The sequence below is a fragment of the Rhipicephalus microplus genome, chromosome 8 (genome assembly GCF_043290135.1).
Source record: "Rhipicephalus microplus isolate Deutch F79 chromosome 8, USDA_Rmic, whole genome shotgun sequence".
Classification (NCBI taxonomy): domain Eukaryota; kingdom Metazoa; phylum Arthropoda; class Arachnida; order Ixodida; family Ixodidae; genus Rhipicephalus; species Rhipicephalus microplus.
Genome location: NC_134707.1, coordinates 66075293 through 66147381, shown reverse-complemented (window position 1 = coordinate 66147381; position 72089 = coordinate 66075293). Strand labels below are relative to the sequence as shown.

At 42.8% G+C, this 72089-nt stretch overlaps 1 pseudogene; it reads left to right on the top strand.

Annotated features, from left to right (window-relative positions):
* The first annotated feature begins 45107 nt into the window (after window positions 1-45107).
* LOC142768274 (female-specific histamine-binding protein 1-like) lies at window positions 45108-69542 on the top strand (annotated as a pseudogene).
* Window positions 69543-72089: the final 2547 nt, after the last annotated feature.

The window sequence follows — 72089 nt, the reverse complement described above, 5'->3', positions numbered from 1 at the left end:
TTTCAAAAGTGAATAAATCAACTCAGGTAACTTATAAACAACAGTTTTTATACATATATAGAATGGTACCTCATGACACGTGTATCGCTCAGGGCTGCTTCATCACAAGGCATGCCATTTAGCAGGTTCTTTGCCCATTGTACACAGCTGCTTCCATGTCAGATGGGCCAGGAGGCTGTGGCAGAAAAAGAAGTATTTCTAATTTATGTGGCACTTTCTTTCTCACACCATAGCAAAACTACGCAAATACCTATGTGGTGTTTCTCAAGCGAGACTGTGGTAAACTATCAACTAGTAGGTCTTTTGCTCTAATATACGGGCAAGCTACGAAGACACATGCGAGGCGATAGTGATTAGTTGCCTTCTTATCTCGCAACAGCCTGAGTGGTGTTACCTAGTGATAGAATTTTAGCATTAACGAGTCCGCGACTCGTTCCCACGTGAAGCCACCCCGCAAGTAACGCACGTTTTTCCGGTGACAGATTGAGATTTAAAAAATTTTTAAATTCAATATTGTAATGCGCTGCCACCGTGTCACGCCTACGCAGTCAGTGGCATAAAAACTACAAATGTTAAAATGGACGAACTAGCCTAGCAAGCAACCATCCTTAACAAACTGAAGTGCTTTCTACTCGCCGGCCCGGGCTTGCAACGGGTGTTCATCCGATGAAAGCTTCAGTGGTCGCTTCATTCTCCGGAAGTCACATGAATTCTTTTCGCGAACGCATTCGAACGAGTCAAAAATAACAGAATGAGGATGAGTATGTCTGTCAGCAGAGACTCGAAATATTTTCAGCGAAACGAATCAGTCCGAGACACATCAGAACGTACTGAGAGCCATTACGTGCCGTCGCAACCGTTAGCCGCCGCATAGTTTGAAAAGAGGATAATGATGTCGATAGGCTGCTGCTGACCTCGAGTCAGCTGGAGCACAAAAGAGTATTACAAAAAATGGATTACGCAGCACATGCTTAAGAAAAACTACTTACTATAAGACCAAGATCTTTTTCATGCGTGACAAAACGCGAAATATAGTATTTGATCATTTTATAATTGAAACTTGGCCCACGCGAGGGCGCCCCTACAAGAAAGTGCAATAGCGCGAGTGACGAGAAGGGTTAGAAAATCCACTCTAGGTGTTTAAAGCTAAAATGCGCCATGGTTGAATATTTCGCCCTTTACAGTTGACCACTTGAACTTGAGAGTTTCCGAAGCCTGATCTGCCGTCGTCACTTTCTTCGCGCTGTCTGACAGGCATTTAACATACACAAATTACTTCATTTTAATCGGCAACACCTAGACCTTGAACAAGCCGATGAAAGCTTGGAAAACAGTACCAACGAAATGCAGCCGTGCTATGCGTGGCAGTTTTATTGGGAGAAAAAGTCTTAAAATGATGGAATGCTATTGACGATTACCCATCACTATACTACTGGATGCATCACACTATTTCGAAACCTGAATCTCTTATTTGATCATTAACACAGAAATGGTACCCACAAAATGAAAGCATTTCATCTGTCGGTGGTAATGAGCCACTAATGTCAGTGGTAATGATCCACCCGTGTTACATTTTTGCAATGCTTAGCCCGATAATTTTTTCCGGATTGGCCGGGAGTCTGATTTTTTTCTATGAATATTCGCATGCGTGGGGTTTTATGTGCGCGTACACAGAATGTAATTATCTAGTTTCAGGCTGATGGCGAAGATATCAGCTCAAACAACCCCCAAATCTGAGGGCGCTAATAATCTGTGCATTGGTTAACTATAATTAGCTCAGAAATCCATCGAAGTCTTTGCGAAATATCAAGCACATGTCATCGATATTTGATAATCAAGCGTAAAATTCATCATATGCAGTACGGTATTCTATTATTAACGTGTAGTGTACACGCGTACGTGCATTAACTAATTATTTGCAAAAAGAAGACGCATGCATATCGTCAATCTGTGTAAGTGGCCGGGGCTGGTAACTATCATTTTGAACCATCTGATGACAGCGTCCTCCTGAAAGATGAGCCAGGTTCACCAGATAGCTCCCTTGTTACTGATGACGAGCTTTCCAAAATTTTTGACAATGATGATATTGCTCTGGAAGACAGAGTAAGTGCACAGGACAACGATCCAGAGATGAACTGCCAGTTTTCTGACAGCTCACAGTGTGCTGAAGAAACTCCAGCTGATGGGCCAGACCCAAAAGACTGTGACGTCAACGATCAGGATGTTCATCTCTCGGAGTTTATATCGAAGAATTCATCTGCACATCTTTCTGACATTTCCACATCTAGGTTGCAAGCGATGCTGCTGGTACTTACTTTCCTTGTGGCAGCGGGACTACCATAGACCCAAGTAGACGACTGGTTGAAGTTGGTCAATGCAATAATTGGCGAAGAGGTTTTTCGGTCCACAAAGTATGGATTTTGAAAACTCCAGGATTTGCCGAAATCTAAAATGGTTCAGGTCCACACGTATTGCTCAACGTGAAATTTTCAAACTGAAACCCATGGCCTCAATGAACAGCTCTGTCGCATTTGCTTCCAGGTGTTTCCACTTTCTGTACTGCTGAAGCAAGTGGTTTTTTTATCCTGATAGACCTGAAGATACAGTTGCAGCAGCTTCTAAAAACAACGGGAAATATTGTTGGCAACAACTTGCAAAAGCTCACTTCAACCTCCTCGAATCAGATAAAAAATATTACCGATGGTCCGCTGTACAAGAAGATGCGCCATGTGCTCAAGATTAGGTGGAGCGACTTGACTCTAACTCTCAACACTGATGGCTCACCAGTCTTTATATCCAGCAAAGGCTCAGTATGGCTGATTCAGGTCTCACTGAATGAGTTGCCTGTGCCTCTTCATTGGAAGAACATTTTGATTGGAAGACTTTGTTTCAGCAAAGAACATCCACCTGCTTATCATTTCTGGAAGGCCTTTGTTGACAAGTTTCAAGGTCTGGAAAAGATAAGATGGTCATTGCCGCAGCAAGTTTCCATGCTGCCATGAAACTTGCTTGCTGGTGTGTTGACTCGCCAGCACGAGCTTCTTTGCTGAATTCAAAACTGTTCAACTGGTACTATAACTGTTCTAGGTGCCTGCAGAAAGGAGCTCTTGTGAAAGGTAAAACATTTTCCACTTTGCTTAGTGTTGGCACCTAGCAGTTTTAATAAAAACCTCTACTTAGCGACGACCTTGAAAACAAGAGGCAGAGAGTCTTCATGCGTTTAGCAAAAAAACACACAGCAGCTAGCATCGGGAGCTTCAACTATCCAATGTGCTTATGCATAAACTATATGTGATCAAATTATCTATGGCGTCCGCAGGCATCAGATGCTTAGAGATTGATATTTGTGGCTGATTGGAAGCACAGCACTGCGTGATATCAGGGGGGTATTCATAAATTGCGCATTCTCGGTTGACGAAAATCTATTGAACTGAAGTCATACTTAAATTGAACTGACTGTGATATAACTTGTTTCATACTTTTAATTTGCAAACTTGTTCATTTCTCTGTTAATAAAGCTTCTGCAAATTGAAAATATATTTTCGAGAAGTTCTGTTTAATAAGTTTGCCTTATCATAGCGAAAATGTCCGCTGTCTTAAAGTATTGATGTCGCAAACTGTCCAAGAACGTGTGGGATGCCTTGCGCCTTACGAGGTAATATTGTGAGGTCTCGCTTATAAGCAGGGTACTAAGTTATGCATCATCTTACCAAAACCTATTTTCATTTAGCCCACTGATGTTTCTTATAGACAAGTGTCTGTAAGTTCAATATCAATCATTAAAGGCTTTAATGTGATTCAACCAAGGGGAACTGAACTAAGCGGTACTATTTATCCTTCAGGAGCTGTCAAGTATCCATTCAAAGGAGCGGACGTGGTAGAGAGGGGCCATGAAGTGGTCTGTCAACAATGTCTCTCGCTGCAATAAGGAAATGCACAATTGATGGCATAAAAGGACCATCTCCACTTGCCAAGCTGACCTCAATGGATTCAGTCTGGAGTTTACCTCCAGATTACATACAATGCATTCTTCAAGGAGTCACCCAGCAGAGGATGGAGGATTGTCTGACTTCCACTGGCAAAGCCTCCTACATTGGGAACAGAATCGCGGAGCTCAATGGGCGCATCAAGAAGGTTTGCCCACCCAGTTCTTTCACCAGGCTGCCAAAGCAATTTTCAGAAAGGGCCTTCTGGAAGACAAATGAATTGAAATTCTGGCTTTTGTTTTGCAGTGTCCCATGTCTTGATTCCATTCTTCCACCGAGGTAGATCAGGCATTTATTTTTCATTTGTGAAGGTGTTTTCTTGCTGCTGAAGGAAACTGTTTAGGAGTCGAAGACTTTGTTGCTCATAGATGGTTGCAGGGGTTTGTTCAAGAGGTTTCCGTACTGTATGGTGTAGCGGCTCAGACTTTCAATGTCCATCAGCTTCTTCACTTGGCGAAATTTGTTAAGAATGACTGGACGACTGTGGGCTACTTTGACATTTCCAATTGGAGGAGGAATTGAAGAGGTTTTATAGTTAGCTTCTTCAGCAAAAGGTGTGCCCAGGCAGATAAATGAACGTAAAATTATGCACAGGGTTATAGAGTCGTTTAAGTGCCTTGTGACTTTGGCACCATATTTGAAAGGCAGCAGGCAATAATTTCGGAAAAGAGTACTGAGCAGAGCCAGCACCATGTGCTAGGTGCTCCTCTGCCTTTTTGTGCTTTGGAGGAAAGTGTCCAAGGATTAATAACGGAAGCGGTTGGGGAAGGTGTATTCATTGGGGAATATTTCAGGGCTCGTGTAGGAGGCATTCTTTTGCACAGTGCAAAATACATGCGTGCTAAGAAAACATGTTTTTGTTAGTTTGAAGACCACAGTGGGAATTTTTTTCAGGTACCAGGTGTTTTTGCCACAGGGGCAGCCACGTTATTATTATGCCAGGAAGTTATTCGTGAGCAGTATTTTTTGCCTTTCATGTACAGCATCGAGCATCCACCAGTACATGTAGGACAGTGTCTGTTGCGTGAAAGCAACATCGCTTCACCATGTGTTCTTGTCTATTGAGGAGGAACATTTGTTGTAGCCCAAATTGCAAATATTTTTGAAAGGGACTAAATGTTGGGTGCAATTTCTTGTAATATACAAGATGTCTTTGTCAGTTAAGATGGTGCTCCTTACAACAGTGTAAATGTTGAGGAGGTCATGTCCATATGTGTACAAATAGCTCCTTTTTTCTTTTTGGTGGACAAAGTGTGTGTGCTCTAAAACAGCCTAAGGTAGTGGAGCACTGAAGGTGTAGTTCAGATGTTGGCCACTAATCTCATATGTACTAGGTTGGTATATATTTTTAGTTTGGTTTCTAAATCTTTGCAGTCGGAAGTGATAATGCAGAAAACCTTGCATACTAACGTGCGGTCACGTGGATGAAATAATTGAACGATGAATTTCCTAGCAGTCAATGGTATTGTATCTCTCATGACACAATAGATCAGAAACTGCAGAATTTTCTTTTCTTTTTCTACAATGTTGAGTTTGTGCGCTGCACGCACGTCTTTTTTTACTGTGCACCTGTTATAACTTCCTTGTGTTGATGCCATGTTACCTACTTAATGACAAGGGTCTTGTGACAGAGATTTCTACAAATCTTGATGTTGCATGCCTAAGCACAATGTGCTATGGCACAATACATATTCTCTCCCTATGACACAATACGTAAGCTAACCACAAAGACAACGTACAGTTTCAATCGCTTTAATGATCTTCAACGAAGAAACAGTGAAACGTGATATTGACGTGAGTTGCTTGGTGCATCGTAGAAAACATGTCCAGCATTTTTCAGTTATGTCTGGCAGTGAAGCATTTTGCTTAGGCATAACTAATGGTGAGCTCTACAAGATGTGCTATGTTCTCAATATAAGGCAGAGTGCCTTGGCTTTACCTCTGAACACTGGTGACTCGCCAGTCTTGAAATCCAGCAAAGGCTCAGTATGACCGATTCAGGTTTCATTGAAAGGGTTTCCTGTGTCTCTTCATTAAAGCAGCATCCTGATTGGAGCAGTTTGGTTAAGCAAAGAATGTCCACCTGATAACTTTTTCTGAAAGGTCGGGGGGAGATAACATGGTCTTTCGGACAGCAAGTTGTTCACTCTGACATGAAAATTGTACGCTTCGTTGTCAACTTGCTTTCACAAGCTGCTCTGCTGAATACAAAACAGTTCAGCGGATACTAGGCCGTTCTTGGCGTTCTTTCTGAAAGGAACTATTCTCGATGGTAGAAAAGTTTTTGCAGGAGTGGCCATGGTCTAGAGGTGCCAAAATGTGGTGCTGTTAGCAACGGCTCTTTCCGCCAGGAGGAACTGCAGTTATTGGCCTAAAGATAACATCTGTGACCAAGCTTACATCGTTGGAATTCGTCTTGGATTTACTGCCAGACTCCATGCATTGCGTTTTTAAAGGCGTCACCCAGCTGATCATGAAACTTTGGCTGACTTCAACTGGCAGAGCCTTCTACATTGGGAACAGAATCGTGGAGCTCAAGCACATCAAGAAAGCTTGCCCACCAATTTCTTTCACCAGGTGGCCAAGGCCACTTTCCGAAATAGCCTTCTGCAAGGCAACTTAACGGAAATTCTTGCTATTGTATCACAGTGTCTCATGTCTTGATTGCATTCTGCCACCGAGGTACATCGGACATTTCATGTTGCTTTCTGAAAGTACCCACAGGCAGCTGAAGGAAACTCTCGACGAGACTGATAACTTTATTGTTCAGTGATTCTTGCAGGGGTTTGTTCAGGAAGTTTCATACCATATGCTGAAGTCACTCAGCCTTTAATTGCCCATCAGCTTCTTCTCTTGGTGAAATATGTTAGGATGTCTGAACTCGCTTTTAATGTCCACCAGCTTCTTCACTTGGTGAAATCGGTTAGGGTGACTGGACCACTCTTGTCCCGTTCGACATTTCCATTTCAAGGAGGCAATGGAGAGATGTCGAAGTTTGTGTTCACAGCAAAAGTTGTAGGTGTGCCTAGGCAGACCTTTTGTGCTGCGTATAGCTAGGCTTGGGGTGATGCAGTCGCTAAAATGCCTTGTGTCTCTGCCACCGTACTTAAAAAAGCAGCAGGATAATTTGAGGAAAAGGGACTGAGTAGAGATAAACTTCTATGTTAGGTTTGTTTAGGAAAACATTGTTCGAGCACTACTACCATAAGTGGTTGGCGCCGGTGTAACCATCGGAGAATATTTCGGGGCTCGTGTTGGAGGTATTCTAGGGCACAGTGCGAAATACACGCGCGCTACAAAAATATATTCTAGGTAATTTGAACCCTGGGAGAGATTGTTTTTCAGGTTCGGGATGACTTTGCCCCATAAACAACCATATTATTGCTATTCAAGAAAGCTATTCATATTCAGCATTTTTTTTTACTTTTCTTGTGCAGCATCTAGAATCTACAGGTACATGTCCTTTTTTTCGCTCCGATATTGCTTGTCTCACCAACATGTGTTATGGCACTGTACATATTCTTTCACCATAACACTATTTATAAACTAAGCATAAACAATGTATGGTTGTATTTACTTGCAATGATCTAACAATAAATTACCCGTAGGTTTTTCGATTCATGCTGGCAGGGCATTAGTTTTTCTTTGTTTGGTTGCTAGATAGACAATTGATGTCTGGTACTGGTAGCTCGTTTAACGTGTCTTTTGGTCTCTGCTACACTCAGCAGACAGAGGCTGTTGAGCTCCAGTACAAAAGTGCTTCTCGTCTCAAGAGCTCCTGAGTATTAGATTATATTAAACATTTTTACCATTCATTATCAAGCAGGTGTATAAGACTAGGCGTGTAATGTTGAAGTTTTCCAACCTGTAGCTCACATATAAATGTTCTCATTGTTGTTTCTTGATGACAACAGTTGATGTGTTCACTGTCATGAAAAAAAAATCCAGCCAGCTCCTCTTAGCAAAAACTGTCGAAACCGCTAAGCTAATGTTGGAGTTTCCTCAGGCTATAGTGTTTCATGCTTTAAGTTTTCTTTCATTAAGCGTATAGCTTTTGCGTCTCTGCATGAACATCGCAGTTGACTCTGCAACTTGTCTACTCCAGCCGATGCTCAGGTTGGGTGACTGCTTCATTGATGTTTACCATTCTGAAAGGCCAACTCGTGAACCGTGACACTGGAAAGCCATTTTAGAGTCCACTTACCTCATCATCACCTGATCGTGGTGCGTTTTTCAAAGGTTCACCTATGTTTTACCACTCGATTTTGTCTGTCCTGACATTTCTCAGCTAGTACAACGCATTCCTCTCTTTTATCTGCTCGGTGCTGACCCCGGAACTGAAAGCCACAGCTAATAACAGCTTTGCTGTTCGATTTTGTTTCATGTCGATGTGTTGAAAGAGGAAAATATAGGGCACTCCAACTTCTTTTCTTCAGTAGGCCAACCGCCGGTAAGCGATCTGATGACTGTGTCGTGCAAAATGAACCAAGTGTAAAAAGTAATAGTTGACGAGCTTCCCGAAATTTCAAACATTGAATATATTGGTCTGAAAGACGAGCCAAGTGCAACAATCCTGAAATAGAGAGGCAGTTTTCTGATAGCTCAGAATGTGCCGAATAAAATGCAAAAGATAGGCCAAACCCAGAAAACTGTCAACTAAAGAATTTAGATGTTCATCTCTTTGAGTTCATTGGGCAAATTCATCCGTACATCTTTCGGACATTTCCACAACTAGGTTGCAAGCCATGCTGCTGGTTGTGGCAGCTGGACTTCCATGGACCCAAGTAGATGGTTTATTGAAGTGGCTCAATGCAATATTAGGCCAAGAGGTTTTTGTGTCCACACAGTATTAGTTTCAAAAACTCTGGGGTTTGCAGGAATCTAAAGTGTTTCAAGTCCACACGTATTGCTCAACGTGCGATTTTCTAACGTAAACCCATGGCCTCAAATAACAGCTCTGCCACATATTTTCCTTGGTGTTTAAACTTTCTGCACTGTTGTAGAAAGGGAGTTTTTTATCCTGATGGGACTGAAGATACAGTTGCAGCAGCTTCTGAAAATCATAGGAAACATTGCTGTCAACGACTTCCAAAGCTCGCTTCAACCTAAATGCAAGGATATAACAGATGCTGATATAACACTATCAAGGACATAACAGATGGTGAGCTGTACAAACTGTGCCATGTTCTCAATACGAGGTGGAATGACTTGACTTTATCGCCAGTCTTTAAATCCAGCAATGGCTCAGTACGTTCGATTCAGGTCTCTTTAACAAGTCGCTTGTGTCTCTTCTTTGAAGCAACAATTTGATGGAGCAGTTTGTTTCAGCAATGCACGTGCCCCTGCTAGCATTTCTTTATTGGTTTTTCTTAAAAAAAACCCAGTCTAAGAAAGATAACGTTGTTTTAGCTGCAAAATAGCGTCGTATAGAGCCAGACTGGTGTGTGTGTGTTTTATCATGAATAAATGAGATTTGTACCGTATCTCTCATTGTACAAGGCTTTTTTCCCAAATTTAAACAATGCACCTGTTTTCTTTGTCTAGCTGGACCTGTTATTAATTGTATCCTTTCAATGCCTAGGCATTCAGCAGTATATGTCTGCTTTTTTATTATTCGTATGCCTCATGCATCCAGTAATTATTTATTGTTTGGTAGAGAATATATTTTCAGTCTTGAACCTATACTCAATATGATCAGTGCACAAAACACAGAAAAACACAAGATGGTCCACGACACAAGAACGTGCTAATAACTGAAAGGTATTAAAAGAAAAGCGTCATCTATTTGCAAAGATGAAGGCATAAAAAAAACCTTAGTATTATCACGAAGCACATAATCAAGCATGTTGCAGATAGGAAATCTCGGCATCTATGAGAGCAATCGAAAATGTCGTACAGTTTTTTGTGCACAGAATATGATAAGTATGTCTCAACTAGCTCTTTTTACTACTTGAATTCATTGATTTGTATAATTTTCAGCATATATTCGTCCTGCAAAATGCATGAACTGCAGTTGCAATCCCCTAACTACAAAGATTTAAAACACTTTTCTTATTGCCACTTGGAAAATTGTGTTGGTCTGTTTTTGTCTTGTGCCTGTCAGAGAATCTATTTTTCTGGTCTTGGTTGTCACAAGTCATGTCTGGTGTTTTCAGCTGGCTTGTTGTGTCCTTTTTGCTCTTCTGTAGCTCCATAACAGAGGCCATTCGAAATATCTCGTAATTTTTAACGAGTTATATTAGGTTGGTTTTGGCTCATTTCAGTATGAAATGTTTTGTGTCGAGCCGTTTTTTGTTGCAGTGTTATACGTTCTTTAAAACTTCAAATCCGCTTCTCTGTTTTTTGAAGATTTTGCATTCTTTTTATTGGACATTCATGTATGCCTTCATTATTTTTTTTTCATATACTACGAAAATTGTGTTATTCTGATGTGGTAAATAAATCCAAATGTGACTCTGCCTTCGCCTTTTTATCGTAATCGACTACTGTCTGCGTTCCCATGAAAGTATGTGCATGTACTAGATGTCTATATCTCCATGTAATTGTCTCTTCCTCTTTTTTGTCACAGATGATACAGTAAAAACAGATTTGCTCTGTCCCCAGTCCCCAGCAGCTGCGAAGCAACTGACCACGGCGGCGGTCAGATCTGCAACGCAGAAGAGGGTGCTAAGAATCTCTGGATCTGGACAGGCCGCCATTGGAACCTGAACTTGGCAACGTTTAACGCTAGAACCTTATCTATTGAGGGAAGTCTAGCTGTACTATTCGAGGAGCTAGAGGGTGTTAAATGAGATATAATAGGGCTCAGGGAGGTTAGGAGGACAAATGAGGCCTATACGGTGCTACAGAATGGGCACGTCCTTTGCTATCGGAACTTGGCTGACAAAAGAGAACTGGGAGTGAGGTTCCTAATTCACAGAAACATAGCTGGCAACATAGAGGAATACTATAGCAATAATGATAGGGTGGTAGGTATTGTAATTAAACTGAATAAGAGATACAAGATGAAGGTGGTAAAGGCTTACGCGCCTACATCCAGCCATGATGACGCTTCAGTTGGAAGCTTCTATAAAGACGTGGAATCGGGAACGAGCAAGATAAGAACACAGTACACAATACTGACGTGAGACTTTAATGCAAAGGTAGGGAAAAAGCAGGCTGCAGACCAGGCAGTAGGAGATTATGGTATCGGTACTAGAAACGCCAGAGAAGAGCTACTAGTAGAATTTGCAGAACCCAAAAATTTACAGATTTTGAATACCTTCTACCGAAAACGAGGAAACCGCAAGTGGACATGGAGAAGCCCTAATGGCAAAAATAAGAACGAAACAGACTTTATAATGAGTGCGCACCCAGGCATCGTGCAGGTTGTCGAAGTGATTGGCAAGGTACGATGCAGTGACCATAGAATGGTACGGTCTCGAATTCGCCTATACTTGAGAAAGGAACGGCAGAAACTGATACGCAAAAAGCCAATCAATGAGCTAGCACTGAGAGGGAAAGTACAGGAATTCAGAGTCTCGCTTCAGAACAGGTACTCGGCTCATTGTGAGGAAACCAACCTTAGCGTAGATACAATGAATGATAATTTGACGAGTATCATTACGGAGTGTGCAGTTCAAGTTGAAGGCAGGGCAGTTAGACAGGACACTGTCAAGCTTTCCAAGGAAACGTGGAATCTCAATAAAAGCGTCAAATCATGAAAGTCTCGAATAATACAAATAAAATAGAACTAGCAGAGCTTTCGAAGTTGAATAATAGGCATAAGGTATCCGAACCTAAAAAGGTATAACGTGGAGAGAATTGAACACGCCCTGAAAAACGGAGGAAGCGTCAAAGCAGTGGAGAGGAAACTTGGGATAGGCAAAAATGGGATGTATGCACTAAGGGACAAAGAAGGCAAAATAACTACCAATATGGATAGCATAGTTAAAATAGCAGAGGAGTTTTACAGAGATATGTACAGTAGCCGGGACAACCACGACTTTAATACTATAAGAACTAGCAGTAACCCAGATGACACCCCACCAGTAATGATAGAAGAAGTCAGAAAAGCTTTGGAGAGCATTCAAAGAGGCTAAGCGGCTGGTGAGGATCAGGTAACATCAGATCTGCTAAAGGATGGTGGAGAGATTGTGTTAGAAAAACTAGCCACCCTGTTTACGAGGTGTCTCCTGACGAGAAGAGTACCAGAGTCTTGAAAGAACGCTAACATCATCTTAATACATAAGAAAGGAGATGACAAGGACTTGAAGAACTACAGGCCGATTAGCTTGCTCTCTGTAGTATACCAACTATTTACAAAAGTAATTGCTAACAGAGTAAAGAAAACATTAGAATTCAACAAACCAAAGGAACAAGCACGATTTCGAACAGGCTACTCAACAATCGACCACATTCATACTATCAATCAGGTAACAAAGAAATGCTCAGAATATAACCAACCACTCTACGTAGCCTTCATACATTACGAGAAGACGTTTGATTCAGTAGAAATATCAGCCGTCATGCAGACACTGCGAATGCAGGGTGTCGATGAAGTATATATAAACATCATAGAAGAAATCTACAGGGAAGCAATTGCTACCATAGTGCTTTATAAAGAAAGTAACATAATACCCATCAAGAAGGGTGCAAGGCAGGAGGACACAATCTCCCCAATGCTATTTACCGCGTGCTGACAGGAGGTTTTCAGAAGCCTAGAATGGGAACAGTTAGGTATAAGATTTATTGGAGAGTACCTTAATAACCGGCACTTCGCAGATGACATTGCATTGCTGAGTAACTCAGGGGACGAATTGCAACTCATGATTACGGAGTTAGACAAAGAGAGCAGAAAGATGGGTCTTAGGGTTAATCTGCACAAAACGAAAGTAATCGACAAAACCTCGGAAAAGAGCAGCGCTTCGAGATAGGTAATAGTACACTTCAAGTTGTAAAAGACTATGTGTATTTAGGGCAGGTAATAACCACGGAGGCGAGCCACGAGATTGAAGTAAATAGAATAATAAGAATGGGGTGGAGCACAATTGGCAAGCACTCTCAAAATATGACAGGTAGATTGCCACTAACCCTCAAGCGAAAGTTATATAACAGCTGCATCTTGCCGGTACTTAGCTACGGAGCAGAAACCTGCAGACACACAAAGAGGGTTCCGCTTAAATTGAGGACGACGCAGCGAGCAATGGAAAGAAATATGATAGGTGTAACCTTAAGAGACAAAAAGAGAGCAGAGTGGATTAGTGAACAAACGGAGGTTAAGGATATTATAGCTGAAATCAAAAAGAAGAAATGGACATGGTCCGGGCATGTAGCGCGTACACAGGATAACCGCTGGTTGTTAAGGGTAACTAACTGGATTCCCAGAGATTTCAAGTGGGTTAGGGGGAGACAGAAGGTTTGATAGGCAGATGAGATTAATATGTTTGCAGGCATAAATTGGCAGCAGCAAGCACAAGACCGGGTTAACTAGCGGAACGTGGGAGAGGCCTTAGTCCTGCAGTGAACGTAGTCAGGCTGATGATGATTTTGATGATATTTATTTATATTTAGATTGTACAATGAATGCATATGCTACCAAAAACAACATGGGGATCTACAAACTACTCAAAACACATCTGCCTAAGACTTTCCAAATTTAATTTGTGCACCTTTTACGACAATGGGGATATCAGCATTCTTTAGGTCATCTGCATGACATGCAATAAGGGCATACATGATAGCACCCTAAAACAGCGTATTGTTCAGAGTGCAGTTAATATATATTACTACCACTTCCCTAAAGACATTTTTTGATTCACTAATACTATCGTAGTAAGAGATGAACCAGTATACGATGTATCTATCGCGTCACAAGACGATAGTAACACTAAATGTTCTTACAGCGCTGTAGGTTGCTTTATGCATTACGTGTTACATGTAAGCAATGTACACTTGCAGTAAATGACTCCAACAGCAATGTTAGTTGGATTCCATACGCAGTGTTTGAAAATATAGTACTGCAGTGCATTTCCTGATAAGTTCTTTTACGGGGTTGTCTTGCATATGCTGGTCGACAGACGTTTAGGATACGTTTTCTATGTTTCCTGGCTCTAGTGTGTGGAGTGTATCCTAACAGTAAATGCCGAAGAAGCTAAAGAGCATTGAAACCATGGTTGGAAGTGCTACGTTATAAGTAAACTTACTAGTCAGTTCACTCAGACTCAGCAACGAGTGTGAGTGCGTTGGGCTCAGTAATTTTCGGTGAGTGAGTCTGGCCGAGGAAAATATGAGAGTTGAAGCCAGAATGCATTTCGTCGAAAAAAATATCTTCGTCCAAGTAAGCCTCAAGCACTACCAGAAGACATCCCACCAGAATGCACCACACCAGTGTCCTTTTCCCACCAGAACACATCCTACCACGACAAACAACACTGGGTTGTTATTCCCACAAGGATACACCAGACTGGGTAAATTTCACATCAGTACACAACCCAGCAGAACACATTCACACAAAACCACACCACTATGGGATGGCTTTTTTACCAGAACACATCCCACCAGAACACAAACGCACCAGAACACACCATAATGAGTTGGCTTTCCCACCTGAACCCAGCACACCAGGCAAAAGTATTCACAAGAGCACACAAGCGGTTTTCTTATCTATTCACCAGAAAGCACCAGAACACACCAAACCAACTCTGGTGAGTTTTTCAACTGGGACTGGTGCCGGCTTGCCAGTGGTGACCGTTGGCGCTGGTCTGCAGGCAGCAGCAAACAGGTGCTGATCGGCCGGTAACTGCCTGCTGGTGCTATGCCTGCTGGCATTGCACTGGGCGTACCGACCTGTGCAATCCACCTTCTCGTCCACCCTCCAACTCGTGGCATGAGAAATGAACAACGCTATGATGAACTATTCTATTGCGCTACTTGAGGTGCTCTCATGAGGTGGTTGACAACAATAGCAAAAATTATACAAAAAACGTTATCTAATGCGCAAAATAAAGAAAAACTACAATATGTCACTGCGCGAGCAAGACACTGGGATTTACGTCCATTTCTTTGCATGTACTCAAGTTTTTGGCACACATACATTCCGATGGGCTTGAATTGTTGGCAGCTTCTTCGGCAGGTGTCTCGCTCCTATACACATAAAATAAGGCTACACAAAACTAAGCGAATTAATATTGCTTCTAGTTTTTTCTATCAAATTCCTATTGCAAAAATCACCGCCTTTAGTTACCAGTGTCTAGTGCAATATCAGATTATAGGCCCAGTATCGCGCTGGAAACTCGCACAAGGGAGCGGAATATCACTATGAGGTGCTGAGTAGCTGAGTACACAGCACAGAACACGTTTTCAGCGTTCAAACTGGGCGCGTAGTCACCATAAAATGTTTGATATAAAAGAAGTGATTTGGAGTGCAGTGATGCAATCAATGAAAAAAACAACAACAATAAGACAACCACCTAGAGGATCGCAACTTGCTACCTTCAAATTCATAACCTCGCTAACTCCTGAGTACTACACCACACCAGAACCCCTTCAGCTGCTAGTCAATTCACCATTTTATCCAATGGACTTGCTGCTTAACTTCATGTTTACAAGTCGAATAGTTAACAAAGACACAATATTCCTTTCAAATAGCACCTGCGGTTTTATTTGATACTATGGAGCAACTGCAGGGCACCGACAGGCGCATATTGGCAAAAACATAAAGTTTATTAAGGAATTCACACCTTGACTCCAAAAATTTTCAGGAGCAACCACATAATGCCAGCTGTTAGTGCATATTTCTGGTTTGATAGCCGTTTCTCACTCTTGCGATTGGCCAAAATATACAGAATGCTTATGATGACTTGTCTGATGTATATGTGCGTACAAGATTGAGTATTACGTGGTGACCTCCCGCTAAAAGGATAAGACACAATACAGCGGACGTGCCAGTGTGCCTATTTCCAGTTAAATTGACACGTACAACAACCCTGCAGGGGCGTATGTGCAAGCAAGCGTTTGGTGTGGAGCGACACCATCAACGCAAGCTAACGGGCGGTTTGGACCTCTCCCACGACTAGCCGTGCGTGGCTTTTCCGTGTCCAGGGAAAACGGGATTGTGGGGCTTGAGCCGACACCGGGTGATTGGACTTGAAGGCCTCCCGGCAAAGGCAACACAACCTTCTAGCTCCGGCTTCGCGTAGACGGCACCCCTGGGTTGATCCACCCAGGGGAAACCAAACGTCAACTTTTCCTATATCTCTCTTCCTACATCTTCGAATTTTCTTTTTTTCAATATTTTCTGTCATCTCCTCATTTCGATGTACTTGCATTTTCAAAACGACAAGCGTTTACGTTGTGTCTGTGCCTTCTCTTGGTCACATATTATGGGTTATAGCGTCTTTGTACAGCTGGCGCTGGCATGCCTTTTTAATTTTGCTGCACGTTCCCATGTTGGGCTCTGTGGTGGGCGGCTGGCATGGCTGCCGAGTTTACATTTATTTATGGCATCTTTTCTATTCCCCTAACTGTCTGATCACCCTTCTTGTAAGATGGGGTGCCCAAAAAGTGCTGAATGTCCTCCTAAATCCAAACAAATATTCCCGCACTTCCATGCGAATCACTGAGAAACACAAAAGAACGCAAGAACAATCTCTCTAATTGTCGTATCAAAATTCCTCAGCAATTGCCTTGGCACAGGTTATCAGGCTACATGAATGGCTAGTGGCGACCTAGTTCTCGAAGTTCAAAGCAAGGATCAGTACAGAAATCTCTCAAAACGCACCTCTTTCAAAACCGGACCTGTATTTGTCACACCGCTTCGTTCCCTGAACATTCCCCGAGGCGTACCGTCTGATCAAGGCCTAATCAACCTGATCGAGATGGCTCTCAGAGCTGCCCCGGCCGTCAAACTTTTGCAAACAGTTGTTCGCGCGAACACGCTACAGACAACACTGAAGAAGGAACTCTCACTGCGCTGACAGCAACGTTGGGCACCCCGCTTACTCTCGCACATGTGCTAGATGGAAACACGAACAAGAAATACGCTCAAAGTAAATGAAAACATCTCTTTAAGAAGGTGTCTGCCTTTCCGGGATCCTTCGTTTGCAGAGGTGGCACGAAAGCGCACAGTGCCACCTAAATCTGCGGCACCCGCACGTACCACACAGAGTGGACCGGCGACAGCGCCAATCACCCCTCCACGAAAGTAGCACAGGTTCTTCCACCAGGCTTGCATGCTTCCGTATATTAAGTCCTAGGGCCTTCTGTCTCGACGGATATAGGCATAGAACTTCCATGCCCGCACGCTGAATGGCGAGTGGGCATCGAGCACCTCGTCAGAGGTGACGGGCACAAAGGCAAGTCTTCCGGTATCTTCGGCGCCGAAAGACAAGCGCGGCTCTTTGGATCATGCCAGAAAGTCATAAACCACCACCACGAAGCCTGACAATGTCTCCTGACTGAACAAAATACTACTTTAGTACATACAGCACTTATTTACACTCATAGTGGATACACAAATATTAAAATAGAACGCCAGAGAACTGCTTAGAAACCTCGATGATATCTAGAAACTCTTACAAAAGCATTCCCCGAAAGTGTCTTTTGTACAAGAGACACACCTGAATTCCAGGAACACCTACTTTCAACGTCAGTGTGTAATATTCAGAAAGGACCGCAATGACGCTGAAGAGTCGTCTCGTGGTGTGTTCATTAGAGATGATCAGGGCGTAGCATTTACAAAACTACCACTACAAACATCTCTTGAGGCTGTGGCTGTTGGAGCAGTTTTTTTAATGAACTTGTCACCATCTGCTCTCTTTTCGTATCTCCACGGTACCGTCTCAAGAAACACGAACTCCAGTCACTGATAGATGAACCACCAGAAGCCTATGTGACCCTTGGGGACTTGAGTGTACATTATGGTCTATGGGACGACTCTTGCTGCGATGTACGAGGTCGCCTTATAGAAAAGTTCCTCTTTTTTCGGGTGAGTGTCTGTTGAATTGGAAAGAACCAGCATACTTTAGCCTCGCAAAAAAAACTTTCTCATGCATCAATCTTAGCAATGTGTCCTCACCGCTTGTACCACTGCTTCAATTGAAAGTGATCAGCTATCATTTTGGAGGTGACCACTTTTTGATAATTCAAAGTACACCAATGGACAAGGGTCTTCCACATGTACCCAGATGTCAGACAGACATAGCGGACCGGGAAACGTTCAGAAAAGCCATTCGCTTAAGTTGTTCGCACTTGTGTACATTAGGTATAAATGCAGTTCTAACTTTCTGACAGCACTCTTTATTGATGCTGCAATAAAGTGCATCTTACAAACTGAATAGTCCACCACGCGACGCGTCTCTTGTTAGAAGCGTGAGTGTAGAAATGAACGTATTAAGCGAAATAAAGTATGGAGGCTGCTTGGAGACTCTCCGATGGCAAAAAATTGTACAAAATTTAAAAACATAAAGTATCATGGCAGCAGAACGCGCCGACAGGCAAGAAGAAAAAGTTTGCGTAAATTTTTATCAAGCATCCTTTCATATACACAGGAGGCAAAATCCCGGAACATGGTTAGCAGAATAGCAGGAGGAAAACTACATTCAATTCTTTTCGTAAACACACATAGTGACAGCTTGGAAGATCAAGCAAACTACTTCGGCACACACTTCGAACAAGTATCCAGCTTGTCACACTATAGTGAATCCTTCCAAAGATACAAAAAAGATTTGAAAAGCATATACTAGAACACAAATATGCAAAACACGAACCATACAACGAAGCTTTCAGCTTAGCTGAGTTCAGAATATCACTAAACTCCTGCACTCAGGTGGCCCAATGTTCTGATCGCGTGTGTACGAAATGTTGAAAAACCTACCAAACGAAACGCAAAACACCCTACTTTGCTTGTACAACGCTACCTTGTTTTCTAGCGTAATCACTACTTCCTGGAAATAGGCTATAATTATTCTCCTTTTTAAAGGGGGCAACAATCATTCCTAACTTTTGTGTTATAGGCATATTGAATTTACAAGCTGCTTGTGCAAACGTTTCAAAAAAATGATACTGCCAACTTGTACACTTCCTGGAAATAAACAATTTGCTCGACCCTTTTCATTGCGGGTTTAGATAGGGTAGTTCCACCACCACCCACCTTGTTCATATCAAAGCGCCGATCAAAGACGCTTTCGTCCACAAACGTAAATTTCTATCTGTGTTCCTCGATATTGAAAAGGCTTACGATACAACAAGGCACTTTGGAATAAAAACAGACCTATCCCACATTGGCGTGCGTGGCATAATGTTTACCATAATCGAAAGTTACCTGTCAAGGCAGACATTTCGTGTCCGAATGGGCAGTGTTTTTCCCCCACATATGCCTAGGAAACAGGAGTGTCGCAATGTCGTGTACTTAGTTCCACACTTTTTATTTTGAAAATGAAATATTTGCACTTGTCCACCCCTCCCGATATGTTTTGCTGTACATAAGTCGATGACGTCCAGCTTGGATTTTGGTCTTGTATCTGGCCATCAGTGAGTGATAGGTTCAGCTTAGTTTGAAGAAAGTCTCCATTTGGGCAGAGGAAAATGGGTTACAACTGAATGCAGAGAAGCAATTGTCTTTTGTTCTCCTGGAAGAGAGGCATTCATTACGAAACCGATATTCAATTGCATGGGCAACGTCTTTTTGTTACTACTGAACACAAATGCTTAGGCCTAATCCTGGACGCCAAGCTAGCCTTCATACCACACAAGTATACAAAAACAAGTGCATAAAAGCCATGAATGTTCTAAATGCGTTGTCACGCACTATGTGCAGAAGTGACAAGAAGTGTCTGATACATTTGCATATAAACCTCATAAATACACACCTAAACTACGGAGCAATAGCATATCAGTCTGCGACACCTACTACCCTTAAAATCCTTGACCCTGTATATCATCCTTCTTGCATTCTTCTTGCCCCGCCATGGTGGTCTAGTGGCTAAGGTACTCGGCTGCTTACCCACAGGTCGCGGGTTCAAATCCCGGCTGTGGTGGCTGCATTTTCGATGGAGGCGGAATTGTTGTAGGCCCATGTGCTCAGACTTGGGTGCACGTTAAAAATCCCAGGTGGTCGAAATTCCCGGAGCCCTCCACTACAGCGTCTCTCATAATCTTATGGTGGTTTCGGGACGTTAAACCCTACAAATCAACCAATCTTGCATCTTTCTTTGTGAAAAGTTTGTAAATTTCATGAGGGGGCACTATGGTGAAGACTCATTATCTTTAGATTTCTTCCCCGATGCTTATATATGTTTAATGACGCCCTGATTTCTCGGTGTTTTTACGACTCCTGATATCTCCGAGGTGAAAAATGTCTTCTCCAAATTTAAGAATTAAATGTTAAGTGGTTAGGTTTTTTGAGCATTTCTCCAGTAAAGTATATACAATGTGCTATTGCTGCTTCACGTGACCTGAAGTCTAGGGTGGGAAGCAGTGTATTCTGAGCTGCAGTTTTACCACGGCTTTTCAAGCTCTCGCCTCCGGGCTTTTTAGCTCTCTAAAGCATACATTGACAACCAAAGTCGTGCTCTGCCTTCGGAGTAGCAGGTGATTGCTGGCGTTGCCGCTTCAAATTACAGGGGTGAAATCTCTTTCAAGATCATTTTAGTTCATTACAAAAAGAGTGTGTGGTCTGTAAAGCACCTATTGGTCATCGTCATCGCCTTGGTCTACTGTTGGCACCTTTCGTCAGCTGCGCCGACTAACGAACAATCACAGTGGACCTGCATAGACCCTAAGGGGCTCCCAACAAAAATTGGCGAGCGTTAGAAATAAATATATCAAAATAGCCAATGCAGAAACCATACTTGTATCTACGTCATGCTCGCCTACCCCCAATGAAGCTCTCCGAAATGTAAAGTGTTGCACCTGCTTCTTGTGTCGTGAGCAATATTGGAAAAGCTCTTCGTGAAGTCAACTCTACGTGGTGGCTCTTTGTTGTCGCTGTCATATCAAGAAAATAAAAATTATGTTCAAGCCTAACTTGTCACATCCACTCGTTACGCGTATTCTGCTAGATATTTGTTCAAATTCGTAAGAAGGTTTACAGCATGTGAATTGCACAAAGCTGATTGGGTGAATTCGTCCTTTAGTAGAAGCGTGCCGATATTTAACATCTGTGTGGCACTTTATATCACCAGGAAGCACAGCCAATGTGTTCCTGTTTGTCTAACTTCCTATCGCTTTGGAGTCAATAATGGTTTATTATTGCGTATATGAAAAGAAATACTGGTAGACACCTCGGCTAAATAAGCCTAGAATATTTTGTGTTGGACCTATATGCGCAGATGTTGTAAATCAGCATAGCACATGAAAAACTTCTCTAGCAGAATATGCGCGACGATAACGTTTCAAAGTTGTACTGAAATATAATTTAAGAGACTATTTCAAGTGACATTCTTTTTTAACCTGAATTACCGACTGAAAGTGTATATCTTGCACATGCCGTGTGCATGAACGATGCTTGTAGGCACTCCTAGCCAAGGTAATAAGCAATTGCGCAGGTCAGTTGAAACGTATATCGCCTTTAATTTTCGGTATATCATTATTTTTAAGTCAACTATTCCAGCGGATGGGCAGACATATTCAGAGAGTGTGTCACTGATCCATATTTATGCCCTATATTCTCTCCAAGGAGAAATACTTCAAGTTTCTGTGGAATTACTACACCCCTTTTGTTCTTCGATAGGTTTCCGAATGAAATGAGATCGCTCTTAAAGGAGTACACCATCTGTCCCTACATAGATGACTACAGATACCACTTTAGCTCTTGGTGTTCTTTTCGTTATTTATGGGTTGATGACTGTGACACGATGTGAAGTTGAGCAGCCAGCTGCGGCGCAGAGTACAAAGAAACCATTTCGTTTTATGGGCACTCAACTAAGTGCTGAGTCACCCCTAACAAAGAACTCTCACCGGAGCTGTTCTTGAATTACCTTGTTTTCTAGCAAAAGTCGCGATAAATTTTTTCCAATAATCGTTAGTTAATAATACACATGTTCAATCCGGCCTGCTCCATGCTAAAAACTCTAAGCTACCTCTAGCTGGCTATTCCTACAAACAAAGAAAACACGCATATGAGATTATTCGAAGAGAAAATATCAATTCATTATCGTTTAAATTCAATAAGAAAAACTGCCCATTCTTATATACAGGTAAGTAATAAATTCACCAAACTTAGGATCAGGGAGGTACAAGTTTTTCTTTCAGCAAAAAAAACGGGCTACTCAAGTAAACAGTATTGTAAGAAAGCCATGTCTTCCAACATTCCAGTATAATAAGCGTACATTATGCCGATATTTTTTCGTCGCTGACATTGTAGAATATGACCTTAATGGATAACTAGTTTCTGGCGCAGCTAAGTGAAAGGCACACCCCGCAGGGGCGTCTGCGTAAGGAAGCGTTTGGTGTGTAGCGAACACACAGACACGAGTAAATGGGGGGTTTCGACTCCCTCCCACGCCTAGCCGTGCGTGGCTTTGCCGTGTCCGGAGAAAAGGGGTTCCTTTTTGGCTGGGTGATTGGACCGGGTGATTTTTCGCTGGGTGAATGCCGAGTGATTGAACCTTTAAGGCCCCCCAGAAAAGGCAACACACCTCTTTGGCCCCGGCTTCACGTAGAGGGCCCCCTGGGCTGACCCACTTAGAAGAAATCGGTAGTCATCTTTTCCTATAGATCTCTCCCTCTCAATATTTCAGTCTTACCTCCTCTTTAAATCTATTCTGTCTTCTTCATTATTCAATTTACTTCTACAATTCTTGGCGGCAAAGTTTAGCCTTGTGTGTGTGTCCTCTCTTAGGTACATTTTATACGGCTATAGTAGCTATGTGCAGCTAACGTTGGTATGCCTTACTATAAACACAAGAGCGGTCGCGTCCCCATGTTGGCTCGTTGGGGGGTGGGAGGCATTGGCTGCAGAAAAAACTCCTGCTGTATGGCTTCTACCTCCTTTCCCATACTAAACAATCGTCCTCACTCAAAGAGGGGGCGCATCGAATTGACTGAAAGTAATTTTGGTTCATGAAGCCGCAAGAAATTCTTTCACGATTCCATGTGATTCACTGTGGAACAGTCAACAATAATGCTACATAAATCTCACCCTTTGTAGTAGTTAAAGTCTTACTGAAAAAGGAGGCTGGGGTTAACAGTCGACAAGAATGGCGAGTAGAGATCTTCTCTTTGAAGTCAACAGCAAATCACAATATGAAAAACTTTCTAAACTTTCTTCTATCGGACATGCACCTGTTTCAGCCACCCCACACTGCTTTCTTAACAGCTCGCGAGGAGTGGTATCTGACTAAGGCTTGCTCGACTTGTCAGAGAGTGAACTTTTCGAGAGCTGGAGTGAACAACATGTCGTGAATGTACAATAAATCAAAATCAGACGCGATATTAGAAAAATTCCCACAGAAAACATAGTTCTCACGTTTGTTACCAGCACGTTTCCAGAATATCTAGAAACGGGTTATTTGAAGTCGAATGTCCGACTGTGTATTCCCAACCCCCGGCACTGCTTCAAGTGCCAGCGTTTTGGTCACGGCTCTCAGAGATGCTGTGGCCGCAAAACCTGTGCTAAGCACTGTTCACAAGATCCCTCTGCAGACAGCTGCAAGGAAACTTCCCGTGTGCAAACTGCGAGGGTGCACACCAAGCCTACTCTCGCACATGTTCAGCATGGAAATAAGAAAAAGAAATATTTACACAGAAAGTAACGAAAAGGTTTATTTAAGGAGGCAGGAGCGTTTCACTTTTGTGCAGGGTCCTCCTTTTGCTGACGTGGAAGTCACGGGGCAGATCCACAACGGTTCGCGGCACCCAGTCAAACCACACACAATGGACGGGCGGTAGTGCCATCCGCCCCATTTGTGGAAGCAGCAGCCAGCTGCTCCACCACCACTGGGCAAGCAGTCATTGGGACCTGTTGCCCCAGGTCCTTTTTTGCAACAGAAATCCCGAAAAGACAGACAACTGCGCACGAAACCCGCGAGCGGACATCCAGTGCCTCTTCCGAGGCAATGGACGTAGCTGCTAGTCCAACGGCGTTCAAGACGCTGAAGGGTAGGCGCAGCTCATTGAAGCGCGCCAGAAAAGTGAAAACTCCCGTAACAGGACCTGGCAAGGACTCCTTGACTTGAAGTAAAAGTCCTTCCATTACACACAGCACTACTTTACACACATCTTGGAGACACAAATTGCCCAATAAAACATCAGAGGACTGCTCAGAAATCTCGATAATATCCTGGAACTATTACACGAACATTCACCAACAGTGCTATGTGTACACAAAGCACAATTAAGACACAAAAACATGAACTTTCTACGCCAATTTGCTATACTTCGAAAGGACAGAGATGATGCGGTGGCATCATCTGGTGGTGTTGCCATTATTGTAAATCGAGGAGTAGCATGTACTCATGTACCGCTACTAGCATCCCTAGAGGCAGTGGCTCTTCGAGCAGTTCTATTCAATAAGCTCGTCACCATCTGCTCTTTATACATACCACCGCAACAACTCCTGGAAAAACACGAATTTCTGCTTTTAACAGCTGAGCTACCAGAACCTTATCTGGTTCTAGGGAACCTTAATGCGCACAGCAGTTTATGGGTTGACTGCCAATGTGATGCACGAGGTCGTCTTGTCGAACAGTTCCTCTTTTCATCAGGTGCTTGTCTATTGAATACGAAAGAGGCAACATATTTTAACCTTGCCAACAAAACTTACTCTTTCATTGACCTTATTATTGCATATTCTTCACTTGTACCATTACTGCAATAAAAAATTATAACTATTCCCTACAGAATTGACCATTTTCTTGACGTGTTTAGTTCACCAACATCATACGAACGTCTTTCATGAGTTCTCAAATGGCTGACATACAATGCCGATTGGAAACAGTTTTACAACAATAGTCATTTAAGTTGGACAGACATCTGTGCAATAAGCATAGATGAAGCTGTGCAGTACTTCACAGCTTTCCTTGTTGACGCAGCAGCCATCTGCATTCCGAAAACATCTCTACTGCACGGCAAGCGACACGTCCCATGGTGAAACACTGAGTATCGTAATGCGCGAAAGAAGCAGAACAAGGCATGGAGGTTGCTTAGGAACTCACCGACAGCAGAAATTCTTGGCAGCTTTAGGAAAATAAAATCTCAAGGCAGGAGAACGTGTCAGCAGGTCAGAAGAGAAAGCTGGTACAAGTTCCTAACTGGGATTATTATATATATACACAAGAGGCTAAAGTCTGGAACATGGTTCGTAGGGTAGCAGGAAGACAAGTACATTCACTCCCACTCGTAAACACACAGGGTGAGAGCCTTGAAAATCAAGCAAACTTCTTCGGTGCCCACTACGAGCAGGTGACTAGCTTATCACCCTATACTGAAGCTTTTTAAAAATATAAAACATGAATTGAAAAGCAGGAAATAGAACACAAGTGTGCAAAATACAAGGCTTAAAATCAACCTTTCAACTTAGCGAAGCCAGAAACGTCACTAAACTCTTAAACTCATCTCTAAACTCTTGAAAAAGAGCAAGTACCCGTCCTTAGTTTCGAGGTATAGACCTATTGCACTGACAAGCTGCCAATGTAAACTTTCTGAAACGATGATAAACTGCCGGCTTTTACAGTTCCTTGAAACCAAGAATCTGATCGACCAATTGCAGTGTGGGTTTTGAGGGTAGATCCACCGCCGACCATCTGGTGCGTATCGAGGCACAAATGCGAGATGCTTCCGTCCACAAACAATACTTCCTCTCTGTGCTCCTCGATATCGAGAAGCCTACGACACAACAAGGTGCTGTGACATTATAAGAGTCTTGTCTCACCTGGACGTGTGCAGTAGAATGTTTCCATTCTCGAGAGTTACTTCTCTAATGGTACATTTTGTGTCCATGTGGGCAGTGTTCTCTCCCAAATATTTGTCCAAGAAACGGGAATACCGCAAGGTGGTGTACTTATTTGTATACTTTTTATTATCAAAAAGAATTTCTTGCACCTTTCCATCCCCCGCAATATGTTCTATTGTACATATGTCAAACGTTCAGCTTGGTTTCAAGTCATGCAACCTGGCAATATGTGAGCGGCAGGTCGAGCTAGGTTTAAACAAAGTCTACAAATGGACAGAGACAAACGGATTCCGACTCAACCCACAAAAAAAGCACGTATGTCTTGTTCTCCCGAAAGAGAAGTATGCACTCAGGACCTGACATTCAACTGAACGGTCAACGTGTGTCTGTCAAAGCCGAGCATAAAATCTTTGGCCTAATCTTGTACAAGTTGACCTTCATACCGCACAATAGGTATCTAAAAAACAAGTGCATCAGAGCCATTGATGTCCTAAAAGTGTCGTCACGCACCACCCGGGGAAGTGACAAGAAGTGTCTCATAAAGTTTTATAGGATTCTCCTACGCACTCGTTGGTATATGGAGCAATAACCTATCAGTCGATGACACCTTCAGCCCTTAAGATGCTTGACACGATTTGCCACTTAGGCATCCGCCTCTTTACTGGTGCTTTTCGCACCCGCCCCATTGAAAGCATGTACGTGGAATCAAACGAATGGTCTCTCCACCCACAGAGATGCTACATGCCTTTGTATATTATCTCAAAGTGAAGGCAGACAAGGACCACCCTTCACATTTCAAATTTGATGACATGTCTACTTTTGTTCTGTTTGAAAACCAGCCATCTTTGTGAAAACCCTATTCACTTCGTGTGAGGGGCCTTTCCGAGGAAACCGGTGTGTCCCTCGAATATCGCCTGATGGCTCCCGAAGCATGACTGTCACATTTGCAGTGGCAATTGGTAGATTGTCATGTCTCTTTTTTAGAGATTCCAAAGCATGAACCTATCGCACATATGCGCACGTACTTCTTAGAATTACAACAAAAGTACACAGGTTCTGAGTTCTTTACAGATGCCCTAAAGTCCAATACTTATTTCGAACTCAGCCGTTGGGCCGTCCTTTCCGGGAGCCAGCGTTCTGCACCCTAATGCAAGCATGTTCACTGGCGATCCTTGCGGCTATTGAACACATTGTACATATAAAACTACAAAAGCGGTAATTTACACGGACTCTCTGAGTAAGGTGAAAGCCTTCAAAACACTTAAAAACCACAAAAAACCCTGTTCGTGCTTCCTTTTTTTCATTGATATGCGCAGTCTACTCATCCAAACAGCATGTTGTAGTCTACTGGGTGCCGGGGAACTGTGAGATACAAGGAAATGTTCTGGCAGACCAGCTGACTGCATCCGCCATCAACGATGCCACTGATGCATCAATACCAATCCCTGCACTTGACATGAAACCTTTTCTAAAACAAAAGCTCAGAGGTTATTGGCAAAAACACGTGGAATAGACACACAAGTAATAGACTAGATTTTATTAAGCCACAACCATGCCATCTGCTGCCACAATCACAATCAGGACACTCAGAAGTAACACTCACAAGGCTAAGGAAAGGACGTACATATTCTACACATGAATATCTTCTGTCTGCCGGTGATCCACCATTGTGTGAGAGATGTGGAGAGCCCCTTACAGTTCTCCACATTCTCGTCCAGTGCAATGAGTTAGATGCTCCAAGAAATAATTGCTTTTTACTGTCCTACCGATAGCAGCTCCAACTGAACGCTGGGATGCTTATTGGTAGGAATTCTACTTTTAAAATTGACTTGTAAAATTGACTCTTTGTTTACAATTTTGAAAGATATACGTAATTTTCACTGCATATTTCAAGGTGATCCGTAGCTTGACCTCTGTACAGAGGCCGCCGCTGTGATACTTGTTACTCCGCCATGGTTTTATTATATTTTTACGGGAAGGAGACTGACTCAGAGGGGTAGTCACTGATCACCGATGTATTTACAGCCGGTTAGGGGAGCAGCGCCAGTCACACAGATTAGCTCGTGCCAGTCTATCTGCTTTGTCTTCTTCAGCTCCATGTACTGGCACGTACCATGACCCCCAACGGCGGAGGCACCGTCCCAGTGCTTTAAAGGTCGTTATCTGCGCATTATTGTAGGGCTTTATCCGCGAGACGTGTACGATATCACTGGGCCGCATAGTAGATGACGATGGACAGATGGGGCTGATCTCGTAGGTGACAGGTGTTACTTCACGCAATATACGGTCGGGTCCCGTGTAATGAGACAGAAGTTTTTCAGATAGGCCCAGCCGACGATGAGGGGACCAGAGTAAAACGAGGGTACCGGGAGCGAAATGTACGTCTGTATGTTCCGCAGCGTACCGACAGCATTGGTTGGTTTCCGACGCCATCAGCCGAGCGCGAGCGAGCTGACGGGCATGATTGGCTCGCGCAATCGCGTCGCGGGCATACTCGCTGGTGGACGAGGTGTTAGCTGAGATGACTGTGTCCAGTGGTAAAGTCGGGTCTCTTCCGTACAATAAGTAGAACGGCGAAAAGCCCACTTTGTTGTGACGGGATGAATTATACGCGAAAGTTGCGTAGGGTGAGGCAAGGTCCCAGTCTCGGTGGTCGGGCAACACGTACATAGCGAGCATATTTGTTAAAGTGCGGTTAAATTGTTCCGTAAGGCCATTTGTTTGAGGGTGGTAAGTGGTTGTCAGTGTGTGTTGCGTGGAACAAGAACGCAGAATGTCGGCGATGACTTGGGATAGAAATGTACGGCCACGGTCTTTGAGAAGCTGTCTTGGCGCACCGTGAATCAATATAACTTACCGTAACAAGAAGTCAGTGACGTCGATTGCACAGCTGGTTGGTAGAGCTCGCGTAATAGCGTAGCGTGTAGCGTAGTCTGTGATAACGGCTATCTATTTGTTTCCCGATGTTGATGTGGGAAAAGGACCAAGCAGGTCTAACCCAACACGGTAAAATGGTTCCGCGGGTATGTAAATATGTTGAAGATGGCCAGCGGATAGCAGCGACGGTGTCTTACGACGTTGGCATAGGTCACATGTGGCAACGTATCGGCGTACCGAACGAGCAAGGCCTGGCCAGAAAAAACAGCACCGGACGCGCTCATACGTGCGGGATACGCCAAGGTGTCCAGCCGTGCGAGCGTCGTGAAGTTCGGTTAAAACACAGCGGCGGAAATGCTTAGGCACATCAATGAGAAGGTCGGGCCCGTCTAGTCGGAAATTGCGACGGTATAGCACACCCTTATGAATGACAAAGTAGCGGACAGAAGCATCCTTTGTGGAGGATTCCATACGGCTGATGATGTCAAGCAGCTCTGGATCACGCTTCTGTTCTTCTCCAATATTAAGGAAGTCGGACACTGACAAGGCAGAGTTCTCCATGGGCTCGTCAGTGTCCTCAGGATCGTCGACAGGGTACCGGGAGAGGCAATCGGCATCACGGTGTAGGTGGCCAGATTTGTAGACCACCGAATAGGAAAACTCTTGCAGGCGCAAAGCCCAGAAACCAAGGCGGCCTGATGGATCTTTCAGAGAGTTAAGCCATCAGAGTGCGTGGTGGTCGGTAACTACCGAAAATGGGCGTCCGCATAGATAAGGTCGAAATTTCGCCACCGCCCATACAAGAGCCAAGCACTCACGCTCTGTTATCGAATAGTTACGTTCAGGGACGGATAAGAGGCGGCTGGCATATGCAATAACGCAATCATGGCCATGTTGTTTCTGAGCCAGCGCTGCACCAATACCATGCCCACTGGCATCTGTACGAATTTCCGTAGGGGCAGCAGAGTTGAAGTGTGCCAGAATCGGAGGGGTAGTGAGAAGAGCGACGAGAGCCGAGAACGCAGAAGCCTCTTTGGAGCCCCATGAAAATGGGACTTCTTTCTTGAAGAGCTGCGTAAGCGGCCTCGCTATGTGCGCTAAATTTTTCACGAAGCGTTGGAAGTAGGAGCGTAGTCCGATAAAGCTGCGTACTTCCTTCGCAGATTATGGTACAGGAAAGTTTTTGACGGCGCTGATTTTTGCCGGGTCTGGTTGTACACCGTTGGTGTCTACTAAATGGCCAAGCACTGTGATTTAATGGCGTCCAAAGTGACATTTGGGCGAGTTGAGCTGCAGGCCAGCGCGACGAAAGATTGTCAGGATGGCTCAGAGGCGCTCTATGTGAGTTTCAAATGTTGGTGAAAAGACAATGACGTCGTTCAAGTAGCACAAACAGATGGACAATTTGAATCCTCTGAGCAGGGAGTTCATCATTCGTTCGAAGGTGGCTGGAGCGTTAAAAAGGCCGAAGGGCATGACCTTGACCTGATATAGGCCATCAGGGGTGATGAATGCCATCTTTTCACGGTCCATTTCATCTACCTCTATCTACCAGTAGCCGGAACGAAGGTGTATGGAGAAGAAATAGTGGGACCCATAGAGCAATCAAGCGCATCATCGATTGATTGATATGTGGGGTTTAACGTCCCAAAACCACTTCATGATTATGAGAGACGCCGTAGTGGAGGGCTCCAGAAATTTCGACCACCTGGGGTTCTTTAACGTGCACCCAAATCTGAGCACACGGGCCTACAACATTTCCGCCTCCATCATAAATGCAGCCGCCGCAGCAGGGATTCAAACCCGCGCCATGCGGGTCAGCAGCCGAGTACCTTAGCCACTAGACCACCGCGGCGGGGCAATCAAGCGCATCATCTATTCGTGGTAGAGGGTAGACGTCTTTTTTGGTAATTTTGTTTAGGTGTCGATAATCCACACAGAAACGCCATGCACCGTCTTTCTTGCGGACTAGCACTACAGGAGAAGCCCAAGGACTGCAAGATGGCTCAATGATGTCCTTGGCGAGCATTTTCTCGACCTCATTTTGGATGATGTGACGCTCGGCCACCGACACCCGATATGGACGCCTATGAATAGGATGCTCATTACCAGTGTTTATGCGGTGGCTCATACCGGTAGCTTTCCCCAACGAACAGCCGCTGATGTCAAAAACGTCAATGTAGGACAGCAGAACCCAGTGGAGCTCATCAGTCTGTTGCGGCGTTAAGTTGGAAGCGATCTTCGAAGTAATAGCGCTGTCGGAGCAAGTGGCAGACTGATGTTGAGCATGGGGGTCAGAAGGGGCGGCCATCGCGAAAACATCTACCGCATCGTCTTCTAAGGTGCAGAGCAATGCCAAAGAGATTCTTGTGGCAAAACTTGAGGTGTCAATCTAAACACTGCGACAACTGCGAGGCCCGTAGAATTTCCTGAGACGGACAGAATGGTGTGCGGTAATGTAATGCTACTGCCTATGAGAACATCGGTGATAGGGGTCAGAACATAGTCACTGTCGGGAACTGGTGGCATTGAGACGAGCTCTATGTAGGTCAGTGTCTGTGGAGGGAGGCGCACGTGTTCCATTGTGCAGAGGCGACTCGGCCGTTGTGTAAGAGGTTCTGTTGCGGGCAAGTGTAGACGGAGCCTACTGGTCGAACAGTCTATGAGGGCAGAATGCGCGGATAGAAAGTCGAGGCCTAAGATTACGTCGTGGGGGCATTTATCAAGGACGGTGAAGAGAACAACTGTGTGTCGATCCGCAATGCTCACACGAGCGGAGCACATTCCAACGATAGATGCTATTCCACCATCCGCAACACGGAGGAACTGAGTGGTCGCAGGTGTGAGAACCTTCTTGAGCTTGCGGCGAAAATCACTCGTCATCACGGAAAGTTGGGCGCCAATGTCGACAAGAGCAGTGACATGTACGCCGTCTACTTGTACGTCTATGAGATTCCGTTTTTTTTTGGTATTGTCAAAAGAGGATTTTCGGTCAGTCCTAGCGATGCAGCGCCACCTCCGGGGGCTGCAACGCTTAGTTTTCCGTCGGAGAACCTCGTGAAAAGGCGGGGGAAGATGGTCGGCGGGGCTGTGGAGAACGAGACTGGCGACGTTGGGGGGGATGGAGAGCGGGAGTAGCGGTGTTCAGAAGCAGGTTCCTGTGCAAAATGGTCGCCGCTGTTCTCATGGCGATAGGCAGGACGTGCATAGAAGGGACGAGAGCACGGTTGTGCAGGAGGACCCCAGCGACTTCTGCAATTGCGAGAAATGTGCCCGATTCTGTGACACGAGAAGCATATTGGCTTGTCATCGTGTGTTCGCCATGCGGACGGATTACTGAACGTTGAGGGAGAGCCGGTCGGGAAGGGACGTGCAGGCATGTATCGGGGCTGGTAGTCGGTGCGGGGAGGCGGTGAGATAGAGTGAATTTCCAAGCTGGCGATTTCCTGCCGGACGACTGCTTGAATGAGAGGCAACGTAATTGGCGGAGAGGGGTCAGAGGACGTTGTTCCCACCTTAGCTGGAGCAGCCGCTTCAAGCTTCCGCCTGACGATTCCCGTCAAGTTGTCACAGGTGTCTGGTGGATGATGTGTGTCGAGACACGAGGACGTCGCAGTGGTGTACGGGAGGCGCTGGAACTATTGGGAGATGCGTCTGCTTTTAGCTCGTTGGAACCGGCGGCATTCTTGAATGATCGCATCAACAGATGACACATTGTTCAATACCAACAAGTTGAACGCATCGTCGGCGATACCCTTTAGGATATGCGCAACTTTTTCATGTTCAGACATATTTTCGTCAGCTTGGCGGCATAGTGAAAGAACAGCCTGAATATAACCGATGTAGGGCTCCGTGGAAGATTGTGCGCGAGTCGACAACTCATTTTTCGCAGCTTCACGACAACCAGAGATTTTGCCAAAAAGCTCACGGATCTTTGCCTTGAAGCTGTCCCAGCTTGTTATGTCATGCTCGTGGTTGTCAAACCAAACACGAGGGGTTCCGTCGAGAGAAAAGATGACGTTTGCGAGCATAAGAGTGGGATCCCACCTGTAAGTGGCGCTGACGCGTTCGTAGAGGCGTAGCCACTGGTCGACGTCGGAACCATCGCTGCCCGAGAACACGCCGGGGTCTTTGAGCGCGGGAAGCGTCACGAAAGTTGTTGCGGGCGCTGGGTTGACAGGTTGGGCAGAAGTGGGAGCGACCGGAGAGGATGTAGCCTAGTCTTGAGTGGTCATGTTGTTAGCCGCGAGGGAGCGTCCGCTTCGGAGTTCCGTGGCGAGGAGGGGGATCGCACAACACCACCAAATATGTTACGGGAAGGATACTGACTTAGAGGGGTAGTCACCGATCACCGATGTATTTACAGCCGGTTAGGCAAGCAGCGCCAGCCACACAGATTAGCTCATGCCAGTCTATCTGCTTCGTCTTCTTCAGCTCCATGCACTGGCACGTAGCATTATTCTTTCGACATCCACTTCTACTTCATATATTTCCCGTCAATGTTCTCATCTTAATACTCATGTTTTTACCCGTGGTAGCGCGAAGAATTTTAAGGCCCCTATATAGCCACGCACCACATCATTGTTGACATCTATAGTCACTGAAATGGTGCTCTTTGGCCATCAATGATCCTTGCACCATAAAGCACCACACATCATCATTAAATGAAAGGCACAAGGTTAAAATAACAAAACAGTCGCAAACACCAGCCATTCTTTAGCATACATAATCAAGACGGGTGCCATGTTGAGAAATATGTAGTGCCAACTGCTAGCAGTGAAACACGCCCACTGCTTTCTTTCGAATGCACCATCTTGCTTCCTTTAGGAATTTAGTTTGGAACGCACACCCACAGCATTTGCATTCACAATGCTGTGTTTTCTTACGTTCTGTATAAAACACTGTTCCACTCATGTATGAAAGACAGCGAAAGAAAACTGCGTTTTCAAGAAGCAGGGAACAATATCGCTTATGCTGCAATGTTATTGAAAGGGGTATGTTGAAAAACTAGCAACGGTCAAGACATATGGTCGAGACAATATGGACGAGACATTCAAGCATATAGAGAGCGCACACACTTTCATCAGATGAAAAAACTTATTTCCTTGGTATAAACAAACGACAGAGTGATTACCGCAGGCACATCCACTAGAGCTGCAAGTCAAAGCCCACTCACTCTGGCGGTCACATCTGTTGTAGACTGTGTACGAGTGTTAGAGGTGACGTACCGTGAATGAATTTTTGCTTGTCGTCGGCATTTTCGTCATCTGATGATCTAATACTATATGATTGCTTCGTTACTGACTATGGAGACAAAGCTACATGCCTAGGCAACAATTTCCACTTGGTATTTTACCTAAACACTGCTGTAACTAGCGTGCAAACATTAGGAGCATTTCACCTATGCCTCTTGCCAAGTTTATGTTAATTGAATTTAGGAACTATTGAAGGACGTTTATGAAAGTAAAGTGATCCAGGCAAAATTTCTCCGAGTAATCTTAGGCGTTGCGCGGAGCCAATTTTGTGTACTTGTATGCAATTTTCAAAAGATCATTATTGACAAGTATCTTACCACATGAATGGAAGATTGTGCATGTGGTGCCAATAAATAAATATGGTTCAAAAAGAACATTATTTACTATAAACCAATAGCGCTTATGGATATCATTGTAAAAAACTTGAACACATTTCAGAAGCACGCACAATAAATTCTTTAAACATGCCAAGGTACTCATCGACAAATAGCGTGAATTTTAAAGAGGGCTGTCTTGCACAACACAATTGGTGGAATTTTATCTCTATGCGGCATCGGACGTGGATAGTGTAGAATAGGTGAACGGGGTGTTTTTTGATTCTTGTAAAGCCTTTGTCACAGTGTCACGTTCACTCCTAATGATTTAACTTAGCACCTTACACATTGATAAGATTTTTATTGGATGCAATGCCACATTTTTCAGAGAATACAAACCGTAGTAGTGTAAGAGAAATGCTCTGAAAACGGAGATTTTACTTCAATGGCACAACAGGGCTTCGTTGAGGGTCTGCTAATACCTGCTTTTATGTCAGTGCTATCTCAGCAAAAATTTGATCTTCTATACGGTTGTTTACTGACGTATGTGCAGTGTGCTGAAAATTTCAAATCACAGTAATACATGATGACTTCACCAATAGTTATCACTCAATCACACTTGGCGTACCAAATGGAAAAATATTTTGAGCATAATAAATTGTGTACATATATCATTTACAAAAAGGATCAAACCATTTCCGTCATGTTACCACCTGAATATTTCCAGATAAAACAAGATAGTACATACAAGCAGCCACGTGTACTACTATATTTTAAATGTTCAGAGAGGCCAGGGGTGGACACTCCCTTAGCCAAAGCTGGCAAGGTATAAATCAGATTCAAAAAAACTTGTGATGGTGGCATGTCAATTTAAAACGTCTGGCGTACACACTTGCATCATACCTATCATGCAATATGGTTGTGTCGAGTGGCAACCCACCGAGGTAACCTTAATTGCTGCTCGAGAGTAAATACAAAATCGTGTACCCAGGTTTGTCTTGGGACGGTATGGAAGGAGGGAAAGCTGCTCTGCAATCAAAGCTGAGCTAGAATGGGAGTGTCTTCCTGAACCAACAATATACGGAAATGAAAGTTCCTTTATACAAGTTCCTATAGTGAACTAGAATTACCAGAAAGTTTTACCTCTACAAACATCACTTTATTACAAAAAGCTTTGATCAAAGTTGTAAAATCTTGGAATACATGGCTAAAAACAACATGTATGTAAACTCAATTTTTCCGCTAAAACGTAAATTGAAATACGCTAATTGAAAAGCAAGTTTATAATGGAAGTGAAAATGTATTTTTTTCAGTGCTGTAAACTTGCACTGTAACCTGAACAATGGTACATTCATTTGGGAACAGAATGGTATCTTGTGTGCGAACAAATGTGTATTTCAGTTATTCATGTATGAACGGAGTTGTACTTGTGTGCGCACAAATATGTAATTCTCTTATTGATGTAATCTCCCTGCTATAATGCCTTCGGGCGCTGCGTGGTTTCTTATGAATAGAAAATAAAGAATAAAAAAATCGAAGACCACCATTGGGGATGCTTTAGTGGAAGTTGGTGACAATGGCGAAGGCACAAGTATGGCGGCCACGTGATATATTGTATTTGGTATTCTTATGTATAGAACACCTTACGTTATAGACTGGTGCACTGTGTGTTCTCGGTTATCCGGCGAAGCTCATGCAAAGTTCTCACTACAGGAAATGGCGATGACGCTGACGAATAAGAGCTTTACAGACCAAGCACTTTTTTGTCATGAATGCAAGCGAACTTGCAAGAGTTTTCACCGCTGCAGGGCGAAGCGGCAACGCCAACAACGACCTGCTACTCCGAAGGCAGAACGTGGCATACGGTAGTCAATGTACACGTTTACAGAAAGCAAACCCTGAGGAAATAGTTGAGGAAGCAGAGGAAAAGCAGCAACGTGCAACAAGCTGACCCCCGCTTTAAACTTCAGGTCACGCGAAGCGGCAAGGGCACTCTGTATATAGTGTACGGGAGGAATGCTATACGTATCTATACATAGTTCATATCTATACCACTATACGCATCTATACGTATCTATACTACTATACGCATCTATACATATCTATACCACTATACGTATCATACATAGTTTACGCGAAAGCATTTTATTCAGTAGAGATATCAGCTGTCATGCAGACACTGAGGAATAAGGGTGTGGATGAAACACATAAAAACATCTTGAAAAGATCTTAAGACATTCAGTTGCCACCATAGTGCTCCATATAAAAAGCGACAGCCTACAGGTAAAGAATAATGTGAGGACGAGAAGACACGGCTTACCCGATGCTATTTAACGCGTGATTAAAGGAGGTTCTCAGAGACATTAAAAATGCAAGAGTTAGGGAATCGAGATAATGAAGAGTATCTTAGTAACCTGCTCTTTGCCGATGACATTGCATTGCTGAGTAACTCACCCGACGAATAACAAATTATAATCACTGAATTAAACAAGGAGAGCAAAAAGGCAGGTTCTAAAATTACTCCGAAGAAAGCGAAAGTAATTAATATTAGCCTCGGAAACGAATAGCGCTTTGCATAGGTAGAAGTGCACTTGCAGTTGTAAAAGTGTACATCTACAAAGGACAGGTAGTAACCTGCAGCCGAACAACGAAATAGAAGTAGCTAGAAGAATAAGATTGGGTTGCAGCACATTTGTCAACATTCTAAAACCATGAAAGGTAGATTGCCAGTATTCCTCTAGATGGAAGTGTATACCAGCTGCATCTTGCCGATCCTTGACTGCAGAGCAAAAACGTGCAAATTTACAAGCAGGGGTCAGCTCCCACTGAGGATGACACAGTGAGCGACGGACAGGAACATGATTTGTGTAACCTCATGAGACAAGGTGAAAGCAAAGTGGGTGAGGGAACTGGGGTTGAGGATATCATAGTTGAAATCTGAAAGAAATGTACATGGCCGAGGCACGTAGCACGTTGGCCGGAAAATCACTGGTCAGTAATGGGCCTAATTCGAAGTGAAGGTGAAGAGGAGACAGAAACCTAAGTGGACAGAAGTTATTATGGCGTGTGTGAGTACAATTTTTTGCGTGCTGAGGACCGAGTTGACTGGCGGGACATGGGAGAGGCACTTGTCCTTTAGTGAGTGTAGTGAGGCTTATTACTAATAGACTGATGACGTATTGCACAATCATTGCCCCCTTCGCACATTTCATGGGTGCATCCCAGTTGTTCGCGCAATTCTTAGAATAACTTCATAGAGAAGGGGGGTCGACAATACACCACCTTGTTCGCATAAATGCATTTATTCATAGGCAGTTTGTACTTTCGGTATTCCTTGAATTAGAGAAGGCACACGATACCACATGGTGATTCGGGATTCTATGCAATCTTGCCGCCATGGGCATTCATGGGAACATGCTAAATACAATTAAAAGTTATCTGTCTAACCGAACCTTTCGTGTAAAAGTGTGAAATGCTCTCTCTCGATCATTTACCCAAGAAACAGGTGTTCGGCAAGGGGCGTGCTTATTTGCACACTCTTTCTTGTAAAAATAAACTCCCTGCAGTCACTCATTCCAAGCGCGATGTTTCATTCCGTGTATGTTGATGATGTGCAGATGACTTTCAAATCATGCAATATGTCTATCTGCGAACGACAAGAGCAGCTTGGTTTGAAGAAATTCTCTAAATGGTCGGATGAGACTGGTTGTAAAATAAACACCAAGAAAAGTATTTGCGTACTTTTCTCCAACAAACGAGGGGTAATGCCACTGCCAAATGTTGCGATCAAGGGAGACCAACTTTCTGTGAGCAGCAAGCATAAATTCCTGGGAACCACTTTAGATTCTAAGCTCACGTTTATCCCCCATACTGAATATGTCAAAATGAAATGTTTAAAAGCGATGAACGTCCTAAACCTCCTATCACGTACAACATTGGGTAGTGACCAAAAGTGCCTCTTGAAGTTGTACGAAAGCATTGTCGGGTCGCGCCTTGATTATGCCTGTATAATTTATCATCCCGCAACGCCAAGTGCATTAAAAATCTTCGACCCCGTTCACCATCTTGGTACCCGACTTGCAATCGGTGCTTTCAGGACAAGTCCGATGCAGAGCCTCTATGTAGAGTCGAATCAGTGGTCATTTCACCTGAAGCGATCCTATAAGAGTTTCACATATTTTATAAAGGTACGCGCAAACATCAAGCATCCTTCTTATTCAACTATAAACGGTATGACCACTGCCAACCTCTTCCATAATCGACCCGCTGCGAGAAAGCCTCTCTTTGCGTGTGAGAAACTGAAGTGAAGAAATGGGTGTTCCACTGCTAAAACTTTGTCCTATGCCACAACGAAACTTTTACCGCTGTGGCAGTGGTGGCTTATACATTGTTACACCTCATTTGTAGAGATCACTAAACACGCACCAGAAGCAGATATGGAAATGCATTTCCGACAAGTCCAGTCCAACTACTCATGCGTAGAGTTTTATACCGACGCTTCTAAGTGGCATGCGAGGGTGCCTTATGCAGCGTTGGCACTATCCTTCTCGGAATCCGGTGTACTGCACCCAGAAACAAGTATATTTAAGGCCGAGGGTTATGCACTGTTGTCGGCTGTGAGGAATATACGGAAATCAAACATAAAAAATCAATTATACTTACAGACTCGTTAAGCATTGTAAATGCATTAGGATTACTTTTGAGAATCAGAAATCCGGTATTAATTGAGTTGTATTCCATCCTGTGTACTGCGTATATTTCCAACCAGCTTGTTACTATTTTTTGGGTACCTGGCCATAGAAGTATCGAGGACAATGTGTTAGCTGATCAAATGGCCAAGTCGGTTATATTGTGCGCTAATAACCCTACCGCTACTGTCCCCGCAACAGACCTAAACCCTTTCTACGTAAGAAACTGCGAAGCCACTGGCAACGCTTGTGAGCCACAAAAATAAATAATAAGCTTCACTTGATTAAGCCGCAGTTTCGTTAATGGCCCTCCGCTACGAGAACATGGCAAACTGATGTCCTATTCTGTCGCCTCAGAATAGGACACACTTATGGTACCCATAGCTTTCTGCTCACTGGCGATGAACCTCCTACCGGTGGTAGATGTGGCGAGAGGCTAACCGTCCTCCACGTCTTCCTGGAGTGTCCGGAAGCTGAAATAGAAAGAAATACATATTTTCCTTTAGCATACCGCTATCATCTTCCTTTACACCCTATAATGTTTCTCGGCGAAAAGCCTCTTTTTGATGCAAAATCAGTTCTAAGCTTTCTAAAGGATGTAGTATTGAATGTTTTAACCTAATGTGTTCATTGCCCATCCTCTGTCTAGAAGATGCCTCTGTGATAGCAGATTTCAATGAGCCCAGGCTTCCATGCTCTTGTTTTAAGGTCTCTGCCGAGGCATTGTTGCTCCCCGCCACATTCTAATTTCATATTTTTATCATTTTAAAGCATTTTATGTCTCCATAGCACATAACATTTGTCTTTGCCATTATTTCACTATATGTATATTTTACGCACCTACAGCGACTGTTTTTGACCCATTTGAAGCCACGTCACATCTGTTTTATCCACACTGCATATCGTACAGTTCATTATCATAGCTCTGGCGCTCTTTGCCCACATCTGGCCCTTGCTCCAATAAACTCCACTAATCAAGAATACTTCCATAAGTATGCGCAATAATTTTTCAGCTAATTAGCTTCTGCATGGTGTGTATCAAGATTGTGGTAATACAGACAATTTGCGTTTGGCCCTATGCAACCTTTTTATCGAGGAAGTGTTGCTAGAGCGAAATGTTAAGCTTCCTCATTCAAAAACCCCTTTTTTGCGATGCGCGCACGATACCCCTCATAAATTTGAAAGGACAAACTTATGAAAGTTGGATACTCTATAGTACTTAAGTGTAAAGGTTTGATTATTTACAGCATCATTATCCCTGACATTGGCCTGCCGCATGTGTTTATGCCGCTCATAACTTTCAGAACTTGTTGAAAATAAACGACCTCTTGATCTAATCCCAATACACACACAGGCTCAGTTCTCATGTTTAGAGGGCATGGCAGCACTGCCATGATGCAACACCTCAAACCGTTTGTTTATCTACCGCAGATATTTGGCGTCCTGCTGCTCGCACAAGCAGGAGGCGAAGAACCGGCTCTGCTATCTGGATACGACAGCGCACCACTTCCAAGCCACCAAGCGCGTCATGTGCGCATTACGCACTTGGAATCTACGCTCGGCGATTTGCCTGGAAACAGGCCTGCCTCGGTGACTTCATGCGCCGACGCTGATCGCCACAACTTGAAGACGGCGCTGCTGGCAGACTGGAGTGGTATAAAGACTGGACACCCCTCGACTCAAGCCATAAGGCACGGCAGCACTGCCAAGATGCAACACCTCACCCGTTTGTTTATCTACCGCAGGGGAGCAGGCGTTATGACAAATGTATTCGTTCAGATTACCTATGCCTAATAGTGCTGCCGTGCCCTAGGCAGATTTGTGCCCTATGGAGTTACATGTGTGCCTGTATCAAGGAATTACTGTTGCTCAGTGGCGACATTGAAACAAACCCGGGATCCGATATGAACAAGATCATGAAACAGCTTCAAGTGATTGCAAATGACATAAAAGAAATAAAAGAAGAACGTTTAAAATCTATTGAAGCAAAACTAAAACAAGTAACGTTACTGGAAAACAAGATCACGTCCTGTGTCTCCCAGGTAACCAATCTTCAAAAAACCGTTCAATACCTAGAGTTAAAAATAGACGACTTAGAAAACCGGTCTAGAAGGTTAAACTTACTTGTGTATGGCGTACCGGAGAAGGCAGACGAACACCCTGAAACCCTCGAACAAACTATAAGTGAGCAGATACTTAAGAACATACTAAAGATTAAACCCGTTCCAATAGAAAGAATCCACAGGATAGGAAAACAAAACGCTCAAAAATCTAGACCAGTGATGCTGAAACTCCTTGACTTCCGAGACAAAGTAACCATTATTAGAAACTGCACGAAACTAAAGAGCACCACTTTCTCTGTTGGAGAGGACTTCTCAAATAGAGTAAGATACATCAGAAAAAAGCTTTGGCAAATTGCAAAAACCAAAAAAGAAGCCGGAGACAAAGTATTTCTGGTCTATGACAAGTTAAAAGTAAATGAAGATCTGTACCAATGGGATGACGATACAAATGATATTGTGCTCGTAAGCGCTGGCCGTCACACCATTAACCATGAAAAAAAAACGACAAAGCGGAAGCATCAGGTGAGCCACAACGCCGCAGCCAACGAAAGAAATAACCTTTCTTACCATAAACACCCGCAGCATGCTTCAAAAATTAGTACCGCTTGAATCCTTACTTCTTGAAATTGAACCTAACTTCGTAGCTTTGACAGAAACGTGGCTGACAAATGAGATAAAGGATTTTGAGGTAACACCCCCCAACTACGTCATCATTCGTAAAGATAGGTAGACACACGGGGGAGGTGTGGCCATCCTACTTAAAAAAAAGCTTTCCTTTGAAATACTTCCTGAGGTTATCGGAGTCGAGGCAATATTTTGCAAGGTTCTCTTCACTTCTCGCCCAGTATTCGTGGGCTGCGTTTATCGCAGCCCATCTTCAGACAAGAATAGCTTGCAGGCATTGCACACGTATATGCATCGGTATGTACTCGGAGCCAGGCTAGTTTTGCTCGGCAACATTAACTTACCTCTCTGTCTTATAGCAAAGAAATTGTGTAAAAAACGCTTTGCAACCTTGTTTTATTCTGTTATTTAGTATGTTTCATGTATGCTCACCCTGCTTGGACTTATTGTCTGCAGTATTCTATAAATAAATAATAAATAAATAAATATAAACTGGCAAACAATGCAACACAACAGCGCATGCACGGATGCGCTCATTTACATCATGTTGAAGTTTAATCTGTTCCAAATCGTAAAACAGCCTACCCATATCCAAGGGTGCTGTTCTAATATACTCGACTTGGTGTTCTTAAGCGATCAATTTCTTGCAGATAATACACAGGTTGAAAATCTTGAGGGCATATCAGACCACGAAGTTATTCAGGGCTCCGTTTCTATAGTTGACATCCCTATACCGTCCAACTCCTTTTCTGCATATCTTGACTTTAACCACGCCGATGACACCAGTATACTTGATCATCTTTTCCATGAACTTGCTTCATTTGAACTTCTTGTGAATGATTCAAACACAAATGTGGAAATACTATGGGCAAGCTTCAAGTCAGTCGTAACACATTGCGTTCCTAACTATGTGCCATCTAAAACAAAGAAAACACGAAAACATAATCCCTGGATAACGCGTGAAATTATTCATTGCAAGCGTAAAGTAAAGCGCCTCAGAAAAACTTTGAAGGCAAAACCTACTCTACAAATTCGGAACAAGTTGAGTCAAGCTGTTACTAAGATGAAATCCCAAATAAAAATGTCCAAAGCAAACTATTTTACAAGTACGCTACCCAACTTTTTGAAAACGTCTCCCCAGAAGTTCTGGAACTACCTTAATCCCAAAAACCGTATTAGGCCTGCGGCCCCGGAAGAAAGCAAAGATAAAGCAAACCCGCTAAATAACTATTTCCAATCTGTTTTCACAATTGATGATGAAAATGTGCCTGATGTTGACTTTTGCAACACCCGACATATTGAACCACTTGTTGTGACAGAGTCCGGAGTGCTTAATTGGTTGTTAAAATTAGATACTAAGAAGGGTGCTGGTCCCGATAACTTGCCAAATAAATTTCTTAGGCGATATGCTGAATGGGTAGCGAAATACTTGTGTATACTTTTCAATAATTCCCTATCAACCTGTTCCCTCCCCCAAGAATGGAAAATTGTAAAAGTAGCCGCTGTTCATAAATCTGGTAGCGAAGCTGACCCTTCAAATTTCAGACCCATTTCACTAACCAGCACAACTTGCAAACTGCTGGAACACATTATTCTTAAACATCTAACGTTGTACCTTGACCAGAATCGCATCTTATCGCCACTACAACACGGTTTTCGCAAAGGACTATCTACAGTTACCCAACTGGTTGAACTAATTCACGACATCTCCCTCAATGTAGACTGTACAAAACAAACTGATTTAATTCTACTAGATTTCTCAAAGGCGTTTGATCGGGTGCCACACAAAAAACTTATAAAAAAATTAGAAGCAACGATAGGCGCTGGCCCACTTTCTGACTGGAACGACAATTATCAGAGTAACCGAACACAGTATGTACAATCAATCGCGAAAGTTCTACCATAGCCAACGTTACGTCAGGTGTACCGCAGGGCAGTGTTTTGGCCCACATTTTATTTTTGATCTTCATTAATGATTTACCTGCTGGCATTGGTGTTAATGTGAAGTTTTTCGCCGATGATTGTATACTTTACCAGGAAATTAACGCCCTAGAAGATCATGTAAAACTGAACAATGCCTTACAGTTCATATCTGAGTGGTGTGCTCTTTGGCAAATGACCCTGAATGTTAAAAAATCTGCTCTCTTGAGGATAACAAGAAAAAAGCAAGTATCTGAATTTGTTTACGTTATAAATAACTCTCCACTTCCGGTTGGGACTGAACACAAATATCTAGGATTAACTTTAACGCACGATTTTAGATGGGATATCCACGTTACTCATGTCACATCAGCTGCATTAAAACGGCTGTTTTTCCTTCGTAGAAGTCTCGCTTCCGCGCCACCTGAAGCGAAACTTCTAGCCTACAAAGCATTCGTCAGACCTGTCTTAGAATATGCAAATGTCGCGTGGTTTCCCTTTACAAACAATCTCATAAATGCCCTAGAACGAATACAACGAAACGCGATAAGATTTGTCTATAAAAAGTACAGAATAACTGACTCATCCACAGAACTTTTAAAGAAAGCAGCTCTCTTAACAATAAAAAACCGCGCTAAACCGTCACGTCAGAAATTCCTATATCAGTTAGTTCCCCAACAGCTAAACATATACAGTTCAAAGTTCATGTCATTTAAAGAAACAAGGCCAACACGACAAAAGCATTCTCAGACACTGAATGAATATCAGTGCCGGACGGACTGTCTGAAATATTCTTTTTTTCCACTAGCGATTCGCGAGTGGAATAACTTGCCAATCAGTATAACAAACAGTCAATCATTGGAAACTTTTTCATCCCTGCTCGAATGTTATTTATTGTCTTCAGAATTGACGAACTCTGTTTTTTCTTGTCCACTGTTTGAAGTACACACTACTCTTTTTTTCAGTACTATTTGGAATTGATGCCCTATGCTACTGAATGTATTTTAGTAGTACTGATGTAGTCATCAATTTTATTTCTGTCGGCTTTGTCTCACTCGTTATTATAATAATTCAGTAAGCACCCTCTGTATAAATCTTACCCTTTCACAATGTATGTGCCCTTCCTACAATAATCCCTAATTGGGATTGGCAGTATATGTAAATATAAAAAATAAAAATATGTCTGCCACTTAGACACATAATGCATGACGTGTCCTTCAAGACCTATTTTCATAGAGAAGACCGTGAAAACCTTGAATTATCAGAGTGGAAGCTTTTAAAAAATAATAATAAATAATACCTAAAGCATGCTTCTGATGCAATATATAATGATATACGAAACATTCAACCGTCGAACAAGGCTAGAAATAGCACCTTGTCGGTAATCAATTGACGCAATAATGTCCTCATAATTCCTAATTGTTAATCCTCAATAGCGCCGTGTATAAATACGGAGGATTCTAGTCCTCAAGCACTCCATCTTACGACTGAACCTCGAAGAAAGTCAACATGAAGCGTCTTGTACTCACTCTTGCCTTCATTGCAGTTCTAGGCTACGTTAAGGACGATAAGCCAGTTTGGGCGGATGAAGCGGCAAATGGAGCCCATCAAGATGCATTGAAGGGTAAATAATTCGCTCTGGTTGCGATATTTTTGCATGAAGAAATTTAAGAGAAGTATATAATTGTTTCATGTGAACATAAAAGCCAGTGAATGTTGTTTTCATTCTTACGAAACAATACAACTCAAGACAGCACCAAATATCCACACAGCGTTTTTAAAACGATCATCAGTAGACTTAGTACTTGAATTGGTTAAAGTGTAGGCAAGGCCCGTCTACTTGCGACTTCCACAAGGATTGAACTTCTTTCGTTGGCCAACGCTTGCTCTTTCAGCGAATTCAACTTTGGGATTTGAGTTGAATATTTAGTATAAATTTTTACATGAGTATTAAATGCAGAGAAATGTATTTTATGCACATATGGCGTAATATTATGCTTGTTATATATTTCTTTTATTTGGCAATCTTTCCGGTGAAAATCCGAAGTGAAGTATCCTTTAATATCCGTAACGATTACTACTTCTTTATGCATACGTTTTATTTTCACTTTTCAGATGTTTTACACAAACACAAAATTATAAACATGATTTACCACACATCTGATTGGTCGTATGAGTGTTGCGCTGTTATCTACGCTTCTGTAGGAATTTACGCGGACCATTAGCGTCAGTACGCCTTCGCCTGAAGTGTCTTCTTACGGCAAGGCGTCTGCTGCCAAAGTTGTTGTTCTGAACAATTGCGTCTGAGTAGTGCTTGCAAGTCTGTTTCGGGAAATCCATGCTCTATACAGCAGTAGAATCATGACTGCAGGCGTACAAAGTGACGTCGTCTTGTGCTTCCGGGAACAGAACTTCCGGCAACAGAACAGAAGTATTTCACACGCACAATATTCGTATCATCGTTGTGCACGAAAACTTGAAAAAGTCGTACTCTTGCATATGTCTAATGAAACCTTTTCGATTATGTCACCTTCTTCTCTGTCTCTTCCGTCATTGCACTAGCTTCTGACGTCCGTTGATAATTGATACAACTTTCGAGAACTGATAATTTTGAAATAGAATATACATGCTCTTCTAAGCATGTGAAGCCGAAGCATGTAATAACAGAGGGAGGTCATCAGGTATTGGACCGTTGCAGTATGCAATTGCGCTCAACTCTTTTGCCGCCACCGTCGAGGGTGGTGGCCACTACTGGAATTTTAAGAGTCAATTACGTATTTGGGCATACGAATTTCAATGGAAATTCACAATCTATATTCTTATCTTGTGACACCAATCGAGAGGATGTAGGCAGACCCTGCAAAATTAACGTTTATGATGCTGCGTAACTAATTATCAAGTAATTTGCTAGAAACTAGTTTTTCAGTCCAAGCTCAAGAATAATATACGTATATTCTATTTCAGCATCTCAAAATTAATGTTGGCGATGTTTACGACATGGTAAAAGCAACCTATAAGAATGACCCAGTGTGGGGAAATAACTTCAGATGTCTGTATGCTGGATTTGACAGCTTCAATGAGAATGACTAGAGCGTTGACGCATGATTTATGTTTATTAATGATGCTGATGCAATTTAGTAAGTACATCTTTCTCTCTTATTTGATATGCGAAAATATCAACACAATAATGTCACAGGGTCGTGACGTTGACGAGTATGGCAACGTGGATGTTTGACGAAACTGTTTATTTGGCCATACTTTTGGGTGGTAAGTGGGAAGTTAGATGAAAGCCGCACTCGGGCACTAATAGAGGCGAACAGAGCGTTAGCCGTCGATAAACTGACAGGCGGCGAAGCGCACCGCTGCTTTTACATATGCCGGTGAAAACTCCAGCCCTATCACTGCCATTCGCCTAAGTGCTAAAATAATCTCCAGGGTTTGTGCTTACACGCAATCTTAACAGATCAATATACAGAGATCGCGAACCTTCTTGAAGAATTGAGCGCTGTATTGGCTGAGCATTCGTAAGACATTGCTGGTGAAAACCGTAAGAAAACGAAAGGTAAAATGAGAAAATGCGTAGTAGTATAGAAAGTAATGGGAGAAAAATGTCTCGAAACAACCATATGATTATGAGAGGACCCGTACTGAAACGCTCCGTAAATATCCCCCACGTGGATTTTTTTATGAGCACCAAAGGGTGAGCACATGTGCCTACAGCATGTTCGCCTCCTTTGATATTGCTGCCGATGCAGCCACGTTACAATCCGCAACCTGCGGGTCAGCAGACAAGTACTTTGGCCACTAGATCACTGTGGCGACGCCGGCAATATAGAAGTAAAACAGCCATCGAAGCCTTCAAAAATTTCAATAAATTCAGCCGACTGGGCCACAAGCCTTTGCATGGGAGGAGAGGTTTAGGAGTCGGCAACAATGACACGTTGTCCAGCGTCAATGATATTACTTTTTTGCCGCTTGGTCGACTTATCAATACAAAATCTACTCAAAAATATGACTGAAAATTTTGAAAACGTTCTTTGCCTAATGCGAACGTAATCGGTTCGATCCCTTGCCTACGTAATCTTGTATACTCTCATTTCTCCCGACTGCCCTAAGTGCGGTTGATTGGTGAATTGCAGCACGTATTGTGGCTGTGTGCCCATTTACTTGACATAAGGAGACACAACGTCATCAAGGAAATATTTCACGAATAGATCTATAGGACTGCATTGATAAATCAAACAAGGGCCCCTAGGCAGCATACGATGCTATAAGGACCCACTGGTTTCCACCCCTGTCACAGGAAGACACTCAAAGGACTCCTAGGAACCTTCCATAGGAATATATTTTTTTATGTGCTTACGTTACTGACTCATTAGAAAGAGCGGCAAGCTATAAGCTGTATGAAAGTGCAGTCAGAGTGTTGTTTTCGTGACCAATAAAAGTAACCAAATACATTACTCGTTACACCAATATAAAAAAAACGCGCTACCTCCCCGCGTTACCAACAAAAAAACTGTAACGCATTACCGTTACAGTTACCGAAAATAAGTAATGAACGTTACCCCTGCTGGTACTCAGCAACACAGAATGTCAATTTTTTTTTTTGATGCAGGAACTTTAGTAAGTATGTTTTAAAGCTCTTAGTTGTTTTTCACACAATGCTTCAACGCCAGACGGCAGTATTACCCGAAATGTTGATTTAATTGGAATGGTTTGTCCAAATGCGCTGAACCTTATCAGTGTCATAAAGCTCATAGTTCTTTGCCTCTATAGTTGCATGCGATATCTTCTAACTCTAGCACGTAGTGAAGCTCTTTGTCTCAACATCTATTATAGCACAATATGAGATTCATTCATCGACACATTAACATATAATCCCACAAACTAGCCGAGTTAACTATTCTTGTAAGGATAAACGCTCTCCAATAAGGACGCATCACTGGACTTTCAACAAATTTGCGGCAATTCTTTCAGCTGGTTTTCCTGGCAAAATAAATGCGCGACATTTGTAGAAGTGAAGAAATAGTTTAACGGCCTATTCGCTTGGGAATATATTTGCGCATAAACATTTCTCCTTCACTTTAACCGGTTTGCTTACCGCGAAAATTGGAAGCGTTTAGGTAAAAGTGTTAGAGATCACCCTCGCTCGCTCGGGAGCTTTTTAACTAGAAACTTTAACGAGAACGCGGTCTGCCTTGCTGCACGGGCTAAGTTCAGCATGCCAACAAATTACATGCTCATGCAATCGGCACGAATGTTGAGCATACCGTCGGCAACTTTCGTGTGACGAGACAGATTGGGGCGCAAGAGTGCTTAGTCAGCTATCTACGCCTCCGCAGCAGAAAAAGGTCTATGTAACCTTCTTCATAGGGAGAAGGATCGCTTCCTTTCTACATTGTTGGGTAGAGCTACAAATTCAGGCTATCGGCTCTGTGCCGGTAGAAAATTGTGGTGCTGTCGAGCACATCTGTAAAACCAATACACTGACGCACATCACGGCCAAAACCGAAAGCATGCTGAGACTTGTTGCTAGAGTATCAGGACGCAGAAAGGGACTATGGGAAGCCAACGTACTTTGAAACGATCATGCCTTCCTAATGAGCCCTATTAACTATGTAGCATCTGCGCTTACTTGGACAAGAACGGAAAAAAATAAGCTAGACACTCTCATCTGTAAGAGCATCAAAAAGGTACTAGGGTTACCAGTAACCACATGCTCGGACAAATTAAGACAATTCGGTATGCACAACAAGATTGATGAAGTGATCGAAGCGCAGTTAACCGCCCAAATGGTCAGGCTCTCGATTGATTGATATGTGGGGTTTAACGTTCCAAAACCACTATATGATTATGAGAGACGCCGTAGTGGAGGGCTCCGGAAATTTAGACTACCTGGGGTTCTTTAACGTGCACCCAAATCTGAGCACACGGGCCTACAACATTTCCGCCTCCATCGGAAATGCAGCCGCCGCAGCCGGGATTTGAACCCGCGCCCTGCGGGTCAGCAGCCGAGTACCTTAGCCACTAGACCACCGCGGCGGGGCATGGTCAGGCTCTCGTCAACCAGGGCAGGAAGACGCATCCTGGACGAGGCTGGCATGGCTCCCAGAATGCTTGCTGAACGGGAAATTACCTTATCCCGGGAGGTCCGGGAATCCTTTGTGGTCAGCCCGTTTCCTCGGAATATGCACCCGCAATACAATGTAGGGAGGCGAAAAGCCCGAGCACGGGCGATATTACAGAACGCCGCCGACAATCGAGAATCGACTGACTTTGTCGACGCGGCTCAGTACGGCAAGTCTAGCACATTCGCGCTGGCAGTTATGGACGGCAACGGGAAATTAAGCTCCTCAGCCTCGGTCGGATTAGCTACGAGTGCAGTTGCAGAACAGGTCGCCATAGCCCTGGTTATGACCGACCGCTCACACACCACCGTGTTAACAGACTCACAAGCAACCATCAAAGCTTTTGAGTCGGGTAACATAGCGCGGGAGGCTGCCTCCATTCTAGAAAAAAGAACAGAGCCTGGCACCCACTTAATCTCTTGGTTTCTCGCCAATATGGGTCCGGACGTACATGAGCACGTACCTAACCTCAACAAGCTTGCCCATGATCGTGCGCGAGATCTAACGCGCCGCATCGACATGGAAGCCTTAAGGGGTCAGGATGAAATCCAGCATAATAACCCACTCCTTACTTTTTTTTGAAATCACATCTCACTATCGGCTAAGTAAAAGGGCCAATCCTCTTCCTCACACGAAGTTAGATAGGTCTCAGTCAATCACACTTAGAATGCTCCAGTTGGGCTCGTTCCCCTCATGGGGCCTTCTCAGTCGTAACTCCGCAGACGTTGACTCAAGTTGTCCGGAATGTAAAGAAATTCATTGTTCCTTAGCGCACATGCTTTGGCGATGCCCCGTGTTACCTAACGGCTCTCTATCCAGCGAATACAACTGCGAAGAAGCACTTTGAAGCCCATCGTTCCGAGCACAAATCCAGGCAATACAGAGGGTCCAAGAAAGGGCGGAACATCACGGTGTCCCAGCCTCAACTTGGACGCGGCCAGCGGCTTCTGCAGGTCCCTGATAGGGGTTCCCGCGAAAGCTCCTCAGAATCACATAAAGCTCATTGTCTGTCTCTCTGTCTGCCTGACTGTCGAGCACATGGTGGCAGCCGCAGCTATAACAATGAATAGCCAGGAATCCATTGATCATGTTTCGAACACTATTGTTCTGCTCTCAGATACAGCCAAGGAAACACCTGCCTTTCTGGCCGACGTGGCAGGCTCAACACAACAGAGAAACTCTGTAGACTATCCTCCCCCCTTCGCACAAATCCCAGAGAGCGATGACGATGCCTTACCTGGCATCCAACTTCGTGTCTCGTGAACGGACTGCTGCTCTGTGTGAACGAGGCCAACTTGTGAGGGGCCGAAAAAACCGCATGCACACCAACGCGTCGGCCGATCTTCTCAACCTGTGTGCACTGAGAAAGCTGATGTTTGTTAGAAATGACCTCGACTGTTTCGCATCTGCCCATGCTTTTCTGTACATCATAATTTGCGGCCCTTGGTACGCGGTCCTGAGCTCTGTAGGTGCTTTCGGCGACAGCTACCAGCAACGTCTTAGGATAGCCAGCGTTTCCAAGACGAGTCACAGTGCCCTATACCATCTTATGTCCGCGCAGGGAATCGGTACCCGCTAAAGATACCTTCCCCCAACCCCCAAATTTCTCAAACTGCACTTCGTTAACGCTTCATTTCTCATTGTCAGGTTGGCGACAGCGGTCCGACGCTGCAACAAAACAATTTCTCATGACTAATTCTGGGAATGAACCAAATTCAGAATGAAAAAGTTGCGAGTAACCTGGCACTTCATGTTAACGAAAATTGTTAACGGAAGGCAGTACGTTACCAGTTACAGTTCAGAAATTTTAATTTTTTTATTATTATTATTATTATTTCTTTTATTTCCAGAATAAACGAAAACATTACATTCTGGATGGTCTCCTGGGCTAAAAGCTGTAATGAAACAGCTTGACTAGGGCCCAGAAGACCAATGACATGGCAACAAGTGACCGGTAAAAATATTTGCACCAAATTACAAGATATATCACACATTGTACAAAAATATTTACAAAAACAAAGCATATAACAATATCTGTGTAAGCGTAACAGGGAATGATTTTTTGACTAAAACACATCTCTAACAACGAACAAGACCAACAGAATACCAAAATTTATTTACAGAAAAGAAATTTTTAATACTACAAGTACAAGGAACACAGTCAATAGTACACCTGTAATAGTACAAGCAATAGTACACCTGTAATTCTAGCAGTAAACTACACGAAACACTAATATCAACACAATATAATAATAATAGAAAGCATGATAGCTAATCATATACAACAATATACAGTGAAATGTAGTACAACATTAACAAATAATTGAAATACATTAGTAATTCAGAAATATTTCACGTAATGTATTTAGCGCAGGTTTATGTAAATGATTATGCTTTTTAAGAATGCATGGGAGGTTATATTTCAATGACTGCAGTTTATAGTCAGTGCGAAAGCGCGGTATGAGCCATCCTCCTACATTACGAGTGTTGATAGCATGACTGTTGCGTTGCAGTGCAGCAGTTAACTCGATAAATTGTTTAAATGAAGAAGAACATATGTAAAATGATCGTAGGATACGGAACTCGTACATATATTGGATTTTAATTATACTGTACTTGCGAAAATATGTCGATGTCGGTGATAAATAACCAGTGTTGGCAATGTGACGAACAGCTTTCTTCTGCAAAACCAATATTCTGTTGATGTTGCGTTGAGTTGTAGTAAGCCAAACCAGACTGCAGTAACTTATATGTGATTGAAACAGTGCTTGATATATGCTGACTTTTATTTGTGTAGGGAGAATTTCTCGACAACGCGACAGAGCTCCCGCTGTAAAAGAAAGTTTCTTGCATAAATGACTTACGTGAGAGTCCCAACTTAGATGAGATGAAAATGTTACACCGAGAATTTTATGTTCTTCTACAATATCTATTTTTTGATCTGCACAAATAATATCTTGTTTAACGTTCAGAAATTTATTTCTAGCTCTAAATATTATAACCTTCGTTTTCTTAGGGTTAATTTTAAGTTTATTTGATAGTGACCATGATGTAATATTGCAAAAGAAACGATTACAACTTTCTATCAACCTATCTGTATCTGCGCCGGAAAACAAGACCGTGGCATCATCAGCATATATTATAAATTTTACCGACTTGTTGATATTAACAATATCATTTATAAAAACATTGAAAAGAAGGGGCCCTAATACACTTCCCTGCGGGACACCTCTACTGACAGGCAATGAAGATGAGTGATGGTTACCTAAACACACACATTGTGATCGTTCTGCTAAATATGATTTTATTAAAGCCAGGGGAGTGCCTCGAACACCATAGATTTCTAACTTAAGAAGTAACGTGCTATGGTCAATGGAATCGAAAGCCTTGGTGAAATCAATGAACAAACCTAATGTAAATAGCCTGTTTTCGATGTTCTCTAAAATAATTTCTTTTAGCCTTAACAAAGCTAACTCCGCAGACCTTTCTTTACGGAAACCAAACTGAGCGTCGCTTATAATGTCACTTCTAGTGAAAAAGTTGGATAATCTGGAATGTAGCATTTTTTCGAAACCCTTAGCAAACACCGGAATAATCGATATTGGGCGATAATTTCCCAGCATGTTTTTGTCGCCACCTTTAAACAGAACAGACACACGAGAGCGCTTCATTTCACGGGGAAATTCCCCGGACTCTACTGCTAAATTAAATATGTACACAAGTACAGGGGCTAAATGCTCTAAAACAAATTTTATGGGACCGATCTGAAGATTGTCAATATCTAATGCACTGCTATTCTTAAGACTCATAAATGTTCTGAATACTTCTGGTTCGTCTGCCGGGTTGAGAAATATGCTTTCAGCATTTCTAATAATTGAGCTAGTCATTTGCAGGGTATTCTTAACTGGCGGTATACCAGAAGTGAAATATTTATTGAAAGAATCGGCAAGTAGTGCACCAGTTAGTACACGATTATTTAACGTAATTTCACGTGGCATGAAGTCTGCCTTGTGGCGTCCTAAAACACTGTTTATTGCTTTCCAAGCTGCATCGGGGTACCTTGTACAGATACCAGAAAACAATTTTTCATAATACGCTATCTTCGCCTTTCGAAGAGCGCTGTTTAGTTTATTTCTGAAAGCTTTATACTGCTGTAGTAATTCTTCCTCTCGCGATTTCAAGAATGCATGGAAAAGCTTATTTTTTCGATTTATCAAACGCCTAATAGCAAATGTGACCCAAGGTTTTCTTATTTTCTTTGACGGTTTAAACGTTTTAAAAGGAAAATGAGTGAGGTAGATATTTGTAAAAGATTCTATAAATTTTAAGTACGCTTCATGAACATCTCTAATCATATAAACGAAAGACCAGTCATGCATGCTAACGGCACGCTTGAAAGCCTGCAGTGACCCATCAGTGATATTTTGTACTTGTACAGTCTGATGTTGACGCCTCTTTTCTGTTTTTGAGGAACTGTATTGCATGAACACTGGACAGTGGTCACTTATGTCTGATGAAATAGTACCGGCGTTAGAAACAAGTGTGTCAGCATTCGTAATCATCATGTCTAACAGTGATGAACTGGTTATTGTGATACGAGTTGGCGTTGATATTAGATTTGTAAATCCAGATGAGTGAAGGCACGATATGAACTCGCACGTGCTTTGAGTGTCTTCCAAAAGGTTTATATTAAAATCACCACCGCACACAAACCGATATTTGTTTGAGTTGATATATTCTAAGAAAGACTCAAAAAAATTAAGAAAATTCACGATGTTCCCATTTGGGGGACGGTAAATAGCAGTAACAATTTCTGAGTCAGTTTTAAGTGTTAAAAATTCAAAGTCATCCGTAATCACAGAAAAATCGGAAACAAGTTCATGGGTCCGATAAGCGTCAACAAAGATGCAAACGCCCCCTCCTCGGCGATTCGGACGATTAATAAAAAATCGCGAGTAACCGTCCAGACGAAGCATATCACAGCCATCGTAGTACCATGTCTCTGTCATCATGATTATGTCAAACTTAAACGAGAACTGGTTGATAAAGCAAGTAATGTCATCTTTTTTCCCAACTGCGGAACGTGCATTCAGATGTAAAGTGGTTTTCTGCAATCGACAATGTAGCGAGATATTTTGTGGTAGAGCAAGGTTATGGTAGTTCATTTCGATCCTTTTTTTTTTTTCTGTACAGGACGTGATACTTCTACTAGTTTATTTTTTCAAGATCAGCTTCGCGAGATATCTGTATGGCATCTGAATCATCAGACTTCCGCGCAAAAATTTTACCACTGAAACACCAAACAGACTTCCAGTGCTTTTCATGCCTGCGCTTTACTGCCATGCCTAGAAGACGCTTCAGAGCAGGACAGAGATGCTCATTTATGTAGATCTGCGCAGAGTCTGACACTCCGATGTCATTGTTGCGGATGCGCATCTTCTTTCCTTTTTTTAGTACAAGGTCTCGTTTCGCCCGAGACTTAAACTGAACTATAATGTTACTGCGGTCCGGATTTCGGGTAGGCACCCGATGACATGTTTCTATGTCAGACCCCTGAACAGGCTCACCAATAGCCTCCCCGATTTTTGAGAGGACACTCAGAACATCCTCATTTTCTTCTTTTCGAACACCCTGAATTTCGATGTTTGAGTTTCTGGAATACTGCTCTAGGTGAACCAGCCGTCTCTCTAGGTCCCCTGTATGGGTCTCAAGAGTCTGGCATTTCACCTGCAGTTCCTTGTTTCTCGTGGTTAATTCAGCATTTTTTGCTGCTGCAGCAGCCAGCTGGATTTTCAAATCCTCTATAGTTTTATAAGCAAACTCAAGGCTCTGAGCAACGTTGCGTTGTTCAGTTCGAAATTCACGCATTTCATTTCTGAGTTCCCTCTCGAACGATTCCCGCGACATCTTCATTTCCTGTTTAAACTCATCTCTTAGTTTCAAGAGATCGTTCTCGACATCTTCCTTAATCTTTGCAATTTCTTTCGACATGACAAAAAGAAACTACGGGTAACAAAAATAACACACAACACACGGCAAAATATAACAGAAATGACGCAGCTTGGCAGCAGTGACAATGTATCTTTGAAAAATATAAACGGAACAGTAAAAGTCTTTGCACCAACCTGCGGCAAGAATGCAGAAAAAATGCCTTAGACGCTGTGAACGTAGTTCGCCACTGCTGCCAAATGAAGGCCTCGATGCTTGAGACGGTGCTTTTATGGCAGTCGCACTCGCGCAGAAACACTGACGCGGCCGCTGTCAACGCCCCCTTGTGCTGCACGGAGTCGGTGAAAATCGGCCGACACGTGTCCAACTGTCCAGGAAGATCGGGTGCGCTGTGCAGGCTGCGCAGAGGTGATCTGCGGCAAGAATGCAGAAAAAATGCCTTAGACGCTGTGAACGTAGTTCGCCACTGCTGCCAAATGAAGGCCTCGATGCTTGAGACGGTGCTTTTATGGCAGTCGCACTCGCGCAGAAACACTGACGCGGCCGCTGTCAACGCCCCCTTGTGCTGCACGGAGTCGGTGAAAATCGGCCGACACGTGTCCAACTGTCCAGGAAGATCGGGTGCGCTGTGCAGGCTGCGCAGAGGTGATCTGCGGCAAGAATGCAGAAAAAATGCCTTAGACGCTGTGAACGTAGTTCGCCACTGCTGCCAAATGAGTATGTTACTAAGTTACCTAAAAAAGTAACGCGTTACTGGTAACAGCGTCACTTGTAAAGCGTTTCCACAAACAAGTATAATGCGGAACAGGTAGCAGCAATGTTCGGAAATAGAGGATTGGAGAGTAGTTTGAGTGCAGAAGTATATACTTACCATCGGCGCATCAATCGTGGCCACAAACGAAACGCAAGCCCCCTTCCCCCTACCCATCAAAAAAGAAACTTTGAAGGGGTTTGAGCCACCTCTATTTCAACAGTGACAGGAGGAGGGCCGGGCTGACCCACCTCATTCTCGACTTCACGCTGGGAAAACCAGCAAGTAAGGCAAACTTTTTCAGTCACAGCAGTAATAACTCAATTATGTTCCTACGCTAGATTGGAAATTTGGAAATGTTACGAGGTAATGTTACAACACAGTAAAATTTTGCCAAGATTTCCCCTCGGGTGAATTTTCTTCTAGGCGCTTTGTGGTGCGGTTCACCTGTTCAATGCTTTTGTGTCTTGTGCTGTAGGCAAGCGCTGAACAGAGCCCTATAATATTGCGTCAATTCTTCATGCTTTTATTTTGGTGCGACATGTTGATGCAGTTACTGAATGGAACAAACAAACATTTTATGGACCAGTCAAAGTACAAAGTATTTGCTGCTTTCGTAACACTATTTTTAAAAGAATAAGTCATTACCGCTGCTCTGTCGAAGCTGTTGTGAGCCGATGGACTAAACGACCGTTTTTGATGTTTAGGTAGTTATTTGTGGGCCCAACTTCATATCAAAGTACGAGCGCGTAAATAAAATTCTCTTGTTGATATGTTTCTATACATATATATATATATATATATATATATATGTATAGACGTTGCGAGGAAGGAAGCGCACTGGCTCCGTAGTATAAATGGAAGCGAAAAAGATATATATATATATATATATATATATATATATATATATATGTAGTTCGAAAAAAGGAAGACGACAAACGTACGAAACGCAGTTTTTACTAACGTTTCGGCAGGTGGGCCTGCCTTCGTCGGAGTAAATGATGAGAGGCCGCGCAGGGCCTATTTGGGCGGCTGGCTCCAGTATCACGAGCATGCGTAATTTTTCGATTTTCATGCTAAGTTGCAGATCAAGAATACAAGTGAATCGATGGATGTGATTGTATGAAATACACGTGACATTTCACAATAGTCATATGGCATATCTTACATACATGGTAAATTGTGTGCATCGAAGCAGGTTTATAAGACAGCACTAAAAAATAAAAAATAAAATAAAATTGGATGAATAGAAACACGCGCTGCGCAGATTCATACAGGGTACCAAAGGACACATAATTCTTGCATGAGAACACAAATCTCTAAGGATAATCTATGAAATGAGCAAAATAAGAAGTGAATAAACAGAAAATTGAAAAGGCAAAGTTGATAAAAAATATATATAATAACTCAATACAAGAATTTTCAAAGGTATGCATGACATAGAAAGGAGACAATGTGTACGCAATAATACGAAAATAGCTGAACAAGCACGGCAGACATCCACCAGTCATTGTTAAGTGTATTAACGAACTAAGGCAACATGCTAGTAAGTGTTCCCGGGCTTTCGTTCATTCCGTTTGAGAGAGTTTGGAATTTATGAATAAGGAATGACTCTCTAATTTCGCGATCATGGTGTGTCTTGAAACCAGATTCAATTATTGTGGCTTGGATGTTACTGAAGGAATGACCTGTGTCGGTGACATGTCTTGAAATTGGTAAGTGAGGAAGGGCATGTACATGAGCTCTATGATTGTTGAATCGGTACCTAAAAGCAGTTTCAGTCTGACCGAGATACTGTAGATGACAAATTGAGCACTCCAGCAGATAAATGGCGTTCTGTGTGTCACAATCGAAATTGCCTCTGATATTTATTTTGAAATCAGTCGCTGTGCTGGTGACACAGGTTGTCGTAGTCATGTGAGCGCACACTTTGCAGCGAGGTTTTTTACAAGGATGGCAACCAACCAGTTGAGTGTTGTCATCACATTTGGTTTTAGACGAAGTTAACAAATCGCGTAGATTTTTGCCTCGTCTGTATACAACTCGTGGTGGTTGTGGAAAGGCTCTTGTAAGGCGTTCACTCTGCTGAAGGATGTTGTGGTGTTTTCGGAGAATACTTGTGACATTAGGCGCCGATGCATTGTGTGTTAAAACTAGGTTTACTTCTGAATGACTATTAAGATTTTTCTTGGTTTTGCAGAGCGCTGTGCGTTCTAATGCGTCGGCCCGCCTCACCGCATCATCGATTAACATAGCTGGATATTTCTGTTTAAGTAGAGCACTGCGTAGTTCTGTACAGTTGGCGTTAAAGTCGGACTGTTCGGAGCAAATTCGCTTAAAGCGTAACGCCTGGCTATATGGTATGCTCAATTTGCAATCCCTCTTGTGGCTACTTTCAAAATGTAAGTACCGGTGCCTGTCAGTGGGCTTGCGGTACAGTTTTGTGGTCAATTGCGTACCATGAATACATACTGTAACATCGAGGAAGTCAATGGTGCTTGGTGAGTATGAGTGTGAAAAGGATATGGAGGGATGAACATTGTTAAAAGCGGAAATAAAAGACAAAAGTGTCGCTTCTCCGTGTGGCCAAATTATGAAAATGTCGTCAATGAATCTCTTGTAGTAAAAGGGCTTCAACGAACGACTCGACAGGAAGTTGTTCTCGAGGATTCCCATGAAAATATTTGCGTAATTGGGCCCTATTTTTGTACCCATAGACGTACCGCTGACTTGGACATAATGCACTCCATTAAACTCAAAGTTATTGTATTGTAAAATCATTTGCAACAGTATAGCCAAAGTGGAGCTATCAATTGGCTTATCAAGAGTGGAGTGATCATAAGCCTCAGTCACGGCGCGTATCCCATCCAGGTGAGGTATGTTCGTGTAAAGAGATGCAACATCAAGAGTAACAAGAAGAGCGTTGATAGGTACAGTAAGGTTGTTGATGTCTGACAGAAAGTGGGTCGTATCACGTAAAAATGACTGGAACGTGGGAGGTATCTGGCTGATCAGGCTATCAACGTAACGCGATAAGCTTTCTGTTACGGTGCCTATGCCGGAAACAATTGGGCGACCAGGGTTATTTTGTTTATGAATTTTTGGTAACAGGTAGAATCTACCCGCGACTGGATCAAGAGGAATCAGGGAAGTTGCCTTATCACTTATTTTTTTATCCTTTATCAGTGCTTTGATTGTGCTACCTAACGTTTCTTTATATTGCGCAGTCGGATCAGCATCGAGTCGTTTGTAAAACGAACTGTTATTTAACTGGTTGTCAGCTTCAGCGATATATTTAATTGTGTCCATAACCACGACGGCGCCACCCTTGTCCGCAGGTTTGATTGTGATATCAATCCGTTCACATAGATCTGCCATAGCTTTCAGTTCTAGATTCGATAGGTTTTTCCGAAAAGAACGTCGCTTGTTATAAGCTTCAATGATATCTCGCGTGACCGCTTTAATAAATATGTCAAGGTGTTTGTCTCGTTGAGACGCAGGTGTCCAGCGTTTAAGCGACGGTAAAGCTGTTGGATCATCGGCCGGAGTCACTTGATCGAAGAAGTATTCATGCAATCTCATATTCCGTGCGAAGTTATCTAAATCTTTATACAACTGGAATTCATTGTAGCTGCCACTTGCAGGACAGAAACTTAAACCACGAGATAAAAGGCTTACTTGTTCTTTGGATAAAGTGGCGCTTGAAATATTGACAATGTTATCGGGAACAGGGGTGCGCGTGATTTCCCGGATTGGGGGTAGGGGCGTTGAAATGGGGCGTATTACACCGTCTCTAAGCAACTTCTTGCTTTTATGTGTATCGAGTACGCAGCGTTTCTTTTGTTCATACGTGTTTAAAGACGATGATTCCTCGGGAGATAGGCTATACTGATTGAGCAATTGTTGCTCCCTGTTTATCAAGGATTTCAGTGAAGACCGGTAGTGGTTTAGCACAATGCCTACTAGCTGAAGTGAAGCATTCTTTAGTGTTTCACGCCACTTCTTTGCATTGCACTCAGATAACTCTGATGTGGCAGGCTGCAGACAGAGACTTAAACCCCTAGGTGGAATAGACGCCACTAAATACGCTTCTAGAGTGGACACATGTAGCTCATAACGTATACGTTTTTCTACAGATTTTCTAATTTTTTGAAATTCTTTAGAACACTTCCAAGGCGCATCGTTGGACAACGAGCGCTGTAGTCAATTATTAGGTTTTCTCTTTAAAACGTCCGAGTATTGCTTTCGAAGAGGGTACCTGAATCCCGTAGAAGGAGTGGCCGCTTTTCCTGGGGCTTGCAGGGTAGACTCAGCTGGCGCCGTGTTTTTTTTGGGCAGCGGAGGAGTGGTCTTTCTTGTTGCGGGACGCGCAAGCACGACCAGAAGCTTGCTGCTTGGTAGAAGTTGTAGACTTCAAATCGGCGAGCATGGTGCTGGTTCTTGACTCTGCCATAGACGGCTTGATGCCAGAAGAGCGAGTATTGGTACTCAGATTGTTATTCTTTGATTGCCTTGTGTCACGTTGCGTTTTTCGTGTATTCACGGCCTTTGATGTGGTCTGGTGGCTGATTCGCGTAGTCTGCCCATGAACGCACTCGGGCGAAGAAACACAGTCACTCCAACCCTGGTCGCCCAATTGTTTCCGGCATAGGCACCGTAACAGAAAGCTTATCGCGTTACGTTGATAGCCTGATCAGCCAGATACCTCCCACGTTCCAGTCATTTTTACGTGATACGACCCACTTTCTGTCCTTCTACGGGATTCAGGTACCCTCTTCGAAAGCAATACTCGGACGTTTTAAAGAGAAAACCTAATAATTGACTACAGCGCTCGTTGTCCAACGATGCGCCTTGGAAGTGTTCTAAAGAATTTCAAAAAATTAGAAAATCTGTAGAAAAACGTATACGTTATGAGCTACATGTGTCCACTCTAGAAGCGTATTTAGTGGCGTCTATTCCACCTAGGGGTTTAAGTCTCTGTCTGCAGCCTGCCACATCAGAGTTATCTGAGTGCAATGCAAAGAAGTGGCGTGAAACACTAAAGAATGCTTCACTTCAGCTAGTAGGCATTGTGCTAAACCACTACCGGTCTTCACTGAAATCCTTGATAAACAGGGAGCAACAATTGCTCAATCAGTATAGCCTATCTCCCGAGGAATCATCGTCTTTAAACACGTATGAACAAAAGAAACGCTGCGTACTCGATACACATAAAAGCAAGAAGTTGCTTAGAGACGGTGTAATACGCCCCATTTCAACGCCCCTACCCCCAATCCGGGAAATCACGCGCACCCCTGTTCCCGATAACATTGTCAATATTTCAAGCGCCACTTTATCCAAAGAACAAGTAAGCCTTTTATCTCGTGGTTTAAGTTTCTGTCCTGCAAGTGGCAGCTACAATGAATTCCAGTTGTATAAAGATTTAGATAACTTCGCACGGAATATGAGATTGCATGAATACTTCTTCGATCAAGTGACTCCGGCCGATGATCCAACAGCTTTACCGTCGCTTAAACGCTGGACACCTGCGTCTCAACGAGACAAACACCTTGACATATTTATTAAAGCGGTCACGCGAGATATCATTGAAGCTTATAACAAGCGACGTTCTTTTCGGAAAAACCTATCGAATCTAGAACTGAAAGCTATGGCAGATCTATGTGAACGGATTGATATCACAATCAAACCTGCGGACAAGGGTGGCGCCGTCGTGGTTATGGACACAATTAAATATATCGCTGAAGCTGACAACCAGTTAAATAACAGTTCGTTTTACAAACGACTCGATGCTGATCCGACTGCGCAATATAAAGAAACGTTAGGTAGCACAATCAAAGCACTGATAAAGGATAAAAAAATAAGTGATAAGGCAACTTCCCTGATTCCTCTTGATCCAGTCGCGGGTAGATTCTACCTGTTACCAAAAATTCATAAACAAAATAACCCTGGTCGCCCAATTGTTTCCGGCATAGGCACCGTAACAGAAAGCTTATCGCGTTACGTTGATAGCCTGATCAGCCAGATACCTCCCACGTTCCAGTCATTTTTACGTGATACGACCCACTTTCTGTCAGACATCAACAACCTTACTGTACCTATCAACGCTCTTCTTGTTACTCTTGATGTTGCATCTCTTTACACGAACATACCTCACCTGGATGGGATACGCGCCGTGACTGAGGCTTATGATCACTCCACTCTTGATAAGCCAATTGATAGCTCCACTTTGGCTATACTGTTGCAAATGATTTTACAATACAATAACTTTGAGTTTAATGGAGTGCATTATGTCCAAGTCAGCGGTACGTCTATGGGTACAAAAATAGGGCCCAATTACGCAAATATTTTCATGGGAATCCTCGAGAACAACTTCCTGTCGAGTCGTTCGTTGAAGCCCTTTTACTACAAGAGATTCATTGACGACATTTTCATAATTTGGCCACACGGAGAAGCGACACTTTTGTCTTTTATTTCCGCTTTTAACAATGTTCATCCCTCCATATCCTTTTCACACTCATACTCACCAAGCACCATTGACTTCCTCGATGTTACAGTATGTATCCATGGTACGCAATTGACCACAAAACTGTACCGCAAGCCCACTGACAGGCACCGGTACTTACATTTTGAAAGTAGCCACAAGAGGGATTGCAAATTGAGCATACCATATAGCCAGGCGTTACGCTTTAAGCGAATTTGCTCCGAACAGTCCGACTTTAACGCCAACTGTACAGAACTACGCAGTGCTCTACTTAAACAGAAATATCCAGCTATGTTAATCGATGATGCGGTGAGGCGGGCCGACGCATTAGAACGCACAGCGCTCTGCAAAACCAAGAAAAATCTTAATAGTCATTCAGAAGTAAACCTAGTTTTAACACACAATGCATCGGCGCCTAATGTCACAAGTATTCTCCGAAAACACCACAACATCCTTCAGCAGAGTGAACGCCTTACAAGAGCCTTTCCACAACCACCACGAGTTGTATACAGACGAGGCAAAAATCTACGCGATTTGTTAACTTCGTCTAAAACCAAATGTGATGACAACACTCAACTGGTTGGTTGCCATCCTTGTAAAAAACCTCGCTGCAAAGTGTGCGCTCACATGACTACGACAACCTGTGTCACCAGCACAGCGACTGATTTCAAAATAAATATCAGAGGCAATTTCGATTGTGACACACAGAACGCCATTTATCTGCTGGAGTGCTCAATTTGTCATCTACAGTATCTCGGTCAGACTGAAACTGCTTTTAGGTACCGATTCAACAATCATAGAGCTCATGTACATGCCCTTCCTCACTTACCAATTTCAAGACATGTCACCGACACAGGTCATTCCTTCAGTAACATCCAAGCCACAATAATTGAATCTGGTTTCAAGACACACCATGATCGCGAAATTAGAGAGTCATTCCTTATTCATAAATTCCAAACTCTCTCAAACGGAATGAACGAAAGCCCGGGAACACTTACTAGCATGTTGCCTTAGTTCGTTAATACACTTAACAATGACTGGTGGATGTCTGCCGTGCTTGTTCAGCTATTTTCGTATTATTGCGTACACATTGTCTCCTTTCTATGTCATGCATACCTTTGAAAATTCTTGTATTGAGTTATTATATATATTTTTTATCAACTTTGCCTTTTCAATTTTCTGTTTATTCACTTCTTATTTTGCTCATTTCATAGATTATCCTTAGAGATTTGTGTTCTCATGCAAGAATTATGTGTCCTTTGGTACCCTGTATGAATCTGCGCAGCGCGTGTTTCTATTCATCCAATTTTATTTTATTTTTTATTTTTTAGTGCTGTCTTATAAACCTGCTTCGATGCACACAATTTACCATGTATGTAAGATATGCCATATGACTATTGTGAAATGTCACGTGTATTTCATACAATCACATCCATCGATTCACTTGTATTCTTGATCTGCAACTTAGCATGAAAATCGAAAAATTACGCATGCTCGTGATACTGGAGCCAGCCGCCCAAATAGGCCCTGCGCGGCCTCTCATCATTTACTCCGACGAAGGCAGGCCCACCTGCCGAAACGTTAGTAAAAACTGCGTTTCGTACGTTTGTCGTCTTCCTTTTTTCGAACTGCATTTCCTACCGGAACCATTGGATTTATCTCTCGCCTATATATATATGTATATATACATACATATATATATATTGAATGAACTTGCAGATAGCACATTTGAAAAAGATATCGTATTTACTAACGTTTCGGCCGTAGCACGGCCTTCGTCAGAGGCCGTGCCACGGCCGAAACGTTAGTAAATACGATATTCTTTTTAAATGTGCTATCTGCAAGTTCATTCAATATAGAAAATACCCGGACCTGTCGTGCCTTCCCTTCAAGTATTATATATATATATATATATACATATATATATATAAGTAAAGAAAACTTCATCGACACGTTCTTACTTTGATATACTTTGATATAACAACAAAATACTATATATATATATATATATATATATATATATATATATATATATATATATATATATTTATATATATATAGTACCTTAATAACCGGCACTTCGCCGATGACATTGCATTGCTGAGTAACTCGGGGGACGAATTGCAACTCATGATTACGGAGTTAGACAAGGAGAGCAGAAAGGTGGGTCTTAAAATTAATCTGCAGAAAACGAAAGTAATGTACAACAACCTCGGCAAGGAGCAGCGCTTCGAGATAGGTAGTAGTGCACTTGAAGTCGTAAAAGACTATGTCTACTTAGGGCAGGTAATAACCGCAGAGCTGAACCACGAGATTGAAGTAACTATAAAAATAAGAATGGGGTGGAGCACATTCGGCAAGCACTCTCAAATTATGACAGGTAGATTGCCACTATCCCTCAAGAGGAAGGTATATAACAGCTGTATCTTGCCGGTACTTAGCTACAGAGCAGAAACCTGGAGGCTTACAAAGAGGGTTCAGCTTGAATTGAGGACGACGCAGCGAGCAATGGAAAGAAAAATGGTAGGTGTAACCTTAAAACACAAGAAGAGAGCAGAGTGCATTAGGGAACAAACGGGTGTTAAGGATATCACAGCGGAAATCAAGAAGAAAAAATGGACATGGGCAGGGCATGTAGCGCGTAGACAGGATAACCGCTGGTCATTAAGGGTAACTAACTGGATTCCCAGAAAAGGGAAGCGGGTTAGGGGGAGACAGAAGGTTAGGTGGGCAAATGAGATTAAGAAGTTTGCGGGTATAAATTGGCAGCAGCAAGCACAGGACCGGGTCTACTGGCGGAACATGGGAGAGGCCTTTGTCCTGCAGTGGACGTTGTCAGGCTGATGATGATGATGATGATGATGATGAACTTCTGGGCCCACTGTGGTAGAAACATCGAACAAGCTAACCATGTTGAAAATCTTGCGTCTCGGGCATTCTCAGTTAGGATGCGAGCACAAGCTGTGATATCGTAATTCAAAGTGTCAATCTAGGTAATGCAAATGCAGTAAACATAAGACAGAACCTCTCGTCTACATTCATAGCACCGAATAGATGAATTCTCTGGATAAAACCATAGAATTTCGACATAACTTGTTGGTGCATTTTTAACCTATGTCTCCATTCTCAAAATGCATATGTTGTTGCATTAAGAACTTGTCTTGATCACTTTCCACGCAACGGGTCTGTGTAATATCCGGGGATTATTTATTTATTTATTTGTTCACCTTAAGGGCCTCTCGGCCATTACATCAGGGCGGGTTTCATACAGTAATCAGTGACAGAAACAGCAAATGGTGATTGAAGGGCCGCCTTACGTAAAACGGCACCACAATCATAGAAAGACAGCATTCGGAAATCGGGACACTCCATGGCCGTGATTTTAAGAAAAGCAAGAAAACTACGTGGTTAAATATCTCGCACCCCTACTATACTATTATATACCCAGCGTGTTCAACACTAAACAAAAGCGGGCTATATTGTCAATACTTATGTTTTTGTGACAACGCAGACCTAATTTATTTCTCGTTTTCATGAGCGAACTATTCCTTGATAACCTGGGTGGTTTTAATGATATGGTTCAATAAACTATCTTTGTAGGAAAACTGTTTCAGGATATCGTGTCTCTTAATTATTGTTGCATGAACCTGAGCATTTTCTACAATACTTTCAGCCAAACTTCTCAAGAAAAGGCAACTGCTGTTAAAATGTATGGCTACGGTAAAGAAAACGCCATCACATACGTGACGAAAGGTTAGTTTTGCTTTTATGCCTTCTGTACCAGCGCATGTTAATTTCGGATGCACAAAGCGTAAATCCGAAATGTAAACACTCACCGTTGACTAGATAAAGCAGCAAGATTTCAGGCGTGCGTTTCGTGTTGGTGGAATTATTATACCAGCCCTAGCTGTAAGGACACTGCTACTTTCTTTGAAGTAATGTGCACTTGCTCTTTTCACATGATATGTGAAAAGGGGATGACCAGGAAACTTTATCCAGTGAAATATATGTTTATTGAAGGGCTTGATAGACTCACTGAGGTGCGTCACTCAACCATAAAATGAAATCACGGGCACTTTTAGGATCAATACGAGCCTGAAGGCACTGTTGCTGATATTCGCAGTAAAAACCGCTGCAAATACATTCATGTAAAAGTCCAGCAAACTATATTTATTATGCTAAAATATTTCATTTATGCGCTGTTTTATTACAGTAGATGAGCACAAACATTTTCTCTTATAGTTGCTGCAACTTACTGAGGTTTGTATAACTTTTGCCCTCAAGAACACCACCAAAGGTAACAGAAATGCCCTGCTAGTGTACTAAGCCAAAAATAAATATTTCCCCAACAAAGAAACGCTATCTATGTTCCGTCTTGTTCACCATCGTAGCAGTCTGTATTGGGTTTCGCCTTGTTGTGTGGACTTTCAAATAGTGTAGTGCATTTTCCCCGGTGTCTCTCTTCTTGACGCAACTAGCATGTGATTCGCTTGTGAACCCGTCATATAATCAAGGGAATCGTTCGGCTTTAAATCAGTTCTTAGGAGGAGCAGAATGGTATTGTATTTTTTCTCTTTTCAATCGTCTTTTTATGTTTGACAATCACACAAGATTACACGAACTGCACACTCTGTCACCGAGTATAGAAATCACTTCCGTAAGTTTTCAAGCAACGAGACTTTTCACACATTACCAGCTACGGTCATATTTCCACAAATTTGACACTTTAAGCCTTGTTGTGTACATCCTTGGTTAGTTTTCTGCTCATAAATCTATATCGTGCGACTTAACAGCAAAAGGCAGCATTAAGAACATCGCACACTCATCGTATTGTTTTAAGGTGACGTTGCTCAGCACTTCAAGGGTTTCGCAAAACAAAGTCATAGTAATCCCCAACTTCTGTGGCTTAACTGCAAAAAAAAACACATGCATACTCCCAAGGTAGATGGTTGGAGCCACCGCGATCCCATAAAATAAATGAGTGCGATAAAAAACTTTCACAATGATTTAATGCGTCTATTCCTAAACACTATCGCACGCTTATTGCAGTCATGCACTATTCATTATTTTTATGTTCTTTTGTAGATGGACAAGTTTTCACAGACGTCCTTGTATACTCTGACGATAATTGCTTAGTTGTCTACGCTCTTGGCGCAGACGGAACTGAGGGAGGTTCGTAATTTTAGTGACTTGCATTCCTACCAGAAATTGTAACACAGCGCTCTCACGAAGTTATCGTGCATTTTTCCTGAAGTATTCACTTTGAGTGTTTAAAAAATCTAGTTACTAGATAACTAACTGAGCTGCCTGTAATCTTTGCTTAACGTTCAGCACAGTTCACGAGTTTCTTATTTGTGACGAAAATAGATGAATGCTATTCTTTCTTGTAATTTCGTGCACGTGTTGTAGACGCTACCTGAAAGAAGTGCACATAAAATAGTTCATGTAACTCTTTTTCTTGGTCAAGCGAAGCCTTGTCAAACCTTTATTCATAGACCCGTATCATTGATAAAAAAGCAAATGTTTCTGCAGCTAAAACTTTTAGCTTATACAAGAAATTGTAAGATAAGCTCAGCGATCTAGTGTGCTCGAAATGTTGTTCTTCATTCTCTTTTTGGGCGCTATCTCAGGCATCGGAGTAAAAAACACCAGCCATATATATAAAGAAGCTTCGATGGCTGAATAAGCCTCTTACCCTAATCCACTATAACTGCAATCTGCCGTCCGTTTATCACCACAGGGGCATCGAATAACATTTTTTTTTGTTTCAGAACTTAGAGAAAAACGTACTTAGTAGGAGAAAAAATGAATGTATTCTACCCGCTACTGATTGTTAAAATCGGCAACATTTATGCGTGCATATGAAGGTTTTTACTGACAATTTCTTTTTAAACGTTAACACGGGATTTTTCGTAACGATAACACGCCCATTGCTATATATTTAACGCAAAAGGTTTATTGTGTCTGCTTCTCAAACACAGTTACATAATAAAATCATAAAAAGTATGGGTGACCCCAAAACTTGGGGATGAACAGAGCCTCAGTATGGGTAATGGGTATCAGCTGGCAACATAGCCTTTTGATATAGTGCTAACAGCAAAAGCTACGGACAACAATAGAAATATTTTTACAATGTACCAAGAACACATTGGACACATTGCGTCATGTGCGTACCTGTTTATTTTAAGGCGTGTTTTGTAAGATTGAAAGCGTCATTTAGCATATGAGGTCTTTGTACACTTTGAAGTATTTATTACTCTGTTTTAGAAAATGGCAAATATTCTGACATGAATCGCTAAATGTGCTTGAATTCTTATCACTGAGATGCTAAAAAAGTATGAATAGGTGGTAGTTTAAAACAAAAACGCAACCCCGAAGAATACTTTTTTTAATTGTTCCATAACCATGCATTGTTGCAAGTTGTGTTGAGCCATTGGTTTTCGGCTTAAGAAACATGTTTGTCGTATTTTGTAGCACTAATCTATACCTTGCATTCTATTTCAAGTTATGAACTGTGGGCTAAAGATTTTAAGAAAGGTCCAGCCAGTTGTCTGGAAAAGTTCAATGAGTACGCAGCTGGTATACCGGTACGAGGCGTATTCACAATTGATTGCTCTTCAGCGAGAGAAGAATAACTTGGGAGTTTCGTGCCTTGAACGTCAACTGTAGTATTGGCAACTCATGCCACCATGTTTTCGACAATATCACTCACCGAGGTTTCTTGTGTTTTGTACTTTCTAATCACTGCTTCCACCTAGCAGGAGTAGTCCGAAATAAAATACTCTGTAGGCGGAATACAGCGTTCAATTTTCAATTATCAGATGCTTGTACAACGCTCAACTTGGTTGTCTATAACGGTAGAGCGTCGTGTGTGAATAAGCATGGGCGACATCTGCTGTCGCAAATAGACCACATCTGAGCAAGCGCGGCGCCAGTGATGTGCCTGCCTCGCAATACTGATCACTGAATATCACCGCGCATGGAACAACCGCTCTCGCCATCAAAAGCGCTCAAAGCGATTTCGCGAAAAACAAAAAAAACGAAAGAAAGACGAAGTAAAACCGTGTTCGCTGTGATATGAAATCACGAAGCGACAATATCTCTTTTTTGTTGTTGTTTTGTATAGATTTTGTAATGTTGCCCGTGATTCGACGGCCAAAGCCGCCATTACGGCTGCAGAGATAAGGAAGGGTAGAAACTGCAGGGCAGGCACATGATTGGCGCCGCGCATGCTCAGATGTGGCGTATTTGTGACTGCAGACATTGCTCGTGCTGTTCCGCGCGCGATGCTCCGTCCATATAGACACCCGAATGTAGCACTGTACGTCTTAGCACAAGCCGTACCCACACAACTTCTTCTGAATTCACGATGTAAATGTGTGTAAATGTGTTGTGTGTTGAATTTGTAGTAACAAGAAAGCTTCAACCAGGACATATTTTGCTTGAAGTTGGCCACAAAAAAACCACTTGTTGATTTGATTTGATATTCCGGGTTTAACATCCCAAAGCCACTATATGATTATGAGAAACAATCCGGAAATTTTGACCACCTTAAGTTGTCTAACGTGAGACATTATGCTCTTCTCCATTCGTTCCATGGTTACTTGAAAAAGTGTTTCAGGGCCCCTTTATTCCATTTTGTTCGACAGGTGTCATGACGAAATTGAGCCCATCCAACGATAATAGCATGCGGCCCCGCCACAGTGGTTTAGTGGCTAAAGTACTCGATTGCTGATCGCAGGTCGCGTGTTCAAATCCCGGCTGCGGCGGCTGCATTTCCGATGGAGGCGGAAATGTTGTATGCCCGTGTACTCAGGTTTGGGTGCACGTTAATGAACCCCAGGTGGTCATAATTTCCGGAGCCCTCCCCTACGGCGTCTCTCATATTCATATGGTGGTTTTGGCACGTTAAACCCCACAAATCTCATTTATTATTTGCACGCGATGGTCCAATCTACTGTGTGCGTGTTTGTGTGTGTGCACGTGCATGTAACAGAACATATGAATAACTATGCACTTTTATAAATGAACAAATATGCAAGTTTCTAGTTTAGGGAGAACTGAAAAAGAGTATCCATTGAATCGAAAGTATTAGCCTTCAATATAACAGCACTATCACCACAACCTATCCCTGTCAAAAATATTAGAGAGTATGGCAAGATAACATACACAGGTGCATGCACTTATTCACATTGCAATCTTGCAGCACCCGTATTATAACATATACTAGGTGGCTCAACTACAGACAATGCAGTTTGTTTTGCATGCCAATTTTAGCAAGCAGTAATCTCATAAAGTAAGTGGCCTTTCTCCTACTACTACTGCAAGCATTGTTTCGCATCCTATTTAACTGTGCAATAATTATGTGCAATTACGAATTCTGCATAGTATGAAGCTTAGCCTATATACGCTTATGGCCTTCCACTCACATGATCTCAAGGTTTATGGTACCCTGCATCTTAAGTAGTAGCATTACAATTTTGTAAACATGATTTACCTCATGGTACTCATGAAAACAATACAATATCATGTGCACAATACAGCCTAATATGTGTTTTAATGTTTGATCAGTATTGTTTCATATCGTAATTGAAAAAATGATGAGGTCATCATGCACGCTCACATTTAAACAATGTACGAGTTCTGGTCTGGTTACAACAGATGAGTTCGAGATGAGAAGCGCTAAAAGCGAAATGTTGATGAAGCCTAACGTAATGAAGCAAAGCCTAACCAAGGGCCCACAAAAAGACTTGCCTGCTTACCAACAGTGAAAACTTATGTGATTACTGGTTGTGGAGACTTACCAGGGTCCTAGTTGCATGTCTTGCATCTTTAACATGAATTCCCACTAACAACCTCAGTTTCCCATCTTTCGAGACGAATACCACTTCACACGTAACTTAAGCGCACTTCGAGCATGTACACTTCGCCGCCAGTGTCATTTGCGCACTGTCACACGTGCTAGGTGATGCCAAAAGGCAAATATTGAGTGTACCACACTCGCCTCAAAGTGGACAGGTGGCGCTATACTTCATAAAGTGGACAGGAGGATAGCCGCCATAATATCTAAGTTGGTAGAGCATCAGGCGCATTTTTCAAAGCTCGCAGGTGCGGTTCCTGCTCACAGTAGGTTATCTTTTTGTGTACTTTTCTTTCTTCACAATTGCATAAAAATTCTAATC